Here is a 72,089-nt window from a genome sequence, read left to right on the forward strand (position 1 = left end):
TGGTGAGCTCCCTCTGGTGTCTGGAAGCCATCATACCATACGCTGTCCCTGCTGTGCTGTACGAGTGTGTTCCCCCGGTGGCCGGAAGCTGCCATACTGTACTCAGTCCCTGCTGTGCTGTACCAGTGTGCTGTGGTGAGCTCCCACTGGTGGCCAGACGCTGCCCTACCATACGCACTCTCCCTACTGTGCTGTACAAGTGTGCTGAGGTGAGCGCCCCCTTGTGGCCAGAAGCCGCCATACTGTACTCAGTCCCTGCTGTGCTGTGATGAGCTCCCCCTGGTGGCCAGACGCCGCCCTACCATACGCTGTCCGTGCTGTGGTGAGCTTCCCTGGTGGCCAGAAGCCGCCATACTGTACTCGGTCCCTGCTGTGCTGTACGAGTGTGCTGTGGTGAGCTTTCCCTGGTGACCAGACGCCGCCCTACCATACGCGCTGCACGAGTGTGCTGTGGTGAGCTCCCTCTGGTGGCCAGAAGCCGCCCTACCATACACTGTCCCTGCTGTGCGAGTGTGCTGAGGTGAGCTCCCTCTGGTGGCCAGAAGCTGCCATACCATATGCTGTCCCTGCTGTGCTGTATGAGTGTGCTGTGGTGAGCTCCCCCTGGTGGCCAGACGCCGCCCTACCATACACTGTCCCTGCTGTGCGAGTGTGCTGAGGTGAGCTCCCCCGGTGTCCGGAAGCTGCCATACCATATGCTGTCCCTGCTGTGCTGTATGAGTGTGCTGTGGTGAGCTCCCCCTGGTGGCCAGACGCTACCGTACCATACACTGTCCCTGCTGTGCTGTATGAGTGTGCTGTGGTGAGCTCCCCCTGGTGGCCGGACGTCACCATACTGTACTCTGTCCCTGCTGTGCATGTGACATGTGAATTCTTCTTCATGGAAAAATAAGACATCACCTATCAGCATGGTCTAATGCAGTGTTCAGGCTCAACATCTAGTGCAAAACTACAACTCCCATCATCCCCTGGCAGCCTTCAGTGGAATCTAAGTGTTGTTTTCAAACTTTTGGCTGCTGCAGAACTACAACTCCCATCATGCCCGGACAGCCTTCTGCATGGTGTAATGCAGTGTTCTGCCAAAGGCTGTCTGGGTATGATGGGAGTTGTAGTTCTTCATCAGCTGTAGAAACTGGTTGTAGTACAGTGACCTGGAGAATGGTCAGATCATACAGATCCACTTCCAGGAGGGATAACAGAGGAACGGCCCCCAGGAATGGAGAACACAAGTACTTTATGAGGACGGGTCGGGGTGCTGCCAGGTAGTGTGTGTGTGGGTGGGGGGGGGGTGGGGTGGGGGGCTCTTTCCTCCAGCAAGAAGTGGAAAGCTAATGCTTAACCCTTTGTTTGCAGGCGGCGGCCTATGGGAGATGTGTGTCCGCCGACGCCACCGGTAAAAACGAGCTGCGGAGAGGAGCCTGTGAGAAGGAGTTCGAAGAGTTAAAACAGTGTATCAGTAAGGCGGTGAGTCAGGTCCGGGGGTCACTCTAAGGGCGGGTTCAGACTAAGGAATTATCGCGAAAAATGTCAGCAGAATTCCGTCAGCTGTCCGCCCGCACATCTGGGCGCTTTTCCACCGGCCCCATAGACACCATTCTATGGGCCGGCGTATTCCGCTATACGCTGAAAGAAGTGTCATGTCACTTCGTTCAGCTGGTCGTGGAATACGCCGGCCCATAGAATGGTGTCTATGGGGCCGGCGGAAAGGCGCCCAGATGTGCGGGCGGACAGCTGACGGAATTCCACGCAGGATTCCTCAGTCTGAACCCGCCCTTATGGAGGAAGTGCTTGAGGACTGGACTGCTTATATGATTTTTAAAGGGGGACTCTTTAAGACTTTTTTCTTTCAAATTAACTGCTTTCCGAAAGATATAAAGATTTGTAATTTACTTTTATTAAAAAAAAAAAAAATGGTGGAAACCAACTGCGCCTCCTGTAGACAGTCACCTGGATGAGCCGGCTCCACCCTGTACAGGAGAAAGATACAAGACTCTCTGATTAAAGATTAGATTTTTCTTCTATTTAAAAGTCTCCACTCTTCCAGTACTTATCAGCTGCTGTATGTCCTGCAGGAAGTGGTGTATTCTCTCCAGTCTGACACAGTGCTCTCTGCTGCCACCTCTGTCCATGTCAGGAACTGTCCAGAGCAGGAGAGGTTTTCTATGGGGATTTGCTGCTGCTCTGGACAGTTCCTGACATGGACAGAGGTGGCAGCAGAGAGCACTGTGTCAGACTGGACAGAATACACCACTTCCTGCAGGACATACAGCAGCTGATAAGTACTAGAAAGCTATATACTTTTAAATAAAAGTAAATTACAAATCTCTGGCACTTTCTGACACCAGCTGATTTGAAAGAAAGAAAAAAAAAAAACTTCCCATAGAGAATGTATGGGGCTGTAGTGGGCATGCTCCTTACACACAGGACACATTTGTCATAGGGGAGGGGGGAGTACATGGATACCATTGTCATGTGACATATTATATGATCATTATATCTTGCTACAGGCGAAGCGGAGTGTGCGATGACTGAACGCTGCCTACTCACAAATCATTGCGCCGGGCCCGCTGTCCAGAGGTGACGCTCTCCATGGATCAATGTACAGACATGAAATACAGGACTGATGCATCACATGGTCATCACTGCGCCCCCATCTCGTAGGACACCCCCCCATGCATCACATGGTCATCACTGCGCCCCCATCACGTAGGACACCCCCCCCATGCATCACATGGTCATCACTGCGCCCCCATCACGGAGGACACCCCCCCCCCCCCCCCCCATGCATCACATGGTCATCACTGCGCCCCCATCACGGAGGACACCCCCCCCCCCATGCATCACATGGTCATCACTGCGCCCACATCACAGAGGACACCCCCCCCCCACATGCGTCACATGGTCATCACTGTGCCCCCATGACGTAGGACACCCCCCCCCATGCATCACATGGTCATCATTGCGCCCCCATCACGTAGGACCCCCCCCCCCATGCATCACATGGTCATCACTGCGCCCCCATCACGTAGGACACCCCCCCCCCATGCATCACATGGTCATCACTGCGCCCCCATCACGGAGGACACCCCCCCCCATGCATCACATGGTCATCACTGCGCCCCCATCACGGAGGACACCCCCCCCCCCCCCCCCCCCCCATATGCGTCACAGGGGACTCCCAACACACTCACCATATATAGCCGTCCAGGAAATACTATGGAACCCATATGTGAAAAGTGTCGATGGGTAAAACCACTATCAATCAGAGTCAGGCCTGTCCTGTTAAAGGGAAATTATACTTTTTTTTTTTAACTTCTTAAAATTTAAGTTGAATTAAAATTTTAATTGTAAATGTAGAGTTCTATATTATATCTGTACCAGATGATGGAGGCAGCTATGCCGCATTCAGAGATCACATCGGCTGAGAACCTTCAGTTTGTAATGACTCGCTAACTTCTACAGGTGAGGTTTGTGGGCATGCTCTGTGACCTGTGCAGGGTAGAAGTGGTGAGCTGTGTGAATGGTGGCTCCTGTGTTATATACAGTGGGAAAAATAAGTATTTGATTCACTGGGTGCCCCCGCTCACACCAGCACATGTCCAGGCCGGGTGATGTCACCCGGAGACATGAGAGAAGGTCATGTGGTCAGATGAGACCAAAATACAACTTTTTGTTATCAACACCACTCGCTGTGTAGGAGGATGAGAACAACCCAAGAACATCAGCGAGGGGAGACATCAGACCTTGGGGACTTCTGCAAAAGGGACAGGACGCCTGGTGGCCGGTCTTCCAGCTGACAATGACTAGAAACCCACAGCCGGGACGACCAAGGAAATGAGCCCATCTCTGCCTGCTGATCTACGGTTGTTGTTAATGATCTGACTTACGTTTTTTTCTGTACATGAATATGGGAGGCAGCCATCTTGTCTGAGCTGCTTACAACAGCCTCATAAACCATACAGTCTGAAGCGACCTCTGACTTCTATGAGAATGTTGTGGGCATGCTGGGTGACCTATGCAGGGAATGGTAGCTGTAACCATCACCTACGGTGAATGGTGGATCCTGTGTTATCTAGCTTCTGTCGCGGTACACTGGTCAAAGCATAAAAGTAAACATATCACAATGTACAGTCTAGAGATAAGCGACCCCCGAGCCCGGGTGTTCCAGAAGTCTAGGGCAGCATCCAACTTCTTATTACAGATTCAGACAACCTATGAATACAATAGACGTCACACAAGAAGACAACTGATACTTGAAATATCCATTGATTTTAGAGAGGGAACATCCGTTAATTGTCCTGAGACTCTACGATGCCGTGTCCGGGAGCAGCGCCATGTGACATTATACAGTGTACAGTTCTAGGCCACGTTCACACATGGACTTCAGCTGTAATTCCTGAACGCTCCACAAGTCCAATGAGGAGCATCATAGATCACCTGTGTCTATATTATGCAAATTTGAACGTGCCCTAAGGTTAGGTAGCAAATCCCCAGCATGTGAACATACCCTGAGGGGGACAACCTTTATTACCTAAGGCTATGTTCACATGCTGTAAGAGACCAGCTGTTCCGTGACCCGGCCGAGTCACGGAACGGCCAGGTGATCTTTCAGGCCGCAGAGTTCTGATGCGGGTACCTCTATGCACGCCCACATCAGAACTCCCCACTGCACACAATGGAGCGTATGGCCGGAGCCGCTCGCTCTATAGTGTGAACTGACGGTTTTCTGCAACTGCTATTCACTGAATAGCTACCACAGAAAACAGACATGTCAGTTGTTTGCAGCGCTGCTAGGGATCCCAGCCGGAGCGTATACTGTGTGTATACACTCCGGCCAGGATCCCATAGAGCACAAGGCAACGTATCTTTTTGTGAAAAGTTTGGCCGTTCCCCCTCTCACCCCCTCCCTTCTGAAACAGCTGATGTAAAACAAGTCCCTGACTGGCTGTTTCTGCAACTCTGTAATACTGGGGGTCAAGTTGCTGCTGAACTCACTGTGATTAACCCTCCCTGCATTACAAAGAAGCTTCAATGTTGCAGATACAGCCTGCCAGGAACTTGTTTAGGGGGGGGACAGAGAGAAAAGCTCACAAAGCAGCCTAAGACAAGTTGACATCCTGAACCGCATTGTAATCATGTAAGCAAAGCTGCAGAAACTATTCCTGAAACGTTAATGTGGTGATCATTTCCCGTTACGCTAGGGTTGTGCGGCTTACGGCCAATGACTTTAGGTCACAGGTCAGCTGATCGCTGGGTACACATTTCGATATGGGGCTGCCTGGCCAACAATGGCCCCGTGTAGTAGGACCTCTACTCTTAGTATGGTACATCATGGACTCACGTGGCTTATCTCACGTTACTTGGTCATGTTTAATATACAAACTTCAAGCACAGCACAGGATGACAATAAGATAAAGGCACAAGGTTAGGAAGTGACAACCTCCCGGTCATACACAGAGTATTTCAGTTCTGAGGGAGTGATAAAAAGGTCCTGAAAGGTGAGAAGTAGTCATCACTGGAATGGGTAGAAGGTGGACACTGTTACGTTCCATGGACGCAGCACCGGTCTTGTGCTTCTCTCAGACCTGCGAAGTAACAATACCTGAGACGTAAAGTATTGGTTGAGTTTGCAGCATATTTTTGAAAGCTTCTTCATTGGATCCCGATCACCAGGAGAGGCCAATCACCCAAAACAAGAGTCACCTCAGGTCCATTAAAAGTCCTCTGACTCACATAACGTGGAGCCGTCTTCCATCACCATCATCTCTCCTCTTGTTCTACGACCTGTTTGATCTGCCGGCTGTACACCGCCTGCAGTCCAGCCTCGGCCACCGCCGCGTTAAGATGAGTCTCTAGGGCGGCGTGTAGGTCATTGACTCTTGGGTTGGGAACGTGGTTGAAACCTATGATATGAGTTCCATCTTTCTCCATTTGTTCTTCAATGCCTAGGTCTCTCTTGTTTCTTCTGAGCTCCAAGTCGTCTTGGAGTTTCAGGTCCCTGTTGGGCTTCCCCTGATCGTCACCTGGTGCAGCGCCATCTACTATGCCGTTGGGCCCAGCTCCTTCTTTGCCATCTCCAGCAGGGTTTATGGAGTCTCCAGGCCTGGCCACTTCTTTCATGTTTTGGTTTTGCTCTTGGTTCTGCAGGTTCCGATCTAAATGTTGGACCTTTACCACCTCTTTGGCTCCTGCTCCATCTTGAAGTTTCTCCTTCAGAACCTGTCTGTCATTCTGCTGCTCTACTGCATCATCTACTGGTTTCAAGACTTTCTCAAGAGGTGGCTGTTCTTCCTTCATCTTGACCACCTTGCCAGGAGAGTCCAGGACTACACTGTTCTCCTTTGCTTTTACTACCTCGGCTTGATTCACAAGGTCTTCATCTTTGGGAAGAACCTGGTCTTGGATCTTCACCGCTTCCATCTCTTGCTGTGCAGGTTTCTGTACACCTAATTTGTCCAGAGGTTTCTTCTCTGCCAGCACAGCTACCTGTCTGAAGTCGGGGGCTTCGTTCTTCTGCGGCTCTACTTTCTTAACGACCAGATTGTCGCCACTCTTTTTGACCTCCGGCTTTTGAAACTTGACTACGTTCTCCAGCTCGGTATTCTCCAGGGCTGGCTTTTTGTCAGGTGCCGGAATGGCAACTTTATCGGCCTCCTTTTTCGGGACTTCTTGCTGTAAATCTACAGCCAGCTCCTTCTTCACGGCCACGTCTTTAACTTCTCCAACCTTAGTGTCTTCTTTATCCTTGGGATGCTCCACCGCACGTCCTTCTGGTTTGTCACCTAGGACAATTACAAGTTATGGTTAGGGCAAAAACCAGACATGTCATTCACCCCAATGTACTGATGGTGGAGCTGGTGTGCTGCCCCGAGTGTCAAAACACTTGTTATAAGACGGACACTTCAGCAATCTCAGGACAAGATGTCCAAGACTTAATCTGTGGTGAAGGGCTAGGACCTGTCTCTCCTTATAGGTTGGCTTTGGGCTTATGCAGTAGGAGTACATAGGCATTACTGAGACGTATGGTTCTATTGGGAAGTACGGTTTATTGTTGTAGAGTCCACCAGCTAGTATACAGAGTCTATTTAGGACCCTATTAACCATGCAGGGAAGTTCATCATTGCTCTTGTAGATTAGTGCTTACTTACGGGGAGGGCTGCACAATAAGCCGTCAGCTATACATCCCCTATTATGTAGGGAGATGTGCAGCTGACAGCTGATGATCTTTTAGGATGTCAAAACAAAAGTAATAAGTCGATCTACAATCATTTACTTGTCTGTCAGCTGATCACTGGCCCTAAAAATAAATAATGCTTTACCTGTAGCAAACCAACACCACGTGAAGCAATATATACTGCTCCACCTTTAGCAAGCTAACCCCATGGTGCAGTAATACATACTGATCCACCTGTATAACCCAACAGCACACTGCACCAATACAAACTGCTCCACAATAGTAATGCCCCACAAAGTTACTCCCCCTAATAATGCGACAAAAGTGCCCCACAAACAGTTAATTCCTCCAATAGTGCAGTGCCCCATAAATAATTGCCCCAATAGTGATCCGAGGGGGAGCAGAGTTATAGAAACATGACCAGAGACCCATCCAGATAACAGGCTGCAGTGCTGGATGTGACGATGACGTGTTAACCCTTACCTTGCTGCTCCTGGTGGATCTCCATGTGCTGCTCTTTGATCACCTCCAGCAGCTTCTCCTGCTGGTCCAGTAAGCGCTTCTGCTGCACCTGCTGCTCCTTGATGACCTGTAGCAGGATGGCGTGGTCCAGCATCTCTGCTTTGCCGGCATCTGTGAAGGAAAACGGTACAGGACATCCAGAAACTGAGCAGAACACAATACAAAAGCCCAAACATCTGTGCAACAATGTTGCACAGATCACTTTACTGCAGCCTCCTCTTATCACCACAGACATAACAGGTGTTTAAGTTCTAGCCCCAGTGGTGAGAATGAGAACTGCAAGATCTCAGGATTATTTTATAATATAGATAGAATAATGGAAAATTTGAAAAAAAAAATCACCAAAAATTCTTAAATTTTGTGATGACACATCCCTTTTAAAGATGATGGGAGCACAACGACTGCATCAAAGTCACGTACTGCTAAAATTTTATCTGGCCATGGCGGGATGGACACGAGAACACAAAGTCACGGAGATTAGTCCTACAAGCTGCGGACTGTACAGTCTAGTTAGGAGATTAGTCCTACAAGATATGGACTGTACGGTCCAGCTAGGAGATTATCACACGGCACACGGTTCTCTACACTAGACATGCAGCGGGAATCCATGCTTACGTTCTGCTAGCCTCCTAAGCTCAGCTGTGAGGGATCCAGGAAAGCATGAAGGAAGGAGACAGAGAAAAGACGTCACAAACACAAGAAACCCTAATCCAAAACTGCACAACGTCCTACCGCAAACTCCTGTCAGTGATATAACTGCGTCTACATAAGGGGCAGTATCATAGTAGTTATACGACATGGAGAGAAAGCAGCTGTTGCACCTCACACCTATGGCAGATACTAATGCCACTCGGCTATATTTAAAAACCAACACCAGGATGTTGGTATATAATTTGATCAGACCATATTGCCCAATGTACCACGTGCCGGTCCCCTGGTTCACACGAGTCCCTGCGCTAACTCACCACCGTGTCAGTCAGCGAGTGCCAACTCCGCGGTGAGAGGTAACAGCTCGTTCACACTTGTGATGCTTGGTGGCTGCTTTCTCCGCCAGCGGTGCCTGCGAGCTTTGGTGGGGCCCTTGGGGTTTGGTCCTGTGACATTGGGGTTGTAGGGCCATTCCACGGCCTCCCTTCCCTGCTTACGCACGCTTTGCGTCCACTGACCGGCAAAGTGTTGTTTGGTTAGGGACTCATGTGTATCAGAGACCGGCACGTGGTACATGAGGCAATATGGTTTGATCAAATTATATACTAACGTCTGATGTTAGTTTTTAATGTACCTGAACAAGCTTTCGTGTCAGCCATGGGTGCGATGTGCAGCCATTCCTGTCCTCCAGGCTTATAGTAGTTATATTCCTGTATATAGGGGCAGTATTATAGTATATTCCTGTATATAGGGGCAGTATTATAGTAGTTATATTCCTGTATATAGGAGCAGTATTATAGTATATTCCTGTATATAGGGGCAGTATTATAGTAGTTATATCCCTGTATATAGGGGGCAGTATTATAGTAGTTATATTCTTGTATATAGGAGCAGTATTATAGTAGTTATATTCCTGTATATAGGGGGCAGTATTATAGTAGTTATATCACTGTATATAGGGGCAGTATTATAGTAGTTATATTCCTGTATATAGGAGCAGTATTATAGTAGTTATATTCCTATATATAGGAGCAGTATTATAGTAGTTATATTCCTGTATATAGGAGCAGTATTATAGTTATATTCCTGAATATAGGAGCAGTATTATAGTAGTCAGATCTGAGCAAATGCAGCAGTGATTAAGAATAAGTTCAATATGTTTTGCCAACTCAATGACAGCCATGTTGGTTACCCACCACATTTTCCAGGTATAAAAACTATAACTCTGTGGGTAACAGAAAGAACTTGTGTTGTGGCTGACAGCGGAGCTGGGTGATCAGGAGTCACACTCAGCAATGCAGAAACCTTCTTAAGGCTGAATGGTTCATGGCCGGGCAGACACAGAGAAAAGCACCCACCTTCCTGGTTTTCCACAGCCTTCATGTCGGCATTTCTCCCATCACGCTCCTCCTGTCCTGTGTCGCCAGGTGCTTGCTCTTTCTTCTCATCTGGAAAAGCATTGAAAAGGTCACATTCAGAACGCGCTGGCTCTTTTCTATGCGCATCTAATCTTGTTAAAGAGCGCTGAATGTGCAGCAAGGGACTCGTATACACAAAGTCACCTACTGCTCACTAAAGATGCACTTTAATAATGTCATGGGATGGAGCTCCCCCTGCTGAGGACAGGACGCTACTGCATTGGCTTTCCATGGTGGGTATAGAGGATATTGTAACCCTTAAATCCCTTCGAGCTGCAGTAATTCTGGTTTTTACATCCTCTCCATCTAGAACCCATGACACTTAATGTCGACAGAGCTACAGAAGGGCTTACTCTCCGCAGGACAAGCTGTACCTTTCACAATACATTAGATGGTATAATAAAAGGTGGAATTGTGTGTGTGTGTGTGTGTGTGTGTGTGTGTGTGTGTGTGTGTGTGTGTGTGTGTGTGTGTGTGTGTGTGGGGGGGTTAATATACATTGTTTGCATGGTCTTAGACCCCTTTATTATTATTAGTATACAAAGCAATGTCAGGGCTTATGTCTGTGCACACGGTGTACGCTAGTCTTTCCTGGTAATACTTTGGGTTAGATGAGACTTTAATCCATATATTTTGTGTGGCAATGCCTACCACACATCTATAACAGAGCCCCCACCCCTTCAAGGTTCGTAGTTGGTGCATGAACGCCAACTGGTTGACAGGCACGTTTGGTGCCAACTACTAAACAGGGAGTGTGGTGCAGGACTATATAGGTGAATCTATTTAAAAAAAAAAAAAATCTTTGTGGAAAACCCTTTAAAGTGAACCTGTTACCCCCCGTGCCGGGCGAAGGCCGCCCGACTTCCGCTAGAGCCCCGGATACTTACCCCATCTTGCCAAGTCCCGCTCCTGGAGTCGGTCCCGTGATGGAGATATCCCTGCCGTCATTCTCTATGAGCATCAGACTCATCTCTGCAGCGCTTGTGCCGGGCTTCCGACAAGGATATCTCCTTCCCGGGACCGGCTCCAGGAGCGGGACTTGGCGAGATGGGGTAAGTAAAAGGGTCTCTAGCGGGGGTCGGGCGGCCTTCACCGTGGCACGGGGGTTACAGGTTCTCTTTAAGGGTGGAACCCCCCCCACTCTATTAAATACTGTGGTACTGTTTTCCTTCTTTAAAATCAACTGGTGTCAGAAAGTTTTATAGATTTGTAATTTACTTCTATTTAAAAATCTCCAGTCTCCCAGTACTTATCATCTGCTGTATGTCCTGCAGGAAGTGGTATATTCTCTCCAGTCTGACACAGTGCTCTCTGCTGCCACCTCTGTCCATGTCAGGAACTGTCCAGAGCAGGAGAGGTTTTCTATGGGGATTTGCTGCTGCTCTGGACAGTTTCTGACATGGCTGATAAGCTGATAAGTACTGGAAGACTAGATATTTTTGAAAGTAGATTACAAATCTACATAACTTTCTGACACTAGTTGATTTAAAAGCAAAAATATTTCACCAGAGTACCCCTTTAAAATTTTAAATAATCTATTACTCTTTGCTTATGTAGTCTGTACATAGCCAGGTTGGAGGCCTTCACATGTGATCTCCACCTTGCAGTTGCATTACAGGGGGGGGGGGGTGGATCAGCAGGAGGTGGCTAAAAGGCACCGGCAATACTGCACTTATGGGGGGGAATGAATAGAGCGATCTTTGTCAGCTTACACTGATTCCTTACTTGTCGGTGTTCTTCCTTACCTTCTCTAAGCTGCTGTTCAAGCACTTTTTCTGCCAAAGCGAGATCAATCTTCAGTGGCTCTGCGGCTATCATTCCTATGTTCTTGAGATTGTCAGCCGCCTCAGCTTTAGCTCCTGGCTGCTGATCTGTGTCCTCTGACTGGAGGTCCGGGCCTTCTTTTCCCAGGACCCTCTCGGGCTCCTTGTTCGGTTCGGCTTCCTGCTGTGGTGGCTGCTGAGGGGCCGGCTCATGGTTTTTCCCCTCTTTTTCGTCTGGAAGTTGCTCTTTTCTTTCAGGTTTGACTCCTTTTTCCTCCTGTTTTCCTTCCCCTGGGACGACAACGACCCTGGCATCTGGCAGCTTCTTCTCCTCAGACTCCTCCAGGTCCTTCTGTTCATCTACATGGACCTCATCCCGTGGGACAGGAGGTTCGTGTCTATGAGCTTCACCAACTGGGACTGCGATGCCTGTTAACCAGAAGAAGCAAAGAGGATCAGGGTGGCATCGGGCACATTACAGAAGACACAAGTCTTAGGGTAGTATTACACAGCCCGATAATAACTAAACGAGCGACGATCTGCTAGATCGGCGCTCGTTTACTGGGCCTATTACAAGGCCCTATAATCGTTTAACAAGGGCTGCATGGACTGGCCGCGGTGGTCCCAGCCAGTCATTGGCTGAGTGGCCTGTCAGCTCAGACAGGCCGCTTTGAAGCTGCAGCGCGTGGGACCCGGGGAGAAGCAGAGCGCAGGAGGAGCCCTGGACCATAGATAGGTAATGTATGCACTTTGCAAATAGTCAGCCGCCGGCCGTGCACCGCTATTACACGTAGCGATGCACGGTCGGTGCCCGACAAATATAGGTCCAAACCTATATCAATCATCAGCCGATGATTGTTGTCATCAGCTGATCATTGTGTTTATTACACAGAACGATAATCGGCCGGATAGGGCAGATTATCGTTCCATGTAATAGGGCTCTTAGCCTATGCCAGTTTCTAATTTTATTCTGGGATGCTGGAAACCCCAAATCAAGTCCCTGAAAAGGCCGTGCACCCTATGGGAAGAATCTGAGGAGTATCCAGATCAGTAAGTTGCGTCCCAGATATGACAACTGGAGCATCCAGACCTTTTTTAGCTAAGTAGTCCTAACCACCAACGATATAGAAGCTTCCACCACAACTCCAACTCAGTCTGAGATTTAGAGAGTATGGGAATTGAATAAAGTTGTTCATACGCCCTAATGTTTTTATAAATTGTTACACCCAGGTACACACCTACAGGGGATAGACAGATAGAAGAGCCTTAATATCAACATTTCCCAGTCAATGGATGGGCCGGAAAGACGCCCGTACTCATCTATAAGTGACATAATAGTACAAGCGATTTTAAGAAACTCTATAATAGAAAATTTTTTTTGCCTAATAAAACCTTTCTGTACTGAAAAAGCTGTTTTCCTCCCCCCCTCCCCCCAGAAGAAGCAGGATTTCTGTGTCCATTCTGGTCTATGGAGAGGGGAGGGGCCAAGGGGGATGAGTGAGCACGGAGAGGAGAAAAGGCAGCCCTGCACAGCTTAATATCCTGCAATCTTCTCTCCCCAAGCTGCCAGATAAGCACTGACCTTTCTGACCTGTGAATCCAGCGTTTTATGTGCTCTGACAGTCTCCAAACTGTACAGCTGCTTCTCTGCTCTCCCTGCTCACTCATCCCCCTCGGCCCCTCCCCCTTCCATAGGTTATAATGGACGACTTTGCCTAATAATGCACAGATAAGAGGGGGGGGGGGGAGCTTATTGACTACAGAAAGAGTTTTTTTTGCCTAATAAAACCTATTACAGAATTTCTTAAAACCGTTTGTACTATTGATTTCTGAAAAAAATTAAAAAAATTTAAATGACCGATTACACTTTAAGTCTGGCACATAACGAGGAATATAATAGCCTAATCTGAGAGGACCAAACTGTATCCTCCCCAGGACCAACCACAGGAATGGCCACTCACAGGCGCTGTCACAGGCCTTGACGGTGAGCGAACCACTATACCCCCCCCCCCCCCCGAGCCGTCTGAAGGGAGCTGACGGATGATGTACAGACGCCAGATAATCATTGCTGTGGATCTGGAGATACCTTGGTCGGGTCGGTCCAGTTGTACTTCTTGCTGCTTCCTCTTTTCCTCCTCCTTCTGGGGAACCTCAATGGGTCCCTTAATCTGGGGCTGCTCCACCTCTACCTGCTTCGGAGGCAGCTTGGGTTTGTCCCGGTCATCTTCTGATTCTTCCACAATTGGTTTCTGAACTGAAAACAGGAGAAAGGGGATACATAATGAAATTTCAGAACAAATCTATGTAACCTTTTTTATGAACTACCCCTTTAAGCGGCAGTACAGACCAGTATATATTGCACAAGATTCACCAGATATAAACTTCTAGGGGGTAAACAGGACACGAGTGACTGTCCCTGGTGTTGTCCGAAGGACTATTTGAGGATATCCAGGTAGCAGCTCTGACCTCTGCTTCCTCACTGTATTCTGCACAATTTCAGGAAGCAGCTGGAAAGCCCTGATCATAAACACTGATCTGTAACCAGAAGACTCCCCGATGCTCCTTAGATCAGCGCAGCGTCCTGGTGTCCTGACCTTCCATTATGAGGAGTCCGCAGGTCTAATCTCACAAGATCCACAATACAGATCAGCTGGGAATATTTTAGGAGCTACGGACACAAACAATGAGAAGTTGTCCCATTCCCACGCGCTGGTCTGACGAGACTGTGACAACCCGACATAAACAGAGAAACATGTAGAGTAATGTGGTCTGCAAGAGAGGACACTGGGGGGCTGCTCAGTGCCGCCCTGTATTATAACTCAGTACCAATACCTGAGGGTGCACAGGAGAGGACACCGGGGGGGCTGCTGCTCAGTGCCGTTCTGTATTATAACTCAGCACCAGTACCTGAGGGTGCACAGGAGAGGACACCGGGGGGCTACTCAGTGCCGTCCTGTATTATAACTCTGCATCAATACCTGAGGGTGCACAGGACACCGGGGGTCTGCTCAGTGCCGCCCTGTATTATAGCTCAGCACCAATACCTGAGGGTGCAGCAGAGGACAGACACTGGGAGGGTGCTCAGGAGAGGACACCGGGGGCTGCTTAGTCCCCCTCCTGTATTATAACTCTGCACCAATACCTGAGGGTGCACAGGAGAGGACACCAGGGGGCTGCTCATTGCCGTCCTGTATTGTAACTCCGCACCAATACCTGAGGGTTCACAGGACACCGGGGGGGCTGCTCAGTGCCGTCCTGTATTATAACTCCGCACAATACCTGAGGGTGCACAGGAGAGGACACCGGGGGGCTGCTCAGTGCCGTCCTGTATTATAACTCCGCAAAATACCTGAGGGTGCACAGGAGAGGACACCGGGGGGCTGCTCAGTCCCTCCCTGTAGTATACCTCAGCACCAATACCTGAGGGTGCACAGGAGGACACCGGGGGGCTGCTCAGTGCCGTCCTGTATTATAACTCCGCACCAATACCTGAGGGTGCACAGGACACCGGGGGGCTGCTCAGTGCCGTCCTGTATTATAACTCCGCACCAATACCTGAGGGTGCACAGGACACCGGGGGGCTGCTCAGTGCCGTCCTGTATTATAACTCCGCACCAATACCTGAGGGTGCACAGGACACCGGGGGGCTGCTCAGTGCCGTCCTGTATTATAGCTCAGCACCAATACCTGAGGGTGCACAGGACACCGGGGGGCTGCTCAGTGCCGTTCTGTATTATAACTCAGCACCAGTACCTGAGGGTGCACAGGAGAAGACACCGGGGGGCTACTCAGTGCCGTCCTGTATTATAACTCTGCACCAATACCTGAGGGTGCACAGGACACCGGGGGGCTGCTCAGTGCCGTCCTGTATTATAACTCCGCACCAATACCTGAGGGTGCACAGGACACCGGGGGGCTGCTCAGTGCCGTCCTGTATTATAACTCCGCACCAGTCACCTGCTATACCTGATGGTGCATGGGAGTGGTGCAGTCTCTGGGAGATCCTCCAATCATAGACAATTCCTAAAGGGGTATTCCAATCTCAGTAAGTAATTACCTAATCACAGGATAACTTGTTGATCTTTGGGGGTTTGAACGCTGGGACCCCCAAGAAAATGGATAAAACAATCCCTGAAATTAAAGGGGTTTTATCGATGAAAATTCGGGTCAGGGGAACCCAAACAGTTCGGCAACTCCGACACTACATATAGCTGTTTATTAGGTGACTGCTGTATATGCATTGAACATCTGGGAGACCTCACCTGATATTTTGGGGATGTTGTCTTCCCGTTCCAGCTCTTTAACCCCTTCTTTCCCCAGGAGATCTGGTTTGGCTTGTACAGGCGGCTCCTCCGGGATGGTCAATGTGGCGTAAGTGCTGATCACCAGAATCACCAGGCCGACTCCAAAGATGAACTGTATGTGGATAGAAGAGAAGGACGGCCAGATAAGCAGCGGCCACAACCATATCAGCAGCATACACGGCGGTAGTTCATATTCGTACCAGGAGGGGAGACATGTGGTGCCACCTGCAGGCTGCAGATGGTGTAAACTGAGCGTGGTTACATTGGAGTTTACATTTTTTTTACCCTTTAAATCTACTGGTTTCAGATATATAATTTTACTTTTATTTAAAAAATCTCCAGTCTTCCAGTACTTATCAGCTGCTGTATGTCCTGTGGTGTATTCTTTCCAGTGTGACACAGTGCTCTCTGCTGCCACCTCTGTCCATGTCAGGAACTGTCCAGAGCAGCAGCAAATCCCCATAGAAAACCTCTCCTGCTCTGGACAGTTCGTGACATGGACAGAGGTGGCATCAGAGAGCACTGTGTCCGACTGGAAAGAATACACCACTTCCTGCAGCACATACAACAGCTGATAAGTACTGGAAGACTGGAGAGTTTTATATATATATTGTTATATATATATTAATTTAAATATTTTTTTTTCCTCTGGAGCACCCCTTTAAACGTGACTAGGGATTGCAAGTCAAACTAGATACGCCAATCACTTGTCCCTTGTTGGCACAGAACACGGTATGTAAAAATGACACGGTTGTATAATGGAGAATTACATTACCACAGCCCCCTCTCCATGTAATTGGGGGATCCACGTCTGGCACATTCCTATGAAGGTTATGGCTGCCACACATGAACGTTGATGTCCCAGTGTTGCACCACAGCTCCCAGCAGGCTCAGGCTGTTTGTTACGGTGACCTTAATTTACCTCCATATCCATTTGCAGCCAAGCGGCAGCTATACAGGGGAAAGGGAGACCGCAGCCAAAGTCTTAGGAAATTTAGGTCAGCGCACTAATAGCTCTCGAGCCCAGATTACACCATGGGAGGGAAGATCGACGGAACGTGCAGCCAGAGCAGCGATCCCAAAGGAAGTGCTAACGGCAGCCATTAACCCTCTGTAGGCGAGCTATTAACCCTCTGTAGGCAGCCATTAACCCTCTGTAGCTTCACCAGAGCCAGGAGTGAGCCGGTCGGTAGCTGCGTCCTGTGATGTCACATCATTCATGTGACTTCCTGTTATAGCTCCTTTTTTCTGCTGCTCTGGACAGTTCCTGACAGTTCCTGGGCAGAGGTGGCAGCAAAGAGCAGTGTGTCAGACTGCAGAAAATACACCACTTCCTGCAGGACGTACAGCAGTTAATAAGTACTGGAAGACTGAAAAATTTTAAATAGAAGTTATTTCCAAATCTGTATAATTTTCTGACACCAGTTCTTTTAAAAACATTTTTTCTCTGGAGTTCCCCTTTAAAAACTTTACTGTTAAAGTTCCCTGCAGACCACTGATTACTGGGGGTCTCAGCTTCTTGTCAGTGACGGTTTAGAACATTACGGGACTGGCAGAAGTGGAGACTTTCCTAAACCAGACAACCCCTTTAATGACTGCATTTCACACTGAGCTGCTTTACAGCCATGACCGCTCGGTGGGATTCCGTGTCGGGTGGTAGGAGCAGGATCCAGGTGTCACCGGCCTTCAGGGGGTCACTAAGCGATCGCGTTGTCAGCTGGGATTGAGGGCCGCTAAGAATTTAAAGGGACAATTGCAGGTTCTCATCTCTTCACAGCCCGGATAATTTGCCCTTTTCAACTTCCGCTCGCCTGCAAGGACTCCGGGCTTCTCTCTGGCTCTTAACTAAGCCGGCCAAGGCCCAGGGCTTCCGGAACGGCTGCAATTAACTACTCGATGGCAGAATTATAAGGCGCTGGCGAGCCTGGCTGTAACATCTGTACTGCACAGGGAGCTGGGGAATAACATGTATGTGGATGGATATACACACCATCCTGTGGGGGAACACCGACCTGAGAGGTTAGGCCCTTCTTGTGGATCTTCTTATAGATGATGGCCGGGCAGATGAAGCAGATCATGCTCCCCATTGTGGCTCCGGTAAGTGCGAGGATGGTCTCCACTAAAGGAAAACAAGATGCATAATCAGTGCGAATATCCACACATATTACATACTGTTCTACCCCCATCCAATCATCCAGAACATCCGATAATCCAGCACCTTAAAAGGAGACTATTAAAGAGGTACTGTCAGCAGAAAAAAAACTTTTTTGACATGTCAATTTTATTTGGTTGGGGTCTGAGGCCCCCTTCACATGTCTGTGGTTGTTTTTAAAGGGGTATTCCACTCAAACTTAACTTTTGCTACGTTGCTGTCCATGGTGAGACTAACAATTCCTTCCATACTTCCATACAGCTGATGCAAACAAGTCCCTGGCCGGCTGTATCTGCAACATTGTAGCTTATTTGTAATGCTGGGAGGGATAATTTGAGGTCAAGTTGCTGATGAACTCACTGTGATCAATACTCCCAGCATTACAAATATACAATAATGTTGCAGATACAGCCTGCCAGGGACTTGTTACAGCCTGTCAGGAACTGTCCAGAGCAGCAGCAAATCCCCATAGAAAACCTCTTCTGCGCTGGACAGTTCCTGACATGGACAGAGGTGGCAGCAGAGAGCACTGTGTCACACTGGAGAGAATACACCACTTCCTACAGGACATACAGCAGCTGGTAAGTACTGGAAGACTGGAGATTTTTAAATACAAATAATTTACAAATCTATATAACTTTTTGACACCAGTTGATTTGAAAGACAACATTTTTCTCTGGAGTACCCCTTTAACATTGGTTATGCATTTTATGCTGGCTTAAAGGGAACTTTTACTTTTTATACTGCACAGAAAGGATCCCTTTAAATACTTTACGAAACCTTATATAAATTTTGAAGTTGTGAAACAATGACCAATGGACGGGCTGGACGGCCACCATCTTGTAGTAAATGCTGTTTATTCCCTTCTCATTAGTTGTGGAGCCGCTCCACCCATTGCTGCCGTTACCAAGCGACTCCGGAGAATCAACATTTTTCCGACTTCAATATCATCAGTGTTCAGCGGAGTCGCTCCAGCGCTGCCAATGTGCAAGGTCTTGTAAAACACAGATTTGATTAAAGTCTCTTTGCCAGGCGCGTGTTGTAACCTCACATAAGTAGTGTTGGCACGAGCGATAGCACGGCCTGTTCTCACCCAGAGAGCAAACAGACATACAGACACACTTGGATCTAGCTTATTCTGTGCATCTCTTGGGTAATACCTTAAAGGGGTTGTCCCGTTTTAGAAAAAAACATGGCCGCTTTCATCCAGAAACAGCTCCTCTCGTCATCAGGTTGGATGCGGTACTGCAGCTAAGTTAGACTGAAGTGAATGAAGCTGAATTGTAATACCGCACACAACCTGAGGACAGGGGTGGTGCTAGAAAGTAGCTGTGTTTTTTCTAATCCTGGATAACCCCTTTAAAAAGGCACCGGGGGGAACTAGCAAGTCACTAGTTTATTCTGCCCTCATTTAAGGCCACATAAACATAGAGAGATTCCCTTTAAGAAACAAAAACAGACAATTTTTTCTAAACCTGGATAACCCCTTTAAAAAATCCTGTAGTACATGAACACCGTGGACCTACAAGCTAATAATCTGAGGATCTGAGGGTATGCCTGGATCCAAAAGTTGAAGTTTCTCTTTATTATCTGTGGAACATACTGTTAAAATGTAGCGGTCGATTGGGAAAAAAAAAAAAGACTTTTGACAAATGTGGTTCCAGAGTGTTCAGACCCTGACCGATCAGAAGAGAGGTGTCCGTGCCTCACGCCTCTTTCCCTGTTCTCTTTCTATGGATGGAGATCAGCCCCTCAGACGTACATTACAAGTCTGTCTGTCCTAGGCGAACAACTTTTTGGAGGACAGAAAGAAGCTTTTTTTGCCTAATAAACCTATTACAGAGTTTCTTAAAATCGCTTATACAATTGATTTCTGCAAAAATATTTCAAATGACAGATTGTGATTTAATTGTAAAAAAATTCTTAAGTATCTCTGAAAAATTTGGCGTAGGGGGGCCCTTAAAGGACTAGGCTCCAGGACCACTCCCTGTAAGTGATGTCTAAGGTCCCTGTTTCCTGGCCTGTTTTTCCCATCCTCCTCTCTGCTTTTCTGGTAAGAGCCGGACGAGTAATCCACAACTGCAATATAGAAAACCCTGTGGAGAGGCCAAGTGTACAGCTGCCGATCCCCACGCCGGCCCTCATCATACAGTATAGGGCTGTATGTTACCATTAGGTATCAGGATTCCTCCTAACATGGTGCCCAACACCACCACCAAGGTCAGGGCCTTGAAGCGTAAGGGTGGCATGTATCCTCCGGCAGTGAAGGTGCCATCTTTTTGCTGTAGGAAAAAGAAAAAAAAAAAACTATTACCGGATGTTTGAGAAGCAGACAATGTGTAGACGGGGTATTGCTCCCTGTTATCAGCCATTTCTAAATCTGAGAGGACTAGGATGAGCATGGGGAACCTCCGGCCTTCCAGCTGTTGTGAAACTACAATTCCCATCATGCCTGGGCAGCTAAAGATATGGCTTTGTCTGTCCAAGTATGATGGGAGTTGTAGTTTTTCAACAGCTGGAGCACCACTATCATACGCACCTACTGCTTCAGTGTCCTCCTCCGGCTTCTCCTTTGGTCTTCGCTGCGTGCGCACAAGTGACGTTACTGGGGGAAGGTGGCTACATCTTGCAGCTGAAGGTATAATGCTGCCTCCGTCCACAAGAGTGACTGGCAGAGACGGGAGCCAATGGCTCCCAGCCCTGTCAATCACAAAACAGCATTTAACTGTATGTGCTCCTAGAAATCTGCGTACAGTTAAAGGGGTTGTTTACCATTTTTTTTTTTTACAAATCAACTGGTGCCAGAGATGTGTAAAGTAACTGTATTAAAAAATCTTCAGTCCTTCTGTACTTATCAGCCGCTGTACATCCTGCAGGAAGTGGTGTATTCTCTCCAGTGTGACACAGTGCTCTCTGCTGCCACCTCTGTCCATGTCAGGAACTGTCCAGAGCAGCAGCGAATCCCCATAGAAAACCTCTCCTGCTCTGGACAGTTCCTGACATGGACAGAGGTGGCAGCAGAGAACACTGTGTCAGACTGGAAATAATACATTTCCTGCAGGACATACAAAAGCTGATAAGTACTTCAACACTGAAGATTTTTTTTAATAGAAATAAATTACAAATCTCTAACATTTTCTGGCGCCAATTCATTTGAAAGAAAATTTTTTTTTTGTTGAACAACCCCTTTAAAAGGCTAGCGTCAGCACTTCCCCAATAGGCGGCGGCCCCCTAAAACACCTCCCTCCTGACCCAGCACAGTATCCGGCATCTCAGTGCAGCCCCTGATACAGGTCGTACTCACTTGTTGCTCAAACAGCAGCGTGTTCAGGGCTTGTCTGCAAGGTAGGATCATCATGGGAAACCCCACAGCCACAGACATCATGAAGCCCACCCGGATCATCTCCGTCACCAGGTTCGAGGGAAAGTTCACCAGTACATTACCGGCAATGGTGTCCGTAAAACTGACGTAGCCAAAGAAACCAACCTGACGGTGAGAGTAAATGACATTAACAGGAGATAGGGAGATAGGAGATAGATAGATAGATAGATAGATAGATAGATAGATAGATAGATAGATAGATAGGAGATAGATAGATAGATAGGAGATAGATAGATAGATAGGAGATAGATAGATAGATAGATAGATAGGAGATAGATAGATAGATAGATAGATAGATAGATAGGAGATAGATAGATAGATAGATAGATAGATAGATAGGAGATAGATAGGAGATAGATGGGAGATAGATAGATAGGAGATAGATAGGAGATAGATAGATATATAGATAGGAGATAGATAGGAGATAGATAGGAGATAGATAGATAGATATTTAAATTCACAGCATACAAATCCAGGCTGGTGTACATCATGCAGTACCCGGATGTGGACTGTAGAGGGCACTGCTGCCATTATAGGAACTGCACAAGACTCGGCACATGATAACGGACGCATGGGACGTCTATTTAATATCCTGGTACATAGTTTCATCAATGAGACAATGATGTTTGCCCATCTCTGTATGACTGTCTGGGCAAATAAGGACTGCAAATGGCCACCACAGAGAAGGTCAAATATTGGCTGATTATAACGTGTGCTGAGTGATGCCGGGAGAATCTGCCGGGCCCCTGTATGTCCGATCACACTCCCAGGATTGGGTTAGCCATTGGCTACTGTTCATACTCCCCATAAAGGTCCAAATGATCATGTATTTCAATAGGACAGGGATGGGGAACCTTCAAGTTGTTCAGCTGTTGCAAAACTACAATTCCCATCATGCCTGGACAGCAAAGCTTTGGCTGTCTAAGCATGATGGGAATTGTAGTGCAGTGCTCTCTGCTGCCACCTCTGTCCATGTCAGGAACTGTCCAGAGCAGGAGAGGTTTTCTATGGGGATTTGCTGCTGCTCTGGGCAGTTCCTGACATGGACAGAGGTGGCAGCAGAGAGCACTGTGTCAGACTGGAGAGAATACACCACTTCCTGCAGGACATACAGTAGCTGATAAGTACTGGAAGACTGGAGATTTTTTAATAGAAGTAAATTATAAATCTCTGGCACTTTCTGTCACCAGTTGCTTTGAAAGAAATTTTTTTGGATGAACTACCCTTTAAAAGGGAACTGGTCACCACTTTCATGCTGCCTGGAGCACAAGTCATCAGGGTGGTCCTCAGCAGCTTCTCTCTCGGCACCGCCAGCCTTAATTGATAGATTGTGTCCTATCAGGGCATAGGTAGGGATCTATAAATCATGGCCGGGGCCAAGTGACCACTGGAGCTAGAGAAGATGAAGGATCAGAAGTCATGAGAAGAAGCACAAGCCATATTCCTAAAGAGGACCAGCAGAGTTATCATAGGCCCGGCGCTGGTGTTCTCACCAAGACATAGAATCCGGTCACAACATTCAGAGACGAGGCAAAGATGGAGCTCATGGTTTTGACGGAGGGCTCGTCCAGGCTGTCGTACGTGGGAAGGACTTGACTGTGGAAACAAACAGGAAACCGGTAATTAAAGGGCGTAAAAACAGAAAATTACCCACAGGGCGATCTCCCCGATCCCCCCCACCCTGCGTCCTCAAGTCAGTCATTGTAAATCAGGGATAGGGAACCTTGACTCTCCAGCTGTTGCAAATCTACAACTCCCATCATGCCTGGAGAGCCAAAGCGAAAAATCCAGTCTTACAATACTTATCAGCTGCTGTATGCCCTGCAGGAAGTGGTGTATTCTCTCCAGTCTGACACAGTGCTCTCTGCTGCCACCTCTGTCCATGTCAGGAACTGTCCAGAGCAGGAGAGGTTTTCTATGGGGATTTGCTGCTGCTCTGGACAGTTCCTGACATGGACAGAGGTGGCAGCAGAGAGCACTGTATCAGACTTGAAGGAATGCACCACTTCCTGCAGCACATCCAGCAGCTGATAAGTACTGGAAGACTCGATTTTTAAGTAGAAGTAATTTAGAAACATATATATCCTTATATCCATCATTTTCAGTATCTTGCTTTCCATCACATCACTATCTGATATGCAGTGACGTCCTCTACAGCGCAGCATTCATCCTCTGGCTCCCTCCTCCTCCTCCTCATCCTCTGGCTCCCTCCTCCTCCTCCTCTGGCTCCCTCCTCCTCCTCCTCATCCTCTGGCTCCCTCCTCCTCCTCCTCATCCTCTGGCTCCCTCCTCCTCCTCCTCCTCATCCTCTGGCTCCCTCCTCCTCCTCCTCATTCTCTGGCTCCCTCCTCCTCCTCCGATGGAAAGCGACTGTGCAATGTTAACATTTCATTATCAACGTGTGAGAAAATGTACGAGCTGCGGCTGGATGTGAGAGGCCGGGGCAGGCGCTGACAGATGGCGGAGCGGCCTGATGGCACACCGCGGCCGTGCTGCCAGGAGGATAGAACGGCTATACAGGAGCGGGCAGCAGAATGAAGACTGGGCAGGAGTCACAGACGCCGAAGCCCCCTATAGGGGTAGCACTAGAACAACGCCCCCTGAAGGATACAACTTAACATTACAGGAGACTAAAACCCAAAGATGTCTGATAAATCACTTCTTATTCCTGTAATGTAAATGGATCCAGGACGCAGGGGATGTAGCAGATTACCAGATATTCTGGATTGTCAGACAGACATAGAGAGTGTCATATTTGTAAGGTTGGTCAGCAGCTCTAGGGGTCCTTTTACATGATACGATTTCCATGGACGGCCGGGTCAGTGAGATTACTGCTTGTTTGCAGGCCCATTACACAGCACGAGAAAACAAGTGGCCGGGCTGCACGAACAATCCTTGTATTGTTTGTGCAGCACAGGAAGCTAACAGTTTCCAGATAACAAGTAGCAGTGTATACTTACCATCTGCACTGCTTATGATCTGGCATCCAAGTCTCCTGTCCTCCAGCTGTCAATCATTCAGTAGGAGGTGGCAGCCTGAAGATACAGCAGAAGCCGAGGATGCCGGATCATAAACAGCATGGATGGTAAGTATACAAAGCTGCTTGTGATCTGGAAATACACAGCACAGATATATACATATCTCAGAACCCAATATATATACATATCTGTGCAGTCAGTCTTCCTTATCGTCCCCACATAACCCTGTTGACACAGAAGATGTACGCCGGGGAATGATAAATTGTAAAGCCTGCTAAAAGAGACACAATCAGCTGAGGATCAGGCGGTTTCCCTGTCACTTTTACACAGGCCGATCATCGACTGCAGAAACGTTTCTAGCAACGCTCCCGACCAATAATCAGCCTATGTAAAAGGCCGTTTAGGGTTAGGAATTGTCCCACTCTCTATGGAACCAATAAATCTGCAATAACCAATGCCGGGACCCCCCCGCACTGATCATCCAGAGAGATGGAGAAACACTGATCTGCACTGCGGGGGAACAGAATCATTGTCCAGGTCCCATTGGAATTAGATGGCTGTCAACTGATTATACCAGATGTCATATCCCTTAGATTATACAGACATAGGTGAGACGGACGCCTATCAGCATATACCCTACACTATACATAGATAGCCGGCCGTCTCACTATCAGCATATACCCTACATTATACAGAGATAGCCGGCCGTCTTACTATCGGCATATACCCTACATTATACAGAGATAGCCGGCCGTCTCACTATCAGCATATACCCTACATTATTCAGATAGCCGGCCGTCTCACTATCAGCATATACCCTACATTATACAGAGATAGCCGGCCGTCTCACTATCAGCATATACCCTACATTATACAGAGATAGCCGGCCGTCTCACTATCAGCATATACCCTACATTATTCAGATAGCCGGCCGTCTCACTATCAGCATATACCCTACATCATACAGATAGCCAGCCGTCTCACTATCAGCATATACCCTACATTATACAGAGACAGCCGGCCGTCTCACTATCACCATATACCCTACATTATACAGAGATAGCCAGCCGTCTCACTATCACCATATACCCTACATTATACAGAGATAGCCGGCCATCTTACTATCAGCATATACCCTACATTATACAGAGATAGCCGGTTGTCTCACTATCAGCATATACCCTACATTATTCAGATAGCCGGCCGTCTCACTATCAGCATATACCCTACATTATACAGAGATAGCCGGCCGTCTCACTATCAGCATATACCCTACATCATACAGATAGCCGGCCGTCTCACTATCAGCATATACCCTACATTATTCAGATAGCCGGCCGTCTCACTATCAGCATATACCCTACATCATACAGATAGCCAGCCGTCTCACTATCAGCATATACCCTACATTATACAGAGACAGCCGTCCGTCTCACTATCACCATATACCCTACATCATACAGATAGCCAGCCGTCTCACTATCAGCATATACCCTACATTATACAGAGACAGCCGTCCGTCTCACTATCACCATATACCCTACATTATACAGAGATAGCCAGCCGTCTCACTATCACCATATACCCTACATTATACAGAGACAGTCGGCCGTCTTACTATGAGCATATACCCTACATGATACAGAGATAGCCGGTTGTCTCACTATCACCATATACCCTACATCATACAGATAGCCGGCCGTCTTGTTGTCAACTCCTTTCCCAGATGCTGTATGAGGGCCGTCAGCGGGACGTCCAGGATTGCAAACACTTAGTGAAGGTGCTGAGAGACATACGGCATCTCCCAACCCCCCATCGTAAAGCCCTGATCCCTTTACAATCAAAAGCCCGGCAACAGGATGGAGTTCTACAAGGCTGGCCGTGAAATCTGATCCTGGTGACACCAAATGGGAACCCCCCCCCCAGCTCTGCCACCGGGAGACCCCATAAACCTATCACTTTGAAGAACTTTCTATTGGTTTTATGGCCTGGGCTCCAGGAACATGGGGTCTCACTGTTCCGGCCTGTGAGCGGTGATGTGTGACAGACGCTCAGGGGGCTTCGCCGACCATCTTCTGACTAAAAAGCTGTGACCGACATCAAACTAGGAGAGTGACACCGGCAAAAGTCATTGTGACACCATGACGCCCTCTATTACAGGGGAGGTTTGTATCCCAGGACTCCTCTATAGGACAGGCAGCCGCAGACTCCTCGCAGTCACACAGTATACAGATCAGTCCTACAGAAAGGCTGATATATACAATGGAGGAGCGGCGGCCAATCCAGACCACTATGTGATGTGATACTGGGCCCCCCCCCTGACTGTAGGGACCGGGCCCCTCTGACTGTAGGGACTGGGGGCTCCCCCTGACTGTAGGGATAGAGCCCCCCCTGACTGTAAGGATCAGGGGCCCTCCCTGACTGCAGGGATCGGGCCCCCCCCTGACTGCAGGGATCGGGCCCCCTGTATGTAGTACAGTGAACCCATACCTGACTCTCCAGCTGTAGCAAAACTACAACTCCTATTATGCCATGACAGCAGTCATGGTGGGAGATGTTGTTCTGCAATAGCCGGGGTGACACCAGTATATTGATCATGGTTCTGTATCATTGTACCGTGCAGTGACACAGGTCAGCAAGACTGGAGGAAGACAAAGAGTGGAGATACTTACGACTGGCAGGCAAAGGACATGCCGAAGATAGGGATGCAGCGGAAGACGCCCTCGAAGCGGACATAGCTGACCTTGTCCAACCACTGACCCCCGAACAGGCCATGCTTGAAAGAGGACAGCACTATCTGTGGGCAGAGATACAGGAGAAGGATATCAGACTGACGTTACATCAGGATACTGGGCTCAGGGGGGAGCACGCTCAGCAACCAGGCTGAAGGGGGGGCACGCTCAGTAACCAGGCTGAAGGTGGGGGCACGCTCAGCAACCAGGCTGAAGGGGGGGGCACGCTCAGCAACCAGGCTGAAGGGGGTGCATGCTAGGTAACCAGGCTGAAGGGGAGGGGGCACGCTCAGTAACCAGGCTAAAGGGGAGGGGGCACGCTCAGTAACCAGGCTCAGGGGGGCACGCTCAGTAACCAGGCTCAGGGGGGCACGCTCAGTAACCAGGCAGAAGGGGGAGGGGGGGCTTAGGACCAAGGCTTTGTATGGTGATATATATTATAGGGTGATGCTTATCGTGTACACTGTGCCTGTCATCCAGCTATAGAGGACAGAATTTCGGAGAACACTGAGACGATGCTCCTCCCCGTGTCCTTTCTAGCTGGACGCCCGGCCCATCCAGCCGCCATTATAACCGTGAAGCCTGAAGCTGAACATTAAGATATTCTGCGGGTGAACGGGAACATCTGCCATCCCAACATTAAGCCGACGGCAAACACTGATCTTCTATATTTAGCCTCAAAATTATTAGTTCTGATATTGGAAGCTGCAGAATAAACTAAACCGCCACCCCGTTCTCTATCATGACACTGCCTGACATTGGTTTTATTTGCACCTCTTACTGAGTTTCTATAAGATTCTGTCTGTCTTGAGGGCTTAAAGTGTGTTTTTTAAGTGTAATCTGTCATTTACAATATTCTTGCAGATATCAATAGTACAAAGGATTTTAAGAAGCTCTGTAATAGGTTTTAATAAGGCCCCCCCCCCCATATACTTCTTATCTGTTCATTATCAGGCAAAGTTGTCTTCATTACAGAGAAACGAAGTGAAGATGCGCTCTGCTGAGTCCATTGTATCCTATGGAGGGGGAGGGGCCGGGGCGATGAGTTAGCAGGGAGAGGAGACAAGCAGCTGTACAGTTTGGAGACTGTCTGGGCACATAAAACGCTGGATTCACAGGTCAGAAAGGTCACTGCTTATCTGGGAGCTTGGTGAGAGAAGATTGCAGGATAATGTGCTGTGCAGGGCTGCCTTTTCTCCTATCCGTGCTCAATCAAGTCTGACACAGTGCTCTCTGCTGCCACCTCTGTCCATGTCAGGAACTGTCCAGAGCAGGAGAGGTTTTCTATGGGGATATTCTGCTGCTCTGGACAGTTCCTGACATGGACAGAGGTGGCAGCAGAGAGCAGTGTGTCAGACTGGAGAGAATACAACACTTCCCGCAAAACATACAGCAGCTGATAAGTACTGGAAGACTGGAGATTTTTAAATAGAAGTAAAATTCAAATCTGTATCTGTATCCCCGGAGTGCCCCTTTAAAGCACATTAATATCTCTATAGACAGGAGCAGACCAGGTTCTATTAGTTGACAATAGTAAAAGTCAATGGTAACCATTCTACTCATACAGGTGCGTATTCCTCCATGTAGGACACGGTCCTATACTAGTTATACTCTAAGTCTATTACTTACCACAAACATAAAAAACGTGTAAAACATGAGCGCCATGGCACTAAAGGACTGGATGGAGGCCATCATGTTGCGCTGAAGGCTGAGGGGGAGGACGATGCACAGCGAGACGGCAAATAAAAGGAAAACACGGAAACCTTCCGTCACCTGGAGAAACAAAGAAGACACAGAAAGAGAATGAATAGCCTGGCCTGGAATCCTTGAGTCCTACTTCTGGACGCCATATTGCCTTAAAGGGACAGTATAATCCGAAAATGACTTATTGTAAAAAGTTTTTATGTTTAACAGATTTTTTAAAGAATTTTTGGTGATATTTTTAGAATTTTCCATTTCTCTCTCTATATTATATAATAATCCTGAGATCTTGCAGTTCTCATTCTCACCACTGGGGTTAAAACTAAGCTGAGACTCCATGTTGTGTCTGTGGTGATAAGGGGAGGCTGCAGTAAAGTGATCTGTACAGCATTGCAGCGTCATGTGACACCAGTAGGTAGAGGAGACAATAGCAGCTCCCTGTGGAATGACCTCTTCACAGGTCACGGAGCGCGCTCAGTAATGTCTCACATTCATCTCAAGGGGACAGAGTTTGTCTATTGCCGTCTATGTTCATGAGTCTTGCCGTAAAGCACGTCACTAAATACTGCTAAAGGGGTATTCCGCTCACGCATAACTTTTGATATGTTGCTGCCCATGGTGAGACCAACACTTCCTTCCATACTTGTTATTATCTATTCAGTCTCCTTCCCCCAGTTCTCAGCTGCTGCTTTCTGCTAAAAAACCTGTGTGTGAGCTTCTGTCTCCCCCTCCTCCCCCCTCCCTTCTGAAACGACTAATGTAAACAAGTTCCTGACAGGCTGTATCTGCAACATTGCGGCTTCTTTGTAACGCTGGGAAATGTGTCACCTAAGTATTTACAGAAGTCTGGCAGTGAGATTACAGAGCAGCGAGCCACAGTCCTGGTGGGAGGGAGACAGCTCGGCATCACCCACAGGACTAAGAGCAGCAGGTCACATAGGATGACGCCGAGGAGCAGTGGTCGCTAACCACAGTCCTGGCCACTAATATACAGAGAGAATCCACCTTACCTGCAGTCCAAGCATTCGGGCAAAGAAAGAGGATCCAAGGTCTCCAATCACAGCATAGAACGCGATACAGGTCCCCAACATGAGTCCAATCATACTGTGAACAACAAAGGAAAGCCGGATGAAGAGAGGAACACCACCTGATCAACGAATCAACACTTAAAGGGCTCGTATAGAGAGAGCACCACTCATGGCCTCAGGTTGGATGTAGTTTTACAGCGAATGGAGCAGAGTTGTAATACCACACACAGCCTGAGGACAAGGTGGCGCTGTTTATGCAAAAAAGTTGCTGTTAAATTTTTCTAACTCTGGATAACCCCTTTAAGTCAGAAACATCTTACAGCTCCTTGAATGGCATACATCTGCTCACTAGGGTGCAACACCATCACCAGACTACAGCATCCCATGTGAGAGCCATTGGGGCACCTCCACCAGGCAGTCTGGAGCAGCAACTGTGCTGGACCTAAAATTAGTGGAGGAGTGAGTATGGTTTTACCCTTGGGATACCCGGGACAAGTGACAACACTGCCTGCCAACCTGCTGGGATACCCAGGACAAGTGACAGCACTACCTGCAGACCTGTTGGGATACCCAGGACAAGTGACAGCACTGCCTGCCAGCCTGCTGGGATACCCAGGACAACTGACAGCACTGCCTGCCGACCTGCTGGGATACCCAGGACAAGTGACAGCACTACCTGCAGACCTGTTGGGATACCCAGGACAAGTGACAGCACTGCCTGCCAACCTGCTGGGATACCCAGGACAAGTGACAGCACTGCCTGCCGACCTGTTGGGATACCCAGGACAAGTGACAGCACTGCCTGCCAACCTGCTGGGATACCCAGGACAAGTGACAGCACTGCCTGCCAACCGGCTGGGATACCCAGGACAAGTGACAGCACTGCCTGCCGACCTGCTGGGATACCCAGGACAAGTGACAGCACTGCCTGCCAACCTGCTGGGATACCCAGGACAAGTGACAGCACTGCCTGCCAACCTGTTGGGATACCCAGGACAAGTGACAGCACTGCCTGCCAACCAGCTGGGATACCCAGGACAAGTGACAGCACTGCCTGCCGACCTGCTGGGATACCCAGGACAAGTGACAGCACTGCCTGCTGACCTGCTGGGATACCCAGGACAAGTGACAGCACTGCCTGCCGACCTGCTGGGATACCCAGGACAAGTGACAGCACTGCCTGCCAACCTGCTGGGATCCAACTGCTGATATCTCCACCCAGATCCGTAAGGCTGAGACCCCCCAAATTCTAACAACCAATAGAGGTCAGACCCCCCACAATTTGTATGTGATGGGGGGTTACCTGGTGTAGGAACCCCATTCTGTAATTCCTCATTATGGAATTCTGCATTAAAGGGGTACTCCAGAGGAAAAAAAACATGTTTTCAAGTCACCTGGTGTAGACTTCAGTTCTACAGACGTCTATTAAAAAATCTCCAGTACTTATCAGCTGCTGTATGTCCTGCAGGAAGTGGTGTATTCTCTCCAGTCTGACACAGTGCTCTCTGCTGCCACCTCCGTCCATGTCAGGAACTGTCCAGAGCAGCAGCAAATCCCCTTAGAAAACCTCTGCTGCTCTGGACAGTTCCTGACATGGACAGAGGTGGCAGCAGAGAGCACTGTGTCAGACTGGAGAGAATACACCACTTCCTTCAGGACATACAGCAGCTGATAAGTGCTGGAAGGCTGGAGATTAATAAATAGAAGTAAATTACAAATCTATATAACTTTCTGACACCAGATGATTTGAAACAAATGTTTTTTTTTTACCGGAGTACCCCTTTAATAAAAAAGGGTCTCATAGTCAAGACTTCCATCTAGAGCTTCTAGGCCAAGCAAGACAGACAGTAACACAGTGCCTCAATGTGGCTGAGGGCTCCCGGCTCACCTGGTCTCCACCACCATCTTCCCTGCTTTCCCGTAGGCGTGAAAAGCTGCAGAAAATAACAAGGAGGATTAGGAACTGAGAGATCAGTGACAGGAGCGTCAGTCAGACATTATAGAAACAAACACGGAGCACCGACCTATCAGATCACAGACAGCATGACAGCTGCAATCTCATTGGTTGTTACCGTCCACACTGAGACTTATTCTTGTAACTCAGGACACAGGCCCCTATGACAAACATGCCTGGTCTACATATTATAGCTGGGTACAATGTAAAATATTACAAGAGTCACTGTGTAACCTGTAAAGGGGTTTATATCTTCAGCATGTGTTGTCTTTCGCTTCTTGAGGTTTGTGAACAGTTTAAAGGGAAACTCCAGAGAATTTTTTTTTGGTGTCAGAAAGTTATACAGATTTGTAATTTACTTCTATTTAAAAATCTCCAGTCTGCCAGCATTCATCAGCCGCTGTATGTCCTGCAGGAAGTGGTGTATTCTCTCCAGTCTGACAGAGGGCTCTCTGCTGCCACCTCTGTCCATGTCAGGAACTGTCCAGAGCAGGAGAGGTTTTCTATAGGGATTTGCTGCTGCTCTGGACAGTTCCTGACATAGACAGAGGTGGCAGCAGAGAGCGCTGTGTCAGACTGGAGAGAATACACCACTTCCTGCAGGACATACAGCAGCTGATAAGTACTGGAAGGCTGGAGATTTTTTTTTTAATAGACGTAAATACAAATCTCTGGCACCAGTCATGCCGCTCAGTCTGCCGCCCCTCTCCTAATAGGCTGGGGATACACATAAACAAAGGCCCCTACCTGCCAAACTGACCACACCCCTAAATTGTTAAGCCCCACCCCCAACCATATAATACCCCACTCCTATATTATGGGGACGATCCCATCACATGGTGACTGATGAACAGTCCTGACCCCGGGTTATACAAACAGACCGACCCGTGATACATGGGAACCAGCGACCGCCAGCCTCCTGCCGCCATCCCTACATACACACAGGGACAATCTAACAATGGACTGTCCCTTTAAGAGCCGGCTCCTGTCCTGTGAAGAAATGCAGACGGACAAATATTTGTTCCATGTCATCGCCATGGACACCGCGCTGTTTCTGAGGATGGTGACAACTCCGGATTAACGTTTCACTCGTCGGCCCTGTGATTTCATAGACTGGTAACTCGAGCCGTCCTGTGTACAGGAGCGCATGTACTTCCATCCACATGATACAACCCTTCCTGACATGCAACCCGAGAGCGGGGGCCCCACGTGTGCTGCAGGACCCTCGCCAGCTGAAATTATAGGACCGGACCAATCTGTATGAGGGCACCCCAACTATAATACAGTCAGCGGACCGGACCAATCTGTATGAGGGCACCCCAACTATAATACAGTCAGCGGACCGGACCAATCTGTATGAGGGCACCCCAACTATAATACAGTCAGCGGACCGCACCAATCTGTATGAGGGCACCCCAACTATAATACAGTCAGCGGACCGCACCAATCTGTATGAGGGCCGCCTCATGCTATGTCCACCCAATCTATAATACAGTCAGCGGACCGGACCAATCTGTATGAGGGCACCCCAATTATAATACAGTCAGCGGACCGGAACAATCTGTGCCTGTTCACACTACCGTCATGGCTTCTATTCCTTAGAAAACATTTGACAATAATCTGACCACATTATGTCCAGGTCCATCGGAGCACGTTACACAGCGCTGGCCGAGCAGAGCTGGGCAGGTTCCCACTACACTTTGCTGTCGATAAGGCGGCGCTATCATTCCGGGCCCACCTACACAGCAGCAGTCCTAGCTCCTACCACCACAAAGCCTTGCTGCATCAAGAGACCCCAGGAAAACAAAGCCCCACAGGTCATCCAAACCCAACGAGCCGCCAACCAGCACAGCACTACAAAGAGCCAAATCCAGAAGAAAAGGAGTACATCAGCGTCTGGAGGAACAACATAGGAGCATCCCAGAAACTGACCATATACCAGAGCCTGCAGCCTCTGAAAGAGAGAGAAAGAGAGAGAAAGAAAGAGCGAGTGCGTAGATAGATAAAGAAAAAGAGCCCAAAGAGAGAGAAAGAGAAAGAAAAAGAGCAAGAGAGAGAGAGAGAAAGAGAAAGAAAAAGAGCGAGAAGGCAGAGAGAGAGAGAGAGAGAGAGAGAGAGAGAGAGAAAGAAAAAGAGCGAGAAGGCAGAGAGAGAGAGAGAGAGAGAGAGAGAGAGAGAGAGAGAGAGAGAAAGAAAGAGCGAGCCCAAAGAGAGAGAGAAAGAGCCAGCTCACAGAGAGAGAGAGCGCGAAAGAAAAAGAGCGAGCACACAGAGAAAGTGCAAGCACGCGAAGAGAGAGAAACAGAGGGAGCACGCAGAGAGTTAAAAAAAAAAAAAAAAAAAAAAAAAAAAAGAGAGAGCAAGAAAGAAATAGAAGTGCGTAGAGAAAGAAAAAGCGAGTGCACAGAGAAAGAAAGAAAGAGCCAGCGCACAGAGAGAGAGAGAAAGAGTGAGCGTACAGAGAGAAAAAATGAGCTAGCGCACATAAGAGACAGATAAAGAAAGAAAGAGCGAGAGAACAGAGAGAGGGAGAGAAAAAGAAACTGAGCGTGCGCAGAGAGAGAGAGAAAGAGCGAGTATGCAGAGAAGGAAAAAGCGAAAGAGCAAGCACGCAGAGAGAGAGAGAGGGAGACAGACATCGAAAGAGAGAAAGAAAGAAAGAAAGAAAGAAAGAAAAAGAGCGAGCCCAAAGAGAGAGAGCCAGCTCACAGAGAGAGAGAGAGAAAGAAAAAGAGCGAGCCCAAAGAGAGCGAGAAAGAAAGAGCCAGCACACACAGAGAGAGAGAGAGAGAGAGAGAAAAAAAGAGCAAGCATGCAGAGAGAAAGAAAAAGAGCAAGAAAGAAATAGAACGAGTGCGTAGAGAGAAAGAAAAAGCGAGCGTAGAGAGAGAGAGCGAGCACAGAGAGAGAAAAAAATGAGCTAGCGCACGTAGAGAGGGACAGCGAAAGAGCGAGCGCGCAGAGAGACAGCGAAAGAGCGAGAGAGACAGCGAGCGCGCGGAGAGCGAGACAGCGAGCGCACGGAACGCGAGAGAGAGAGAAAGAAAAAGAAAGAGCGAGGGAACAGAGAGGGAGAGAAAAAGAAACTGAGCGTGCGGAGAGAGAAAGAGCGAGCACGCAGAGAAAGAAAAAGAGCAAAAGAGCGAGCGCGCAGAGAGAGAGAGCGCGCAGAGAGAGAGAGCGCGAGCAGAGAGAGAGCACGCAGAGAGAGAGCACGCAGAGAGAGAGCACGCAGAGAGAGCGCGCAGAGAGCGAAAGAAAAAGAGTGAGCACACAGAGAGAGAAAGAGCAAGCACGCAGAGAGAGAGAGAAAGAAAAAGAGCAAGAAAGAAATAGAACGAGTGCGTAGACTGAGCGAGCGAGCGCGCGCGCAGAGACTGAGCGAGCGCGCGCGCAGAGACTGAGCGAGCGCGCGCGCAGGGAGACTGAGCGAGCGCGCGCGCAGAGAGACTGAGCGAGCGCGCGCGCAGAGAGACTGAGCGAGCGAAGAGAGACAGAGCGAGCGAGGGGAGAGAGACAGAGCGAGGGGAGAGAGACAGAGCGAGGGGAGAGAGACAGAGCGAGGGGAGAGAGACAGAGCGAGGGGAGAGAGACAGAGCGAGGGGAGAGAGACAGAGCGAGGGGAGAGAGACAGAGCGAGGGGAGAGAGACAGAGCGAGGGGAGAGAGACAGAGCGAGGGGAGAGAGACAGAGCGAGCGCAGGCCGTATAATCCCTGTATGGTCCCTCTGTGTGCAGCAAGCATCTTTTTCTGCTACTCGACTAATCTCTGACACTGTAACACGGCCCACGTTTCTGGCCAATAATCGGCCGGTGTACAGGGGGCTAAAGATGGGGGCCGTCTCCCAGGCAGCACTATCTGGGCCGCTGTGACTTTCTATCAGTCACATGACTGGAACCTCAGCGATGTTTCACCTCCTCCCCACATGGAACTGTCAGCAGCCTCGATGGCCACACCTGCTGACAGACTCCCTCTGTGTGTGGTGGGTACAGCCAATGGGGGGGTACTCACCCAGCCCAGCGTAGGTCCGACGCTTGGTCATACTGGCCGACTTCACAAGGAACATGCAGGACTGATGCGTCATCCAACAGCACAGCATGAGCAGCAGGGCACCCAGCACGAAACCGCACTGCAAGAAAGGACACCGCAACGTCAGGATCTCCGCAGGGAGCGCACGGTCTATAGCACCGACCACCAGCTGCTGCAAAACTACAACTCCCATCATGCCTGGAGGAGAGCCAGAGCTAAAGCTACCATGGGAGCTATAGAAAACCCATCATGGAGTCCTGGCACATGAAGTCACATGGTACCTGGCGTCCCGCCATCACTCACCTGCTTGAAGCAGAAGGGCATGGTCAGCACGCTCACCCCCACAATGCTGTTCACCACATTCACAATCAGTCCCCAGTTAGAGGTCGCCATCTCTGCCTCCAAAACAACAGCTGGCGATATATAAATTACTTTATAATAAAGATTTCCAAAAATATATATTAAAAAAAAATGTACAAAAATATCTTTATTCCAATATTAGAAAAAAACATCCCGAAAATTACACTTCCTTCTTTGTATAGCGGCAACATAGACCGCGGCGGTGCTGTAATCGACAGAGATCACGAGGATCGGTCATGGGGCACTTAGCATAGCGATACGGTCCAAAACGCATCGGAATCGGCCCGGACGGCTTCAAAAACCGACCCCGAAGGGGCAAATGGGGGAGAACCGGCCTGTAAATAAAAAATATAAGGCAGCAAGTGAATTTAGAGATAAAAAAATCACTTAGATCCCAGGAGGCAATTGGGTTTATCAAAAAAAATTGGGGTAAATTCAAAAATACCCAATCAAGGGGTAAATACCGGATTACTAAGGCCGGTCACGTGACATGGGGCAAACCAAAGTTACCCAAAAAAGGGGGGAGTCAGAAAAAAAAAATAAGGTCAAACTGGTTGAGGTGGCAGTGAGGGGGTGTGCGGGGTGTATAGTGGGGGGCACACGGGGGTCCTTGAGGTAGTGGTGCCCCCCACAGGCGGTGCGGTGACCCTGCAGCTTCTTCAGACACAGCTGGGGCAGTCACGTGACCAGCAGGCGGATGACGTGTCTCCCGTAAACACGGACTGACGTGGCGCCAGGAACAGTTACCGGTCCTCCCCCCGACTCCACACCCCGAGAGCCGCAGCCCGGTCCTCAGGTCACCATACGGGGCGTCTGTAGGATCCGGACCCCCGAGAGTCTCTCTCTCCCCCCTCAGTTCCGGGGTTCACCCTCCGCTGACTGTATCCAGGAAATGTATGAAACCAACGAGATGGAAGCGCTGGGATAGAGCGTCTAAGGGTTAGAGCGGAGGAGGCTGGTGTGTAGAGCGACATCCGGCGGCTGGGAGGACTCGGTGAATTTAAAGGGGACGTGTCAGAAAGGTCTAGTGTGGGGGAGGCTCCTCTTTTCTCCAGGACACAAGGTGAGGTGCGGCCTGTCAGTCTGGAAGTTCTTGGTTTTTTTTTATTAACTAACGAAAAGAATCTGGAAACACAAAGGCGTAAATTATAAGGGACGGTGCGCTGTATGTTATGAGGGTCGGTGCGCTGTATGTTATGAGGGACGGTGCGCTGTATGTTATAAGGGACGGTGCGCTGTATATTATAAGGGACGGTGCGCTGTATATTATGAGGGTCGGTGCGCTGTATATTATAAGGGACGGTGCGCTGTATATTATGAGGGTCGGTGCGCTGTATATTATAAGGGACGGTGCGCTGTATATTATGAGGGTCGGTGCGCTGTATATTATAAGGGACGGTGCGCTGTATATTATGAGGGTCGGTGCGCTGTATATTATAAGGGACGGTGCGCTGTATATTATGAGGGTCGGTGCGCTGTATATTATAAGGGACGGTGCGCTGTATAATATAAGGGTCGGTGCGCTGTATAATATAAGGGTCGGTGCGCTGTATAATATAAGGGTCGGTGCGCTGTATGTTATGAGGGTCGGTGCGCTGTATGTTATGAGGGACGGTGCGCTGTATGTTATAAGGGACGGTGCGCTGTATATTATAAGGGACGGTGCGCTGTATATTATAAGGGACGGTGCGCTGTATATTATAAGGGACGGTGCGCTGTATATTATAAGGGACGGTGCGCTGTATATTATAAGGGACGGTGCGCTGTATATTATAAGGGACGGTGCGCTGTATGTTATAAGGGTTGGTGCGCTGTATATTATAAGGCAGTGATTTTCAACCTTTTTTGAGCCGCGGCACACTTTTTATACTTAAAAAATCCCAGGGCACACCACCAACCAAAATGGCACAAAATGACACTAAAACTGTATATATTATACATATAGTTAATAATATAGATTCTAAATGTATTTATACTCACTCAGTGTGAAACCTGGGCCTGTTTTCTTCTCTCCTGTGCTTCTCTCCTGTGCTTCTCTCCCCCCTGCTTCTCTCATGTGCTTCTCTCCACCATACTTCTTCCCCCTGCTTCTCTCCTGTGCTTCTCTCCTGTGCTTCTCTTCCCCCTGCTTCTCTCCTGTGCTTCTCTCCCCCTGCTTCTCCCCCATGCTTCTCTCCTGTGCTTCTCTCCACCATACTTCTCCCCCCTGCTTCTCTCCACCATACTTCTCCCCCTGCTTCTCTCCTGTGCTTCTCTCCACCATACTTCTCCCCCCTGCTTCTCTCCTGTGCTTCTCTCCACCATACTTCTCCCCCCCCATGCTTCTCTCCCGTGCTTCTCCCCACCATACTTCTCCCCCGTGCTTCTCTCCCCCATGCTTCTCTCCTGTGCTTCTCTCCACCATACTTCTCCCCCCTGCTTCTCTCCCCGATGCTTCTCTCCTGTGCTTCTCTCCACCATACTTCTCCCCCTGCTTCTCTCCTGTGCTTCTCTTTCCCATGCTTCTCTTCTGTGCTTCTCTCCACCATACTTCTCCCCCCTGCTTCTCTCCTGTGCTTCGCTCCACCATACTTCTCCCCCCTGCTTCTCTCCTGTGCTTCGCTCCACCATACTTCTCCCCCATGCTTCTCTCCTGTGCTTCTCTCCCCCATGCTTCTCTCCTGTGCTTCTCTCCACCATACTTATAATCCGCCACTGATCACTGCGCATTGCCGGGGAACAAAACACAGGGGCACCATAGTTTGGGGAACTTTCCCCGGCACACTGGTTGAAAATCACTGCTATAAGGGACGGTGCGCTGTATATTATAAAGGACGGTGCGCTGTATATTATAAAGGACGGTGCGCTGTATACTATAAGGGTCGGTGCGCTGTATATTATAAGGGACGGTGCGCTGTATATTATAAGGGTCGGTGCGCTGTATGTTATAAGGGACGGTGCGCTGTATGTTATGAGGGTCGGTGCGCTGTATGTTATGAGGGACGGTGCGCTGTATGTTATAAGGGACGGTGCGCTGTATGTTATAAGGGTCGGTGCGCTGTATGTTATGAGGGACGGTGCGCTGTATGTTATGAGGGACGGTGCGCTGTATGTTATGAGGGACGGTGCGCTGTATGTTATGAGGGACGGTGCGCTGTATGTTATGAGGGACGGTGCGCTGTATGTTATAAGGGACGGTGCGCTGTATGTTATAAGGGACGGTGCGCTGTATGTTATAAGGGTTGGTGCGCTGTATATAATAAGGGTCGGAGCGCTGTATGTTATGAGGGTCGGTGCGCTGTATATAATAAGGGTCGGTGCGCTGTATGTTATAAGGGTTGGTGCGCTGTATATAATAAGGGTCGGTGCGCTGTATGTTATAAGGGTCGGTGCGCTGTATATAATAAGGGATGGTGCGCTGTATATTATAAGGGACGGAGCGCTGTATGTTATGAGGGTCGGTGCGCTGTATGTTATAAGGGTCGGTGCGCTGTATATAATAAGGGATGGTGCGCTGTATATTATAAGGGACGGTGCGCTGTAAAATATAAGGGTCGGTGCGCTGTATATTATAAGGGACGGAGCGCTGTATATAATAAGGGATGGTGCGCTGTATATTATGAGGGACGGTGCGCTGTATATTATGAGGGTCGGTGCGCTGTATGTTATGAGGGTCGGTGCGCTGTATGTTATGAGGGTCGGTGCGCTGTATGTTATGAGGGTCGGTGCGCTGTATGTTATGAGGGTCGGTGCGCTGTATATTATAAGGGACGGAGCGCTGTATATTATAAGGGTCGGTGCGCTGTATGTTATAAGGGTCGGTGCGCTGTATGTTATGAGGGTCGGTGCGCTGTATATTATAAGGGACGGAGCGCTGTATGTTATGAGGGTCGGTGCGCTGTATGTTATAAGGGATGGTGCGCTGTATATTATAAGGGTCGGTGCGCTGTATGTTATGAGGGTCGGTGCGCTGTATATAATAAGGGACGGTGCGCTGTATGGTATGAGGGACGGTGCGCTGTATGGTATGAGGGTCGGTGCGCTGTATATAATAAGGGACGGTGCGCTGTATATTATAAGGGTCTATTCACAGAATAGGTGAGGAGTGTTATATTACTGGGAGTCCGACCCCTGGTCTTGTCCCCTGTGTAATGTGAGTGCACCCCAACCCTTCCACTATTTGGGAGGGTTCTGATCACAGGTTGGGGATTAAACTACCACTGAAGTTTATAAGATTCAGCTCCTGAGACGACTCTGTATTCGACAAACAATAAAAAAGGCACCTTAGGTTTTCCAGGCTTAGAAAAACATGGCCGATTCCTTTCAGAAACAGCGCCACCCTTGTCCTTTGTCTGTAGGTGGTATTGCAGCTTAGTTGAGGACAGGAGGACAGGAATGGTGCTGTTTTTGGCGGAAAACTGCTACGTTTTCCTAATCCTGAATAACTTCTTTAAGAGGTTGAATAACAGCTTCTGTATTATTAGATTTTTGCCCATATAATGCCCACTCACCATCACTATTATATAATGCCCACTCACCATCACTATTCCTGCAGTGTCATCTGTGCCATCCCAGCTCTGCTGCACCCAAACATTCACTATAGTCATACAGATACATTGTCCTGTAGCCCCCATGGTCTCTTCTTGGTCCTGACATTAGGCAGGGTGCGGTGCTCAGGACGTCCGGATTCCTTCCCCATGTTATATGTACAGAGACTCCCTGGTGTTCTCGCTGTGTTTGTATATTATATTAGTGTGATTATTATGTCCACAGTGTAACGAGTCTGCTATTTTATTAAACCTTTATTAACGTGACATTCCCATGACATCATCTTCATCTGGTGACATCAGAAGCATAAAGAACCATTCTTCTCGCTGGACACCATGTCAGACCCCAGTGTACTCCATTATAAGCCAGTGGGGTCCGATAGGTAACATTGGTGTATATGGTTGTGGCTCTTAGTGGTTAAAGGGGTATTCCACTCACACATAACTTTAGATATGTTGTTCCCCATGGTGAGACTAACCATTCCTTCCATACTTGTTATTATCTATTCAGTCTCCTTCCCCCAGTTCTGAGCTGCTGCTTTCTGCTGAAGACACAAAAATCTGTGTCTGATCTTTCTCTTTGTCCCTTCCCCCCCCCCCTTCACACACACTTTTGAGACAGCTGATGTAAACGAGTTTATCTGCAACCTTTGTAGCTTCTTTATAATACTGGGAGGGATAATCACAGTGCGTTCATCAGCAACTTGTCCTCAGAATAACCCTCCCAGTATTACAAAGAAGCTACAATGTTGCAGATACAGCCAGCCAGGGACTTGTTTACATCAGATGTCTCAGAAGGGAGAGGGGAGGAGGGGGAGATGGACTGAACAGTTCAGATACATATTTTTGTGTCTTCAGCAGAAAGCAGCAGCTGGGAAATGGGGAAAGGAGACTGAATAGATACTAACATGTATGGAAGGAATTGTTAGTCTCACCATGGGCAGCAACATAGCAAAAGTTATATTTGAGTGGAGTACCCCTTTAAAGGGATTTCCCGGATATAATATTGTGCCGGTTTTATTTGGCTGACCGCTTTGGCAGAGGTCAAAGGCAGGAAAGAGTTCCTATAAAATCCTTTTTTTGCCATTGTAACGGGTTGAGATTCTCATACAGAGTTCCATGTCCCATAATCCCCTGCCCCCATCCAGCTCAGTGATAAGATTCTGTCTGTCTGCAGCAGCCACTAGAGGGAGCTCTTGCATAGAGGTTTGTGCTGCTTCCATTGAACGCAATACTACATGAATAGGCAGGGGGCGCCGTCTAATCTAACAGAGCTAGATGTGATATCTATGATTACTGGAGAGATGAGAAAACACAGGAACGGCTCTCCACCCATCCACAAAAAAAATCTACTAAATTCTATAGGGACCATTCATGGATATTATAACATCACAGAACTGGAAGACACATGTCTGTAAATTCCCATCCGAGTGTTTTCCTGCAGGGATCTCCCAGCTCGGTTTCCCTACAGCGCCTCCGCAGGAGAAATGAAGTATTACACAGCACCAATGAGTAAGTAATGTAGGACAGGACCTCCAGAGAGAGAGAGTGACCCTATAGTCAAGGGGATCCTGAACAAGGAAAACCATCTATTAACCTAGATATCCTTTATAGGGTACATGTAATTGGGTTTTCCAAACTAGACATCCCCTTTAAGTGTACAAGGTTACTCAAATGAAACTTGGAGGGCTCTGGAGGATGTTCTGCCGCTTCAAATCAGACAATACCCGGACAATGGGCGCCTCATATGATGCACTCGCTACTTATTAAATTAAAAGTTATAGTCCAAAAATTGGTTGATAGGTGGCGCTCTAGCTATGCAAATCATACAACAATTGTTTAATGTGTCCCGCTTGGTTTTCAGCAATGTTCTCCATGTTTTCCAACAAATGGCGTCCTTCAGATCTTATGTACATTGATGACGATCTGTCCCGGAGGCCCTGGTCCTTCAAGAAACCCGACGTCACATGGGGTGAGATAGGGTGTGCAAGGAGGCCGCAATGTTGGGAAAAAATGGATGATCACCTGTGCATCTGTAAAATAACTATACTGCTACAGCACCATCTATCAGTGACTTTTTGTACAACAATCTTTTATTTAAAGGGGGACTCCAACTAAAATCTTTTTCTTTCAAATCAACTGGTGTCAGAAAGTTATACAGATTTGTAATTTTATTTCTATTTAAAAATATCCAGTCTTGCAGTACATATCAGCTGCTGTATGTAGGAAGTGGTGTATTCTCTCCAGTCTGACACAGTGCTCTCTGCTGCCACCTCTGTCCATGTCAGGAACTTTCCAGAGCAGGAGAGGTTTTCTATAGGGAATTGCTGCTGCTCTGGACAGTTCCTGACATGGACAGAGGGGGCAGCAGAGAGCACTGTATCAGCCTGGAGAGAATATACCACTTCCTGCAGGACATACAGCAGCTGATATGTACTGGAAGACTAAACAATTTTAAATAGAAGTAAATTCTAAATCTGTATAAGTCGATTTAAAAGCAAAAAAAAAAAAAATCATCGCTGGAGTACCCCTTTAAACGGTGAGCGCATCACAGTTCATCTCATTTGGAGCTGCAGACGCCTCCATAGCCCTAAGAGCTGGGGAAGTTTAATTTCGCTAACTCCATGTTTTGCCATATGTGTTCTATTGTATAAGGACCCCACCAAACAGCTCCCCCTAGCTCAGCTTTCTTTATGGCGGCGGTATATGGGGGGGAGGGGGGGGGTATCTGGAGCCAGGGCTGAATGCGGAGACTTTGTTAGGTGGACTCTTCATTAGCCCCCGCTCTAGTGCTGGTAATAGTCTTCATTTTCCCAGGTTCACCCAGCACAGGAGGGGTCACCAGATCACCAGTCCCGCAAGTTTTCCGAATTCCTGATCTCTAATGAGGCAGATAACGCGGTTTTATTATTAATCATCGGTGCTTTCAGAAATTGCTTCGGAACGATCCGACTTCTGAGGAGAAATCAATAGGAGACTGAAATTGCATGTATGCAAATGACACGGTGACAAAAGCAGTCATCTGTATAATGAACACTTAGACTTCATTTACTCAATTATGTTTCTCAAAAGGCTTTCTCTCCCCCAAAGATTTCACTTCACATCGCTTCGACATCAACTTGCAGCTATTTCCCTGCATAAAATTATTTGTTCAGTGTGAAATTGAGCTCCTGCTAATGGCGCGCTCAGGGCCTCTCCCTGAATTTCCCAGAATCTGCGGGAAATCCAGTCTCTTGGGTCCCCCCCCCCCTCCACCGGTATATAGAAGAGACGGCAGAGGAGAAGGAAAATCATGCAGGGTATAGGACATCCATGGCAGCGTGGCGCCTCGGGCTGGTATCGGCCTTCAAGAGGACATGATGGGGGTGATGAGGTTCTACGTGAAATCTTCATCTTTCTCGTCAGGTCTTCCTCTAAAGGAGTTTACTAAAAAGATGTGGTCTACTGAAAGCCCCGTCCTAGAAGAGGCGGCCTGTAACTCGTTACCCAACCCTTAGGGGTAGAAGGGTCAAAGAAGTGTAGGGTGACCAATATGATTTTTGCCTCCGCCAAAAGGAAGAGTCACGTTGGAAACTGGTGACTGGTGCTGAGCAGAGATGCCGAAATGTTTGGCTTTGGCAATGTTCTCCAAACTAACGGAAAACATGATGGGAGTAATGAGGTTCAACGTGAGATCTTTATCTTTCTGGCCAGGTCTTCTGCTAGGGGAGTCTACTAAAAAGATGTCCACTGCAAACCCCTTCCTAGGAGAGATGGCTCGTGAGTCATTCCCAACCCTCAGGGGTCTAAGAACCCATAAGGGTCAAGGAAGTGTAGGGTGACCAATATGATGTTTGCCTCCACCAAAAGGAAGAGTCACGTTGGAAACTGGTGAGTAGTGTTGAGTAAAGATGACTAAATGTTTGGGTTTGGCAACGTTTACAACAGAATACATGATGGGAGTGATGAGGTTCAACGTGAGATCTTCATCTTTCCCGTTAGGTCTTCTGCTAAAGGCATCTACTAAAAAGATGTGGTGTACTGCAAGCCTCTTCTTAGAAGAGATGGACTATGACTCATTCCTAAACCCTCAGGAGTAGAGGGACCCATAAAGGTCAAGGAAGTGTAGGGTGATCAGAATGATGTCAATGTTTGCCTCCACCAAAAGGAAGAGTCACATTGAAAACTGGGGAGTAGTGTTGAGCGGAAATGTTCGGGTTTGGCAACGTTCTCCGAACTAATGGGATACATGATGGGAGTGATGAGGTTCCACGTGAGATCATTATCTTTCTGCCCAGGTCTTCTGCTAGAGGAGTCTACTAAAAAGATGTGGTCCACTGCAAGCCCCTTCCTAGAACAAAAGAGTCATGTTGGAAACTGGTCAGTGGTGTCGAGCGGAGATGCCGAAATGTTTGGGTTTGGCAACGTTCTCTGAACTAACAGAATACATGATGGGGGTGATGAGGTTCAATGTGAAATCCTCATCTTTCCCGTCAGGCCTTCCTCTAAAAGAGTCTACTAAAAAGATGTGGTCTACTGCAAGACCCTTCCTAGAAGAGATGGTCCGTGACTTGTTCCCCAACCCTCAGGGGTAGAAAGACCTATAAAGGTCAAGGAAGTGTAGGGTGACCCATATGTTGTTTGCCTCTACCAAAAGGAAGAGTCGCGTTGAAAACTGGTGAGTAGTGTTGAGCAGAGATGCTGAAATGTTCAAGGAGATGAGGTTTAACGTGCGATCATTATCTTTCTGGACAGGTCTTCTGCTAGAGGAGTCTACTAAAAAGATGTGGTCCACTGCAAGCCCCTTCCTAGAAGAGATGGCCCGTGACTCGTTCCCCAACCTTCAGGGGTATAAGAACCCATAAGGGTCAAGGAAGTGTAGGGTGACCAATATGATGTTTGCCTCATCCAATAGGAAGAGTCATGTTAAAAATTGGTGAGTAGTGTTGAGCGGAGATGCTGAAATGTCCAGGTTTGGCAACGTTCTCCGAACTAACAATACATGATAGGGGTGATGAGGTTCAATGTGAAATCTTCATCTTTCCCGTCAGGTCTTCCTCTAAAGAAGTCTACTAAAAAGATGTGGTCCACTGCAAGAAGAGATGGCCCGTGACTTGTTCCCCAACCCCTAGGGGTAGTAGGACCCATAAGGGTCAAGGAAGTGTAGGGTGACTGGTAGGATGTCTATGTTTGCCTCCACCAAAAGAAAGAGTGTCTTAGGAGACTGGTGAGTAGTGTTGAGTGGAGATGCTGAAATGTTCAGGTTTGGCCATTATTCTACAAACCTGAGCATTCAACATTTAATTCCTTGCGGCTGAAGAAGTTTGATGCATCTCCGCTCAACACTACTCTCCAACGTGACTTTTGGTGGAGACAAACATTGACGTCATACCGATCACACCTTCTGATCACCCTACACTTCCTGGACCCTTATGGGTCCTTCTAACCCCTGAGAATTGGGGTATGAGTCACTGGCCATCTCTTCTAGAATAGGGGCTTTCAGTAGACCACATCTTTTTAGTAAACTCCTTTAGCGGAAGACCTGACATGGAAGATGAAGATTTCAAGTTGAACCTCATCACCCCCAACATGTATTCTGTTAGTTCGGAGAACGTTACCAAACCTGAACATTTCAGCATCTCCGCTCAACAGTACTCTCCAGTCTCCAATGCGACTCTTCATTCTTATTTTTTTTTTACCAGGAATCCCTAAGGCTGCAACCAACTTCTTTAGCCACTGGGAGTTAAATGCCAAGGTTATACAGATTTGTTGTTTCTTTGTTTTCCAGTACTTATCAGCTTCTGTATGTCCTGCAGGAAGTGCTGTATTTTCTCCAGTCTGACACAGTGCTCTCTGCTGCCCCTCTGCCCATGTCTCCATAGAAAACCTCTCGGAAAGATCATGCAGTTAATTGCCGGATTTTTACAGTCCTACAATTGCGGTTGTCCCACATGTGTGTTTTTTTAACACCTATAAAATAAATATTTTTATGGAACAAAATGGTTTTAATTTTTTTTTAATTAACTTTAACTTTTATAAATTATGTTTTTATAATTTTTTCCTCATTCTTGGTATACCAAAGCATTATTGCCTGTTAGTAACAATCTGTCCGGCATACAGCTACAACAAGCAGGGGTGCCCTTTGTTATTCCATGACAGCCCATTGAAGCCCAGTGAGTTTGTTAAGGAAAACCAATGGGGTGATAGAGGGAGCCCTGTTGCTGTAGCATTTAAAGGGTCAAACATGTAAAAAATTACTGATCACACAGGGACTGACTCCGGGGATATAGCCGGAGCAGTGTGGGACAATGTGTGGCTATCCTCGGCTGTCAATCATATCCGACTCCTTCGCTTTATAACGGTTTATAAGGCAGAAGAGTCGGCTGCGGAGGGGATCACACGGCTGCGCACTCCCCTGACTGTATCTGACAATCACAGTGGGTCTCAAGAACGAAACCTGATGCGATCATTTACTTTTGACATGCCTGATGAAATGTCGAAACTAGAGATGAGTGATTCTGAACTTGAAAAAGACGTCCCAGCCCGATTGTTTAGTCTGGAAAAGATGCATCCAGCCATAGGAGACCTAGGGCTGTCATCCTGGATCCAATGGGGGTCACGTGCTTTAGGGTCTTATTGCATGTTGATATCCAAGGAGACCCAAACTTCCGGATTAACAGAGAAACTCGTGCTGATCTGGCAGCGGGCGTCATGACAGGTGCACTCTAAAGGGGAACTTCGTAAAAAAATCTTTTTCTTTCAGATCAACTGGTTTTGGACTATGATGTCCGACAATCTCATACAAATGCAATTGTTAGGCGTCCACATACTGTATGGTTGATTCCATACCAGCAAGGCCCCATCCATGGTATGTGAGGAGCATTGCTAAGAGCCATCAGATTCTGCTCATCCATGGTCATAGCAACGTATGTTCCGATGGAAGATTTTGCCCTTCTGACCCGGTCTCTCCAGATGGGGGAACCTGTTGGAAGGTCATAAAAATTCATTACCCCCCGACGTATGTTTGAGAACCCTTTCACTGCATATGCTTTAGCGTCCGTATCAGACCAGTTCATTCTTTTAATCCAGAATCTAATTGTGGTTCATCAGTAATATTTTATAATCCAGCACCTCTAAGGTTCCTGTTACACGGCCCAATCATTCATTGTAAACAAGCGCCAATCTGCTAAATCTCTGCCTGTTTACTGGGCAATTAAATGAGCCGACTATCGGGCAGCAAGGGCTGCACGGACATCGTTAGCGATGTCCGTGCAGCCCTTGCCTTTATTATAAAGTAATAACTTACCTTGGCACATTTCCTGGTGTCCTCGGAGGCCTTCCCAGGTCACTGACAGGCTGCTAGCTGCCCAGCCAATCACAGGCCGTGGCCAGTCTTGACATGCTGCTTGTGATCAGTATCCACGTCTCCCATTCTTCGGCCACCGTCTGTATCTTCAAGCCCTGCCTCCTCCAGAATGATTGACAGCTATAGGAGGGGGGGCCTGAAGATAAAACTGGCGGCTGTAAGATGAGAGTCCAAGATTCCGGATCACAAGCAGCGCGGATGGTAAGTATACACCGCCTGTGATCTGGAAACTGACAGCACAGATATATACTCATCCTATATGTACAGTATATCCTATATATATATCCGTTAGTGTTGTCCATGGAGCCCTTGCCTAATAAGTGTAAAATAATATACTTACCTCTCCAAACTCCCTGATGTCCTGCTAGCCCGCTCCCCGCAGCTGTCACTGAAGCTTCTGAGCCGATCTCTGAAGTGAAGCTGCTTATCCAATCACCAGGACAGTGCAGCAGCTATTGGATGTGCGGCCTCACTTCAGATACTGGCTCAGAAACTTCAGTGACAGCTGCAGAACAAAGCTAGCAGGACATCAGGGAACACAGAGAGGTAAGTATAGATTCATTATTTTTTTCATATACAGTCACCAGCCATCGGCCGTGCATCACTATTTAAGGTTAGGAATGAGCTACAGTGATCAGCCGGCGATCGTTTCATTGGCTGATCATTTTCATTATTAGTCTATTATTATCATTCTGTGTAACAGGGCCCTTAGAGTCTACTTCTGGAGAGGCAGCCCTATGGTTATACTCAGGTTTCCTGTATGTTCCTTTTGCACATATTTTTGTATAGTGGTTATGCAAAGCCTGGTGATCACGTGACCGTGCCCTGTTACCATGGTAACCCCAATGGCCGTCGAGCTTTGGCCAGGGGTTGCCATGTGACTTCCTATAGCCCTCAGTTCCTGTTCCCTACCTCAGAGGGGATAGGTGTGTTCCCTGCAGTCTCTCTCCCCTGTTAGGAGAGGTTAGGTCTGTGCTCTGCTGCTCCAGTTACTGGCTGTCCGCCTGCTTCAAGTGCCAAGAGTATCCTCTTATCTGGGTGTCGTTCCAGTCATCAACTTCCTCATCAACTCAAGTTATTTACCGCAAGTACTCATTCTTCGTATATTCCTCCCAGCATCTCTACTCTATTATCACCACTACTCCCATCATCCGGTACGCTTCACCAACAGCCTATTGCAGCACCACCCTTACTCTGCTCGTACAAGGTTATTATATTCCCGGTTGCATCCGGAAGAGACTTGCTATTGGTTACTACTGTTACAATAAAATTGTAACCACCATTGTTACTGAACCTTGGCATTGGTGTGTTAATCGGTGCCCCGACCTGTGCAATGAAGAATCGCATGCCCAGTATCCCCGCATGGTCAGGAGCCCGGTTTCCAGCTGTATCACCCTCGTGCCTACACCGTGACAACGCTATGCCCTACAGCTGCCCCGACTCCTGCCTGTTAGTACCATCTACACTGCGGAGTGGCCCCTAGGGGCCAGGGTCATCGCACAACTGAGAGCAAACTTTTGGCGAGACCATTCACAGAAAACTTTCAGAAGACAATTCAGAGCTAGCTGTATTCAGAGTCAACTATTGGAAAGACAACCAAGAGGTATCCCCTTAAAGAGACCACCCGAAGTCCGCTCTGGAGGAGACCACCCAGCCCCGGCTCTGGAGGAGACCACCCGGCGTCAGCTCTGGAGGAGACCAACCGGAGTCAGCTCTGGAAGAGACCACCTGGCCTCGGCTCTGGAGGAGATCACCCAGTGTCAGCTCTGGAGGAGACCACCTGGCCTCGGCTCTGGAGGAGACAACCCGAGTCAGCTCTGGAGGAGACCACCTGGCCTCGGCTCTGGAGGAGACAACCCGAGTCAGCTCTAGAGGAAACCACCCAGTGTCAGCTCTGGAGGAGACCACCAAGCGTCAGCTCTAGAGGAGACATCTTTTAACCCCTTGCCGCAAAATGACGTTTGGGAAACGTCATGTAAAGCAGGTAGTTCCTGCAACATGACGTTTCCCAAACGTCATGTCTTCCCTGCCTCCCCCCACTGTCCCTAAGTGAGATCGGGCAGCGGGAGGAGGCTATGTCACATAGCCTCCTCCCGCTGCCTCTGCCCGGAGGGGAGCCGCGCTCCCCCCGGGCAGTTAACCCCATAGACGCCGCGGTCAATGCGACCGCAGCATTTATGGGGATATTTCTGGATTGGGAGGCGATCGGGCGGCAGGAGGGGGCTGTGGCATGTTCCCTTCTCCCGCCGCCACTACAGATCCTCCCCCGGCAGTTCCCTGTCCCCCCCGATACTGGCGGATCGTCGCTATTACCGTTATAGCGGCGATCCGCCAGTACCGGCCATTACCGCCGCCGCCGCTGCATTTCATCTCCCCCCACCGTGAATCCACGGTGGGGGGAGATAAAATAAGTATTAGTCAGACCTCAGATCAGCCCCCTAGTGGCCCACCCCCCTAACCTCCCCCTCCCCGGGCGGCCATCAAATCCAAGATGGCCGCCCCCATCGCTGCGAACAAACGATGTTTGTTCGCAGTGATGGAAATAAAAAAATGAATGAAAACCCCATGCTCTCCGCCACCGGAGGTAGCGGAGAGCATGGGGCAGTGATCGGGGACCCCCCCTGTGGGGTCCCGGAACAGGCGATCGGCGGTATATACTATATACCGCTGATCGCCTGTTCCCAGTGCTGCCAGCACTTTTTATCCCCTGTCACCATAAATCATTGGTGACAGGGGATAAAAAGTGTCACCGTGCCCCCCACCCCCCCAGTCACCCCCGTCCCCCAGTCACCCCCCCCCTTCCCCACATACGTTACCTGATCCTGGAGCTCCGTCCTCCTCGACGTCCTGACTGCTTCTGATGTGCGCATGCGCGTCAGAAACAGTTAGCTCTGAAAATTTAAAGTGACAATTACCAATTTGGTCTCTGTCACTAAACTATGATTACTGTGATAGAAAATATTACAGTAATCATAGTAATATAGTAAAAATGAAAGTGTAAAAAGCACAAGTGAAAAAGTGTAAATGTGAAAAAGTGAAAAACATACAAATAAAATAAAACACACTTTTTATTATAGTAATAATTGCGGTTTACTCAAAGATTACCCGTAACCACCGCAGGTTGCCCGTATCCGCCCCAGTTTGCCCGTAACCGCCGCAGGTTGCCCGTAAACACGCCAGATTACATGTAACCACCGCACGTTGCCCATAACCACCACATCTTGACCATAACCACCCCAAATTGCCAGTGACCCCCTCCAGATTGCCTGTAACCACCGCACGTTGCCTCTGACCACCGCACGTTGCCTCTGACCACCGCACGTTGCCTCTGACCACCGCACGTTGCCACTGACCACCGCACGTTGCCTCTAACCACCGCACGTTGCCCGTAACCACCCCAAATTGCCTGTGACCCTCTCCAGATTGGCTGTAACCACCCCAAATTACATGTACCCATCCCAGATTACCTATAAGCGCTTCAGTTTATCTGTAACCACCCCACGTTGCCCGTTACCACCCCACGTTGCCCGTTACCGCCCCACGTTGCCCGTTACCGCCCCACGTTGCCCGTTACCACCCCACGTTGCCCGTAACCACCGCAGGTTGCCCGTAACCGCCGCAGGTTGCCCGTAACCACCTCCACATTACCTGTAATCTCATTTTTTTATTGTATTTTAGTAACTGTGCTATTCTAATAACTATTACTAGCTGCGGTTTTGCTCCAGCAAATTGGCACTCCTTCCCTTCTGAGCCCTGCTGTGTGCCCATACAGTGGTTTATGCCCACATATGGGGTACCGTTCTACTCAGGAGAACCTGCGTTACAAATTTTGGTGTACTTTTTTTTCTCTTGTTCCTCGTGAAATTGAGAGATTTCAAACTAAACGAACATATTATTGGAAAAATTCAGGTTTTTCATTTTTACTGTCTTCTTCTGAATACTTTCCTCTAATACCTGTGGGGTCAAAATGCTCATCCTACCCAAATATGAATTCTTTGAGGGGTGCACTTTCCAAAATGGGGTGACTTTTGGGGGGATTCTATTCTGCTGACACTACAGGGGCTCTGCAAACGCACCTGGCGCTCGGAAACTTCTTCAGCAAAATCTGCATTAAAAAAGCCAATTGTCGCTCCCTTCCTTCTAAGCCCGGCTGTGTGCCCATACAGTGGTTTACGCCCACATATGGGGTACCGTTGTACTCAGGAGAACCTGCGTTACAAATTTTGGCATACTTTTTCACGTTCCTTTTGAAAATGAGAAACTTTAATCTAAACATATATAATATTGGAAAATTTTAATTTTCGATTTTTTTACGGCCTAATTGTGAATACTTTCCTCCAGCCACTGTAGGGTTAAAATGCTCATTATACCCCTAGATTAATTCTTTAAGGTGTGTAGTTTCCAAAACGGGGTTACTTATGGGGGTTTTCAGGATAACAGACTTCTAAATCCATTTAAAAAAAGAACTGGTCCCTAAACAAAATCCGTTTTGGAAATTTCATGAAAATTTTATAATTTGCTGATACATTTCTATGCCCCATAACACCCTAAAAAAGTAAAATATGTTTCCCAAATTATGCCAGAATAAAGAGGACATATTGGTAATGTGATTTAGTAACTAATTTATGTGTTATGACTTCCTTTTTTAAAAGCAGAGAATTTCAGAAGTTCATAAAATGCAAAATTTTCAAATATTTCATGATATTTTGATGTTTTTCACAAAAAACACACAAAGTAGTGACTAAATTTTGCCACTAACATAAAGTGCCATATGTGACGAAAAAACAACCTCAGAATCGCTAGCATACGTTAAAGCATCACTGAGCTATAAGCGCATAAAGTGAGACAGGTCAGATTTAGAAAAATGAGCCTGGTCATTAAGGCCAAAACAGGCTTTAGAGGCAAGGGGTTAAAGAGCCAACTTTAAAAGTGACAACCCGAAGTCTACTCTTGCAAAGACCATCCAGACCTATTGGAGCGGCAATCTAGACTCTACGCATGGAGAGCCAATCCAAAGTCAAATCTTAAAGAACAATCCAAAGTCACGTCTCGGAGTGCATAGTAAACTATGCATAGTAAAGTAAAACTACTTTTCCTGGTGTAAGAACACATCCACCCTGACCAAGTTTGTACTCCTCATCTTTTTCCATCCTTAGTGTATGCTCACCGATCTAGAGACAAATTCCATAGAGGTCTACAGAAGCTCATAGATAAGATTGATACAAGTCCTATTGTGTATTCACTTTCCACAACCAGATAATTGTGTTCCACATGTGTAATACATCAACACTTTTAAGCCGTTCCTTGCCAGTGGAGGAATCATTAATTCTAGCAGTGTTCAGGATTCATAAGAAGAAGGGAGTGAGTCCACAAGGACATCAGTGATGTGCTGAGCCTTGCAACACGTGATTGATTTCATTGCAATGAACAAATCACTCATAGAGCAGCTTGGTATGAAAGCCGCAGCCCACACTGGAGACATGGTTTCTATGCCGTTCCCTTCCCACAATTAAAGTCAGTCTGAAAAAAAATCCTGTGTGTTTTGTGTAAGAACAATGTTTACTCAGTTTAGCTGAAATTTAGCAAAGTGTTTTGCTTGGATTAATGTTTATGCGTCATTCTCCCGTAAAACGCGTCTGGTATTTTCAAAATCTGCAGAATGTCAGCTAAAGGGTTCGTCAACCGGGGGGTATGAGCACAAAAAGAAGCCGAAAAGGACGTTTCCTGGTAAATTTTTTACCACCCATTAGCAACAGCCATCAGTCAGATGCCACAACAAATGCCACAGACGCCCTTGGTTAGTTCACAATCAGGGCCAGATGAAGGTTGGTGAAGGGCACCCCTGCCACGTCTGGAACACAGACCCCACCTGACTCCTATAGTAGCCGCATGTAGGAGAGGTAGCCCTTTTATGGGAAAAGCTGAACCTATAACTCCCTTAGAACTCCAGTGAGAGAGCCACCCTCCCAGCTGGTCAGGATTACTAAACAGCCATCAAAGAACACAAAAAAATACTAAGAATGCCAGGGGCAACTAGAGGATGCTCGGTCACATAGCAATCATTTTGTTTGAAAGGGTTAAAATTTTCCTGTTTATGTTGTTAGATGGACATCTTATTCACAACTACACATAACCATGGTAACAGACTACAAACAACCCCTGTGTAGTCGGATGTCTACTTATCTCTTGTCTACTCTTATACTTTCAATACTTTAAAACTGGTAATTCAGCAAGAAGTAGAGCACAGATAGAAGTCAAGATGAGTTACAGGATTCCACTACATAGGGTTAGTTTGTAGTCTGTTACCATAGAGACCTACAAGTCTCCCTAGCAACTGAAGACACAAAATAAGATTCTTCATTAAAGGAGAAGTCTGGCCGTTTTGAAAATCCCTCAGGGGCAGGGGGGATTTTGATAACAAGTACAAACTTACCTCTCCCAGTGCCCGCGGTGAGTGGCAGGACCGGTCGGGGGACATGTCACGATCTGGCTCATGGAATATCCGCTCAGCCCGTCAGTGAGTGGGACGGGATGCTGGTCCAGTCACTGATTGGCTGGGTGGCCAGTCCATCAGCCAGGACAGTCATTTTCCCCCAAGTTTTGGCAATTACTGGAATTCTAGTGTAGTAGGAGAATTCTAGAAGGTTTTTCCAGTGCCAGCTCGTTCGGGTAAAAAGGGAAATTGCCTAAGGGGACTTTACCCCCTAATCTCCATTTACACAAAAACCCCACTCTACTACTAAGACCATCTGTTAGGTTGGTGACCCATGTACCAAATCTTATGGTTGAGTATTGGGTGAAGGCTTAGTATTAGTGTTGAGCCGACTTGGCAAACTCTTTGGGTTTGGAGAACGTCTCTAAAGCCAAACGTTTCACTCCCTGTGGCTGGAAAAGTTGGCCAAGGGTGATATCCAACATCTCCAGCCGCCGTGAGTCAAAGGCCAAATGTTGGGAGAACGTTGCTGAACCCAAACAGTTCGGCAAGTCCGCTCAACACTAGTTACAATGTTTTGAGGCTAACCAATGTGTCCATATTGGTGTCAATGATTTTATTCACCAAGCACTTATAGTTATAATGTTCACGTACCTTCACATTTTTGGTCTTCATATTTTGGTTCCTCCACGGTTGTGTACAATGCAACATGGTCTAAAGTAGGTGGACGTCCCACCATCATGCCCCTTCTTTTGGAAATTAATCTCCAGCAAACAACTAAGGATGGGGTCTTCAGATATCTGTATACTTCTGGTTTTATGGACAATCTTTTCGATGGGGACTTCTTGGTCCTCATTGACATGCATGACATGGTAGGCCATTTCTGTTTGGACTGTGTCATTCACATACATATGTATGACCCGTAAAGAAAGAACAAACAGACAGCTCAAGTTCAATACCTCCATGGTCAGTATCAAGGACACTGCTTTTATGTAATGGCAGTGAGGAATGTCTGCCAGATCCCTGACAGGACATCCATTAACTATATGACCACATGTTGAGGCACGCTCAAATTAAAGAATGTGAATTACGGGGCTGAAGAATGCAGGATGATCCCGCTCGGAATTACTGACACAGCACAAACGTCCTCACGTAGCAACACATGGGTCATGTGTATGCAGCCCCACGGCAGGAGAGTGCGCCTCTATCCCCGGCTATTGTCTGATTAGTGCGTCCATTGAAAGACGTGACCCTCGGGTTTTAGCAAATCTGACGAATGATGTCATCTCGGGTCCCACTGTAGACGCTGAATGACCTGGTAGTAGGGGCCATAAGGGGGCGATGAATGATAAGTCCTGGGGGCAACAGAGGACTCTGAAAATTATTTTTCTCTGGAAAGTGATCTGGTTTTGATGGTGGCTGGGGAGACGGAGAATGTTCTGAAGGTTTGCAGGAAACAAGATGGATGACGTGATTCACGGCGCTTGACAAGTCTTAAGGAACATCTGACCCTGAAGAGCTTAGAGGGGTACGACGGCTAGTCTATCCTGGGGGACGGAGTATTTCAACTTATCAGGGAAATATCAAATTAAAAAATATTAGAATTCCCAAATTAAAGGGGTACTCCAGCGGGAAAATTTTTTTTTCAAATGAACTCGTCAGAAAGTTATACAGATTTGTAATTGACTTCTATTTAAAAATCTCCAGTCTTCCAGTACTTATCAGCTGCTGTATGCCCTGCAGGACGTGGTGTATTCTCTCCAGTCTGACACAGTGCTCTCTGCTGCCACCTCTGTCCATGTCAGGAACTGTCCAGGAGCAGGAGAGGTTTTCTATGGGGATTTGCTGCTGCTCTGGACAGTTCCTGACATGGACAGAGGTGGCAGCAGAGAGTACTGTGTCAGACTGGAGAAAATATACCTCTTCATGCAGGGTATACAGCAGCTGATAAGTACTGGAAGACTGGAGATTTTTAAAAAGTAAATTACAAATCAATATAACATTTTAAATAGAGGTAATTTACAAATCTGTATAAATTTCTGACACCAGTTCATTTCATAAATATAACTAACTGGAGTACCCCTTTAATCAGTGAATGATGTCAATATACATGTAAACGGTTGGATATATGCTATAGCAGAAGACTACTGCCTATTTTATTACAGGATTAAAGGATCATCCTCTCCAGCAGCCACAACCTACACAGCTATGGGAGTTGGGTTGTGACATCACCGTGTTATCCAGGAAGTGACATCACTGTGTTATCCAGGAAGTGACATCACCATGTTATCCAGGAAGTGACATCACCACGTTATCCAGGAAGTGACATCACCATGCTATCCAGTAAGTGACATCACCATGTTATCCAGGAAGTGACATCACCATGTTATCAAGGAAGTGACATCACCATGTTATCCAGGAAGTGACATCACCACATTATCCAGGAAGTGACATCACCACGTTATCCAGGAAGTGACATCACCACGTTATCCAGGAAGTGACATCACCACGCTATCCAGGAAGTGACATCACCACGCTATCCAGGAAGTGACATCACCACGCTGTCCAGGAAGTGACATCACCATGTTATCCAGGAAGTGACATCACCACGTTATCCAGGAAGTGACATCACCACGCTATCCAGGAAGTGACATCACCACGTTATCCAGGAAGTGACATCACCATGTAATCCAGGAAGTGACATCACCATGTTATCCAGGAAGTGACATCACCATGCTATCCAGGAAGTGACATCACCATGTTATCCAGGAAGTGACATCACCATGTTATCCAGGAAGTGACATCACCATGTTATCCAGGAAGTGACATCACCATGTTATCCAGGAAGTGACATCACCATGTTATCCAGGAAGTGACATCACCATGTTATCAAGGAAGTGACATCACCATGTTATCAAGGAAGTGACATCACCATGTTATCCAGGAAGTGACATCACCATGTTATCAAGGAAGTGACATTACCATGTTATCCAGGAAGTGACATCACCATGTTATCCAGGAAGTGACATCACCATGTTATCAAGGAAGTGAAGCCTTGATGCAGTAGTAAGCGCAGGGGAAAAGCCCTTTATAAGCATTTTTTTGTAATAAGTGTATATTGGGGATTTGTTTAACTTTTGGGGGGCAATACAAAATATCAGAATAGGTTCCTTTTGATCAGGGGTGGGGAACCTGCAACCCTCCAGCTACTGCAAAACTACAATTCCCATCATGCCTGGAGAGGTAAAGCTCAAGGTTCCCCATCCTTGCCTTAGATGCAATCCATCTGAATGCTGTGCTGTCACTTCCTGCTGTGGTAGGGGCAGAGGGAGCTGCTTCAGGCTGAATAGCACACAGACTGGACATGAGACCCGGGACTGAGAGTGATGCCCAAACACATTAGAAAAACCGATATAATTACACTAACCGCAAGGCCGAGGCTGGAGAAAGCAAAAGCTGGAAGTGGTCCAAGCCATAGAGGGCACTCGGGCCGGCCGCGGATGATAGAACACTGGTGATAGAGGTTAATACGGTGCCGGTCATAGGGTTATTGACGGCTGTTTGGAGTTGTAGCGTTCAAGGCCATCGTAACCACAAGCCCTGGGCGCCGATCCTTCTTTTTAACGTAATCGGGTGCCAATGAACATGTGCGGTATTTGCCCTGGCATCGGGTTCAGTGACCTTCCATGAGCCTCCTCATCATTCCTGCATTGCTCACCATGTTATTAAAGGCCGGCCTGAATCCAGTGGCGGGGTCATCCTCTATACAGTCAAGGTTGGCCAAAGTGATCAGGTTAAGTTATTACATCGCTGAGCTGAACTGTAGGAGCCCAACAATGGGAGGATCCCAGCAATGACCGACCCCAAATCATCACTGGACCAGAATTCATTTATTTTTTTAAATTCTTTAATATTTTTATTTTCCTTAAAGGAGTATTCCACTGAAACATAACCTTTGCTATGTTGCTGCCCATGGTGAGACTAATGGTGGTTTTACACGGAGCGATAATTCGCCCGATTGCATGATTAACAATTTTGAATGAACAATGTTTTTTTTTACAACGATCAGCGTTTAGACGGAACGGTACATCGTACGGAAAAATTGTTATTATCTATTCCGTCTCCTTCCCCCAGTTCTCAGCTGCTGCTTTCTGCTGAAAAAAAAAACAAAAATCTGCCTGTGAGCTTTTCTCTCTGTCTCCCCCCCCCCCTCCCTTCTGAGATGGTTGATGTAAACAAGTCTCTGGCAGGCTTTATCTGCAACATTGTAGCTTCTTTATAATGCTGGGAGGATAATCACAGTGAGTTCATCAGCAACGTGACCTCAGAATAACCCTCCCAGCATTACAAAGCTGTGGCTTTCTCTCCTGTCTCTCTGAAAACACATGCACGCTTAGCTTATCCGAGTGTCCATGTATATAGGTTGGCTTTAAAGGAGTAGCGGTCAGCAGAAAGAGCTGTTGAATGTGTATGGGCGCCCACTTTGTGGCTACCTAGGATGTTGCTGACCACTGCAGTTGATCAGTGATTAACAGGTCATCAGGCCATTCATAAACTTAAGTTCTTATAGGTTTTTCCTTAAAGGGGTACTGTGGTGGGGAAAAAAATCTTTTAAAACAACTGGTGTCAGAAAGTTATATAGATTTGTAATTGAATTCTATTTTAAAATCTCCAGTCTTCCATTACTTATCAGCTGCTGTATGTCCTGCAGGAAGTGGTGTATTCTCCCCAGTCTGACACAGTGCTCTCTGCTGCCACCTCTGTCCATGTCAGGAACTGTCCAGAGCAGCAGCAAATCCCCATAGAAAACCTCTCCTGCTCTGGACAGTTCCTGACATGGACAGAGGTGGCAGCAGAGAGCACTGTGTCAGACTGGAGAGAATACACCACTTCCTGCAGGACATACAGAAGCTGATAAATACTGGAAGACTGTAGATTTTTAAATAGAAGTAAATTACTAATCTGTATAACTGTATAACATCTAATGATTTGAAAGAAAACATTTCACCAGAGTACCCCTTTAAGCATCTTGTTGTCCCATTGTGTTGATGAGATATAAGCTGTTATTGCTGGGAGATGGAGGCGGTCGCACTTTTATGGTTAGGCGACCATTTATATGAGAGAGAGGTCCTGAAGGCCGGTGGGATACAAGGACCAGGGTTGTCCTGAATGTAGGAAATGTAAGGGACAGGACTATACGACATTGGGGGAGATTTATCAAACATGGTGTAAAGTGAGACTGGCTCAGTTGCCCCTAGCAACCAATCAGATTCCACCTTTCATTTTCCAAAGAGTCTGTGAGGGATGAAAGGTGGAATGTGATTGGTTGCCGGGGGCGACTGAGCCAGTCTCACTTTACACCATGTTGGATAAATCTCCCCCATTGAGTCAGTCTACCAGCATACCCCTGAACATGGCGGAGTTCTCCAACATCTCTGGGTGAGGTAGCGTGGAGACTGTGGTGGCCGCACCATCTAAATCTACTGACAGGGTAGACGTCCGCCCGTATTTCCTTTTAGTTATCTCCCGCTTGTCTTGGAGTGACCTCGGCGAGTAAAGACGTGTTTGGGGGAACTTGTCACGGCAGGTGGGTCGAGTCATTGTGCTTCTCCATGAAGAGCCCCGATCTGGCCCTTGGGTTGGGTTTAACCGACTGACACAATTACGCAACGTTGACAACGGGACAAGTTGAGGCCTAGGAGGCGCCGTATCCCATCACTCACCCTCCGTCCACCCGGATCATGGCTGACAAATCTAAATATTATCATAAAGTCCGTGAATGGCGGGAGAGATTAAGATGATAAAACCCTCGAAGATGATACAACCCTCGAAGAATCTCGGCCTCAGTGTGGAGCAGCAGGACAGCGCCTGTCATTACACGGCTCCGCCAGTAGGGGGAGGTGTGTGCTCGTTGTAACCTGGTTTAACCCTTTAGCTGTCAGATAACTATTTCTCAGCTGTAATCACTTTGATGTCGGCATGTTTATTTTATAGCAGCGGCTGAATTTTCGGGCCACTGCTTAGTAAATCGTGAGGCTAAACGTGTATTCAGCGGGGAATAGAAAACAAGTCATTACAAGGGGAAATTCTGCCTTTTTTTATATTGCTGTTTCCCTTTAAGCTTTAAAGGGATAGCAGCATATTTTATACTATTTTTTAAAGTCCTTTTTTAAAAAAAATTTTGTTGCTTTTTTATGTCTGGTAATCCAGAATATTTGATAATTTGGCATCTGTTGATTGAAAGGATTTTTCTTTCCTCAATATATAGTATATGTATCTCTTAGATATTCTACAGCTGGTCATATATGTCATGAACGCTGTCAGCTGACCGTCATCTCTCCTGACCGCCGCGCACATGCACTCTCAGCTCAGCAAGCCGCTGCCAGACACCCAGCAACTCCTCTGAATTTATACACATTTAGGCTATGTTCGCACAACGTATGTTTTATGAAAAGGCCGGCCGTTCTTTTCATATTAAAATGTGTTGCATTCAAGTCGATGCAAACAACGGCCGTTGTTTGCTACGGCTATGGCAATAATTGACATGTCAGTTCCGGTCTTTCTCCAATGCTATTTTCAATGCAACAATGGCCGTTGTATGTACCATGTGAATATAGCCTAAGGCCATGTTCTCACAACTAGAGATGAGCGGACCATCAGAATTTTGGTCCGACCGCATCAGCGCTCTCTCTATCCCGGCCGCATAGTTGCGATCCCTCAAATGTGCGGCCAGGATCACAGGCATGACGAGAGAGTGAACTGCTTTGGGACCAATAGTCCTAACAGTTCGCTCATCTCTACTCACAACGTACTGTATGAACAACGGCCGTTGTTTAAATGAAAATTGCAGGGTTTTTTTTTAAATCAGAAAGTTATATTGGTGCGTAATTTACTTCCATTTGAAAATCTCCAGTCTTCCACTACTTATCAACTGCTGTATGTCCTGCAGGAAGAGGTGTATTTTCTGCAGTCCGACACAGCGTTCTCTGCTGCCACCTCTGTCCATGTCAGGAACTGTCCAGAGCAGGAGAGGTTTTCTACGGGGATTTGCTGCTGCTCTGGACAGTTCCTGACATGGACAGAGGTGGCAGCAGAGAGCACTGTGTCACACTGGAGGGAATACACCGCTTCATGCAGGACATACAGCAGCTGATAAGTACTGGAAGACTGGAGATTTTTAAATGGAAGTAAATAGCGTTAAACTTTCTGACAGCAGTTGATTAAAAAGAATTATTTTGCTGGTGTACCCCTTTAAGTGTTAAAGGAGTAGTGCATTGATTAACTTTTTATGCTTAATTAGCACACATTACAAAGATATAAAACTTTAGTTATAACAATAGATATCGTCACCGAAGGATGGTAAGTATAAATGCTTTGCGTGTCTTTTTTTTTTTTGGGGGGGGGGGGGGGGCGGGGCACTGGAGTACTCCTTTAATGACCCAGGATGAACACATCTTTAGCTCAAGAGAGTTGTACGGAATTGCATAGAGAAGGATGCCTGACCACATAGATCCCTCCAAGTCACAGACCGCTATACACAATGTAAGAACCCCATCAAGCAGCACCTCCTATACCTTCATCCCATGTGACTTTAACACGGTGGACGCAATATTTTAGGTAGCGTCTCCCTCCTCTGCTCCTTCTCAGGCTGTGATGAAGCAGGAGGCTCAGGATGAGCACTGCTGGCGCTGTAGTTGTGGTGATCACCGTACAGGTAGGAACACGTGGTCCACCTCTTTATCCGCTGGCTCAGATCTATGGGCCTCGATGGAACACGGCTCACAATAACACGTTCTCTTGGTGCCCCAGTCCTGGATACTTCAACATCTTCCAAGAACATTCCAGCAGCTCCGGACTGTAATAAAGGGGACTGGATGCAGCCAATAATAGCGGGCGAGTGTCGGCTCAGATTATTGCTGATCTGTGATGGGACATCACGTGGGGGCTCATGTAGCCATAGAGATAGGTGGACGGGCTCCGAGCCCCCAGTATCTATTATCCACCAACCTCAGTCGTCCAGGAAGCTGAGATATAGGGAGCTGTTTGCTGTGGTCCTCAAGCAGCTGTTACCAAACTGCTGAGAGTGGCTGCCTCCTCGGCCTCGATGGTTGCGGCTCAATCCTTATATTACACTGTTTAATCCTTTGCACAAATCCATTGAACTTTATTCGATCTTTAAGTTGATCATTTGCTCTCGTTCACACCTGCCACCATAATTCCTATAGCAATGAACCAAGACCCTCAGTTTCCCTCAACTATCCCCTGCCCCCCCATCAGTCTTCTCCTAATCTCTTACAAACTCCTCCAACTTGTACTCCTTGGACTCTTAAAGGGGTATTCTAATGGAGCAAAATCATGTTTTTTCCCCCATAAAGTTATATAACTTTATTAAAGCGTTACTACAGAGAAAAAAATGTTTTCAAATCAGTTATACTGATTTCCAGTACTTATCAGCTGCTGTATGTCCTGCAGGTGTGGTGAGCCCCCGTAGTGCTTGGCAGAGGTACGGCCGGTCACTTGCTAGATGGTAGAGTGTGACGCCACTGCGGTGGTGGTTGGCCGAGATACAACCGGGCCCAGTTATGTTATGTTGTGACACTGGTGCCAGTTGGGCACACAGGTATGGTGGCACACCTGCTTTTAGTTTAAAGGGCCGGTTGTACCTTGTTCCCCTGTGGTCAGTGTCCTGCCGGGTTGTTACGGGGTCACTTGGGTTGTGATCATGGTGGGCCGGAGTGGTGTAGTGACCCTCCCGGACTATTGGTACTGCCACCCACAGAAAGGGGAAATGTCCCAAGGAGTTTGTATATACTGTGTTGGTGCAGGGCAAAGACTCACAGAGTCTCTTTACCATAAATAATCTTTTGTTTATTCTGGAACTTCTTGGGGTACAGCAGAACATATAGCTGTGCATTGACAGGATACGTTACACTTGATAGAACCCTTGATAATACACTTGACAATACAGGATCCAGATCTGTAAAAGGAGTCTAGTGAAGAGTACAGTCGTGTTGACTGAGTTGCGTGTTAAGGGAGAAGTATAAAAATCAGAGGTGCAGAGAGGAGGATGTCGTGAGAGTCCCAACACAAGTAGTACTGTGCTCTGTCGGGATTGTTGGAGGATGAGGTAGAAGAATACTGAAGAAGAAAAGAATACTTGTGCCTGTGTTTTGACCTTTCGGTCTTCGCACCACCTTATGCCCTACCAGTGTCGGGGGACCCGTCCTAGTGGGTGACACAAGCCCCAGACCCTGTTACCTGGGATGAGTGGAATGCTGAGGTTTCCCTGCTGACAACCGCGCTGCGAGGAGAAACTGTTAGAAACGTCTTGTCTTGCTTCCTCACCATACAGGAACCTGACTAACACTGCGCTACACTTCCTCTACCCATGTGACTTCCTATCCCAAATCTAAAATGTGCTGTGAGTGGGTGAAGAGTGCACAAGAAGAAGTAAAGTACGAGATGATAGGACAGAAGAAGAAGATACTCTCATAGGTTCACAGATCCATGTGACACATAAACAATAACCCTTTCCATACTTCAGTCGTGCAACAACTAAGTGCATATATCTATAATAGCAACATCTAGTGGCAAAACTTTATCACTACTACATCACCACTGACTTACAATAAGTACAGGCTTTTGCGAAGGGTGTAACCAATAGCCACACCCGTGGTGGGACACCACACAGGAAGTGGTGTATTGTTTCCAGTCTGACACAGTGCTCTCTGCTGCCACCTCTGTCCACTGTCCAGAGCAGCAGCAAATCCCCATAAAAAACCTCTCCTGCTCTGGACAGTTCCTGACATGGACAAAAGTGACAGCAGAGAGGACTGTGTCACACTGGAGAGAATACACCACTTCCTGCAGGACATACAGTAGCTGATAAGTAATGGAAGAATGAAGATTTTTAAAAGAAGTAAATTACAACTCAATATAACTTTCAAACACCAGTTGATTTGGAAAAAGAGAAAAGGCTGCTGCATGCAGATACTGAGCCTCATACATATGAGAATAGACATTAGAGTTGGGGAAGCAGCCAGTGTGAGTATGGCTCTATGGTCACTATGATGTGCTGTGGCTGCAGGATATATAACGGCCTGGGCCAGAACAGCTGCAGCCCTGCAGTTCCGGACATAGCCACTGGTGGCAGCAGAGGGGCCATGGGAGGCCCCCATACACGTTATACTGATGGCCAAACCCACCCCAAAATAGGTATAAAGTGTATGGGCCCTATTACACAGAGTTATAATCAGCCAATTCGTTCAATTATCCCTCCGTGTAATAGAGACAACGATTGGCTGATCGGCTGATTGTTGGTGTAGGTTTGGACGTAAAATCCACGGGCGGTGGCAGCAGCATCGTCTGAGCGGCCTGTCAGTTGACAGACTGCTCAGCCAATCACAGACGGCGGCGGTCCCAACCTGTGACAGGCTGAGCGGTGTGTCAGCTCAGACACTGCTGTTGGTAGGTAGCTAGCTTTCTCTAGGTCCCAACATTACAAGAAGTGTTCCTACTACTCCTTCCTGCGGTGCAGTATAGAAAGCCGTCAGAGTAAGGGCCCTATTCAACAGGCCGATCAATAATGTAAACGAGCGCCGATCTGCTAGATCTACTGGGCCTATTCCACGGCCCGATGATCGTTTAGCGAGGGCTGCAGGGACATCGTTACCGATGTCCCTGCAGCATACATTACCTAGCAGGGCTTCTCCTCCGCTCCGTCTTCATCCTGGTCCCGCTCGCAGCATCAACTCCGGAGCGGCCTGACTGAGCTGTCAGGGCCTAAATAAACGATCAGCCGATGACACGTTTTCTCTATTCCACCGAGCCGATTCTCCTTTTTACAAGGTGTAGAAGCTTGGGATTAGGGCTGGACTTTCATTTTGATCCCTTGGAAAAAAGTTTAGAGGTTAGACTGGTACCTAGAGGGGCACTGTCCAAAGTTTACGGTACTCTGCTGGAGAGAACCTGACAACTTTGGCTTGGTTGTGATGACTTTAAAGACTGCAAGAGAAAAACAGTACTCATGATCGAGAATCCGTCTACGCTGAGATGAGTACAGAGATCGGCACATCCTGGAGTAAGTGGCTCCAGGGAGAACACTGGTAGGAGCCGACATTAGCCAACAGGACTGCGCAACTTGCAGAGGGGCACTTTGACAAGATGCAACTTCTCCGACCTCTGACATGACTAGGAACACTGGTATCCCTGGACTTAGAAATGAATCCCTCAGCGTGGACAGGCTTGATCCCTCTGGAGGTAGTCGCACCGACGGGGAATTATTAACTCATGCTAAGCCAGCACTGGAACAGACAGTACAGCAACAAAGACATGGACACTGGCCGTCAGCCAGAACCCTGGAAGACTTGCCATGGCCCCGCTAGGCCTGACCGGAAGCCCATATGGGTCCAGGTTTAGAGCTGATATGAAAGCCACAACTGCACTAGGCCTGGCCAGAAGCCTTCATGGGTTCTAGTTTGGAGCTCTGATGTCCTTGTTTAACGTCTATCAGGCTTAGAGTCTCCCTATTCTTCTCCATTCCATCCTGCACACCACACAATGACTCTGACTTCCTTCTCAGGATGCTTGAAGAGCTTCTTCTAGAAAGTTCCTACAGTTTTAGAACGAATAACCCTTTGTCAGCCACAGCACATGGAGCCACCTAATTGAACGTTTTGTGTTGGGCCCCATGGAGCAAACCATACATGTCCGGGGAACCTGAAATTTTTAGCGGGACCGTGTAGGACTCTCCCTCTAGAGAAAACGTCAGAGAAAAGGACCAGACATGTTCAACTTTAGCTGTCCAGGCCTTTTGTTTGGAGGTAATTTACCAAGACTTGCAAAAATTTACCAAGAACTGCAAAATTGTCCCTAGAAGATGCATAACCTCTTATCTGTGGCGCTGCCACCGGTCACTTGCTAGATGGTTATGTGTGACGCCACTTCTATGGTGAATGGCCGGTGGAATATAGGAGGTTGTCGGAGGTTGTCTTGATGGTATATCTGGCTGGCTATATTGAACCCCAATGGTCGGCGACCTGCCAGGTTGTGATGGGTCCCTTGGGCTCTTATTACGATGGTCCGGAGTGGAGATGTGACCCACCCGGGCTGTCGGTACCGCCTCCCACAGAAAGGGGACATGACCCAAGGACGGTGAAGCTCGTGTGTAGGTGCTGGTGCAATGCTCACTGAGTCCCAATAGAATAAATAAACTTTTCTTTACTAGCAAGTCTCTGGTAATACAGGATAATAAATGACTGTTGTGGTACAGACTAGTGTTCACTGAATCTGTATTGAGATATACTGAGGTAGTGAGTTGACTAGCAGTGCTGACTGGGTTGCGTGCTGAGAAGAGTAGATTTCAGAGGAGTTTGTCGTGAGAGTGCAAACCCAATGCAGTACTGTGCAGTAGAAGAGATATTGGAGAAGTAAATACTGGAGAGAAAACTTGTGCCCGTGTTTCGACCTTTGTCGCTATAACCACCTTCTGCCCCGTAGTGTCGAGTTACCCGTCCTACAAGGGTGACACAAGCCCCAGTCTTGGTTACCTGAGTTGAGCTAAGTGAACGAACGTGTCCCGGTGTCACCTGTGTTGCGAGATAGAGTACGTAGGCCTTTGCAGTAGCTTTGCTCTATCCGGATCAGTTCCTCAATTTAGGATACTGTCCTGCACTTTTAGAGATGTTCACGGCGTGGGCTGGGGTGTTCAATGACTTGTCCTCTTTAAAGCGGCACTATCAGCAGGTTCTTCCTGCTGATATGCCACAGTAGCTGTGTCCCTTAGTAGTATATTGCCATTACTTTCACCCCTCTCCTCCCCCGTATTGTTTCTAAAATCGCTAAATGCTCTTATGCAAATTAATAGCATAAGAGCATTTACAGCGTTGCTCGGGGCCGGAGAGCATCGCCATGCCCCTCGTGTCCCGCCCACTATGCAATATTCATATATACATAGAGAGCTATGGCAGCTGCGTAGGGAAGTAGTCCCCTCCTCTAGGAGGTCCCTCAGGACGTACGTATAAGATAAACTTAGACTTATGTCTTGAGGGACCTCTGTAAGGATCTGCGGTGGCCTGGAGGATTCACGCATGAGTGTGAAGCAGTCCGTCTCCAACGGGACTGCTTCCCTGCACAGCGGCCGTGTATAGAGCCCACTATGCATATATGAATATGGATAGTGGGTGGGACGGGAGGGGCTGGGCGGGGTGCGGCGATGCTCCCCGGCCCCGAGCAACGCCCTAAATGCTCTTATACTAGTAATTTGCATAAGAGCATTTAGTGATTTTAGAAACAATGCGGGGGAGTAGAGGGGTGAAACTAATAGCCATATACTACTGAGGGACACAGTTACTGCGGCATATCAGCAGGTTCTCTGGGATGAACCTGCTGATAGTGCCGCTTTAAGTGTTTAGCACTGCATCTTGACTATACGTGTTGCTTTAAGAAAGAAGGTCTCTGCGTTCTCCATACGTGTCTGCACACTACAGCTGGTCTGTCCCGGACAGGGAACCTTACAGAGCCAGGCTCCTGGATAAGTTCAGCAGGGATGCCTGAGCTGTGTGTCTTGATCCACTCAGAATCAGAGAAAAAGTGTGGACCTACACTTCCTCTCCCCATGTGACTACTTCCTACAGGGGGTATGTAACAACCTCTGTTAGTGGTGGAGGGAGTGCATAGAAGAGAAAAGAATAGAGATAGGTAGAGAAAGAACAGCATTTCTCATTGGCTGGCACAAACCATGCTGTACAAAAAACAGTAACCCTTGAATGACTACAGCTGTGCAACATATAACAACACATAAAAGTAATACTGGCACCTTGTGGTAAAACTAGAAAATGCACCTTCATTACCACTTTACTTTGGAAGTACAAGGCTTTTGCGAGAGGTGTTTAAAGCAGAAACACCCGTGGTGGGACATATATCTATCTATCTATCTATCTATCTATCTATCTATCTATCTATCTATCTCTCCTTATCTAGAATCCTTTGCACTGTAAGATATTATAAAGTCCAATTTAAATACCAGGCTATTATTGCACCATCTTAGTAAACATCCCTGTAAGTCGCTGAATCCAGTAAGTGATTAACGAGGTGTCGGGGATGGCGCAGGGCAGGAGGCTGCACAGCTGTGTAAATGACACATCGCCACCTGCATTATTGCGCACACCTCTGCCAGCGTCTCGGATTTATAAGAGAGGGAAGAAGGACCACAAGCTAATGCAGCGATGGAGAGGAGCAGGCACCAGGCAGTGCTATCAGCTGACACAGTGCTCTCTGCTGCCACCTCTGTCCATGTCAGGAACTGTCCAGAGCAGCAGCAAATCCCCATAGAAAACCTCTCCTGCTCTGGACAGTTCCTGACATGGACAGAGGTGGCAGCAGAGAGCACTGTGTCAGACTGGAGAAAATACACCACTTACTGCATGACATACAGCAGCTGATAAGTACTGGAAGACTGGAGGTTTTTTTAATAGAAGTAATTTTCAAATCTATATAACTTTATAACACCAACTGATCTGAAAGAAAAACACTTTTTCTGTATTACTCCTTAAGCCCTCCTGTGATGGTGCTGCAGGGAAATTTAAGGGGTACTCCACTTAAGAAAGTTTTATCCCCTGTTCAAGCTAGTGGGTAATAGGTTTCTATTACATGAATTCGGCCGTTTGTCTGCTGCACATATTCACACACTCTGAAGCTGCAGAAAATCCTCACTTCCTGGTCTACATGGTCTCGGCTTCTCTGTCCTCTCCCTACCTTTAAGACGAAAGTCACATGATCTCTGTCTCTTCTGTTGCCAGGCAAGTTGTAACACCTCATCTGTAACCCCTCCCACCACTGACATTACACTAATCAATGAGCACCTGGCCAACAGGCAGGGAAACAACAGAACAGTAGCAGCCTACTGAGCAGTATAGGGAAAAGGAGACACAGTTGTTTAATTTGTCTCTCTTTCTAATCTATCTATTTAGATGAATAGATAGATATAGTTTACAGTGTAAAGCAGAAGCAGACTGAGCCAGCGATGGGACGATATTATAATATTACAATATGAGGCAGATCCTTGGCAGTTGGCTCTGAGGTGCACTGCATGCTGGGAAATGTAGTTTTTCTGGCTGGCGCCATCTTGGATATAGACCGGCTTTTAGAAAAACTTGTAACTCAGGAACAGTGACAGCTAGAAAAATGGGAGATGGCTCAAAAATCTCAGGAGGACTTGGTGAGCAATTCCAGCTATGTGAGGGAGCATTTCGTTTTTGAGCTCTTGGGTAGGATGCCCCTTTGGGCATTTAGTGCTTGTTTCCACTATGTATTATTAACTGATGTTTGGGGCCAATGTTGGTGTCTGTTTATTGTCAAACAACCTTTCAGATAAGTAAGAAATATTTACTAGTTAATGATGGTTACAACTGTCCTTATTTACAGAAGGAACAGCAGCTCTGGAGCACAAACTGCAGCTCTAAAAAGATTTTTTTTTTTTTAATCCATTTGTTTATTTTATCCCTTTAAATGCGGTCAGTGTGTTTGCTGTTATCTGGCATCTATGAAGTATTTTCTTTTGTTATCTGCGGACTTCATACACAGCAGCACAGAGGCTCTGTGTGTCCATGTGCCGAGGGATCAGCAATGCCGGCCAGGTGCCTTCTCGACAATGGCCCCATATATTCTAGCAGCTAGCACTCATCTCCATGGCCTATCCGCATGAAGCAGGCCATAAAGAGGGGAGCTGTGAGCAGCCGGCACTGGGAACAAGGCCTCTTTCTTCTGGAGCGGCTGCCCGCGGGCCTGGGTCCTGCCTTCTCAGCTCCTCTAGAAGAAGTGCTCTGTGACTCCTGAATGGACCCTTGTTTACCGGGACGGACCCGGGCGATGCGAGGGGAGACAGGAAATGGCAGCCTTGACCCTTTTCTCTCTTTCTCCCTTTTCTGGAACTTTGGAGTAAAACTTGTCACAAATTTATAGGGCTGTAAAATATTCCCAGCATGCACTCGGGGTTCACACAGGACAGGTTTTGGCCCCTGTGGGAATTTACCACAATTTAGTTTTTGTATGTAGTATTTTTTTTTTTCTGTATTGGGATATTAGGAAATTATGATGTGTTATAACATGGGAACAAATGGATAGTAATTCTACTCTTATAGAGCATCCTTAAAGGGATTGTTCACCACAAATGTTTTCTTTGAAATCAACTGGTGTCTCCAGTCTTCCAGTACTTATCATCTGCTCTATGTCCTGCAGGAAGTGGTGTATTTTCTCCAGTCTGACACAGTGCTCTCTGCTGCCACCTCTGTCCATCAGGAACTGTCCAGAGCAGCAGCAAATCCCCATAGAAAACGTCTCTGGACAGTTCCTGACATGGACAGAGGTGGCAGCAGAGAGCACTGTGTCACGCTGAAGAGAATACACCATTTCCTGCAGGACATGCTGCGGCTGATAAGTACTAGAAGACTGGAGATTTTTTAATAGAAGTAAATTACAAATCTATATAAATTTCTGACTTGCTGATTTGAAAGAACTTTTTGCCAGAGTACCCCTTTAAGGGGTGTGAAATCTACATTTATTTAGGGAGGGCTCTGTAGTTAGAGAGTCTGGTCCGGAGTCTCTATTAGTTTAACAAGCCTGGGAAAATCTGTATTCATTTATAGATATGTATTCATTTAGGAGGTGTGGTCATGAGGGTCTCTATATAGGGGGTGTGGTCTAAGGTCTCTGTATAGGAGGTGTGGTCTAAGGGCTCTATATAGGAGGTGTGGTCATGGGGGTCTCTATATAGGGGGTGTGGTCTAAGGTCTCTGTATAGGAGGTGTGGTCATGGGGGTCTCTATATAGGGGGTGTGGTCTAAGGGCTCTATATAGGAGGTGTGGTCATGGGGGTCTCCATATAGGGGGTGTGGTCTAAGGGCTCTATATAGGAGGTGTGGTCATGGGGGTCTCCATATAGGGGGTGTGGCCTAAGGTCTAAATATAGGAGGTGTGGTCATGGGGGTCTTTATATAGGGGGTGTGGTCTAAGGTCTCTGTATAGGAGGTGTGGTCATGGGGGTCTCTATATAGGGGGTGTGGTCTAAGGGCTCTATATAAGAGGTGTGGTCATGGGGGTCTCCATATAGGGGGTGTGGTCTAAGGCCTCTATGTAGGAGGTGTGGTCTGGGGGGGTCTACATTTATTTAGGGCATCTGGTGTGTGGTCTCTATCTGTTTAGTGGGTCTTGTCTTTGGTCTGTATTCATTTTTGGGGGTCTGATGTTTGGTCTGTAGCCGTTTAGGGGGTCTGGTGTGCGATCTGCATCATTCTAGGGGGTCTGGTGTGGGGTCTATATTGATTTATGGGGGTCTGGAGTGTGTAGCTGTAGCTGTTTAGGGGGTCTGTCATGATTTAAGGTGGTCTTATTTTGGGGTGTGCTGTTTGTGGGTATGCTGTAGGTTATAGCCTGGCCCATATACATGGACAGCACCCAAGCATTATGTGTAGCGCCCCCTGCTGTCTCTGCTTCCCCTCTGCGGAGTCCCCCCCCCATGCATCTTCCCCAGTCTGCGCTCTGCACAGGAGGCAGCAGTCTCGTCTCTATCAGGTGCTCTTCCCTTTGAATCGCTTTTCCCACAGTCATGAAAGAGAAGTCAATGGGATAACATTATGTGTAATG

The 72,089-nt window shown here is 47.6% G+C and overlaps 1 protein-coding gene across 2 annotated transcripts; it reads right to left on the bottom strand.

Annotated features, from left to right (window-relative positions):
• Window positions 1–5,346: 5,346 nt before the first annotated feature.
• Window positions 5,347–37,057, bottom strand: SLC38A10 (solute carrier family 38 member 10). 2 transcript variants are annotated; one of them, XM_069951943.1, is made up of 16 exons: window positions 36,089–37,057; window positions 35,768–35,885; window positions 31,691–31,736; window positions 29,785–29,878; window positions 28,703–28,846; window positions 27,014–27,138; window positions 22,857–22,959; window positions 21,286–21,468; window positions 20,152–20,263; window positions 17,842–17,948; window positions 15,788–15,941; window positions 13,612–13,779; window positions 11,508–11,954; window positions 9,703–9,792; window positions 7,658–7,807; window positions 5,347–6,782 (listed from the first exon to the last, which is right to left on the bottom strand). In XM_069951943.1, exons 1-16 carry the CDS (start codon window positions 36,176–36,178, stop codon window positions 5,761–5,763), a joined length of 3,153 nt encoding a protein of 1,050 aa, XP_069808044.1. In that variant the 5' UTR covers window positions 36,179–37,057; the 3' UTR covers window positions 5,347–5,760. The 2 variants fall into 2 exon arrangements, with proteins under 2 accessions (XP_069808044.1, XP_069808045.1); XM_069951944.1 differs by having other exon boundaries at window positions 36,893–37,056.
• Window positions 37,058–72,089: the final 35,032 nt, after the last annotated feature.

The sequence above is a fragment of the Dendropsophus ebraccatus genome, chromosome 14, assembly GCF_027789765.1.
Source record: "Dendropsophus ebraccatus isolate aDenEbr1 chromosome 14, aDenEbr1.pat, whole genome shotgun sequence".
NCBI classification, from domain to species: Eukaryota; Metazoa; Chordata; class Amphibia; order Anura; family Hylidae; genus Dendropsophus; species Dendropsophus ebraccatus.

Coding starts and splice junctions, on each gene's coding strand:
- SLC38A10 (XM_069951943.1), bottom strand. CDS start 36,178: ATGGCGACCTCTAACTGGGGACTGATTGTGAATGTGGTGAACAGCATT. Junction 35,886..36,088: donor TGCCCTTCTGCTTCAAGCAG/GTGAGTGATGGC, acceptor CCTTTCTTGCAG/TGCGGTTTCGTGCTGGGTGC. Junction 22,960..27,013: donor ATGTCCTTTGCCTGCCAGTC/GTAAGTATCTCC, acceptor TTGTTTCCACAG/TCAAGTCCTTCCCACGTACG.